Here is a 72,089-nt window from a genome sequence, read left to right as displayed (position 1 = left end):
ACACGACTATTTTGTCCTTAGGGGAACTTTGGTGCACTTTGCACTCACTTTTCAGGGTCTTGGGGAGGGTTATTTTTCTAACTCTCACTATTTTCTAATAGTCCCAGCGACCCTCTACAAGGTCACATAGGTTTGGGGTCCATTCGTGGTTCACATTCCACTTTTGGAGTATATGGTTTGTGTTGCCCCTATCCCTATGTTTCCCCATTGCATCCTATTGTAACTATACATTGTTTGCACTGTTTTCTAAGACTATACTGCATATTTTTGCTATTGTGTATATATATCTTGTGTATATTTCCTATCCTCTCACTGAGGGTACACTCTAAGATACTTTGGCATATTGTCATAAAAATAAAGTACCTTTATTTTTAGTATAACTGTGTATTGTGTTTTCTTATGATATTGTGCATATGACACTAAGTGGTACTGTAGTAGCTTCACACGTCTCCTAGTTCAGCCTAAGCTGCTCTGCTAAGCTACCATTATCTATCAGCCTCAGTTGCTAGACACCCTATACACTAATAAGGGATAACTGGGCCTGGTGCAAGGTGCAAGTACCCCTTGGTACTCACTACAAGCCAGTCCAGCCTCCTACAGTTGCCCACTGTGCCATCCTGGGGAGTGCAAAGCCACAGTCTCCCAAGTAGATGCAGGTCTCTACTGGTACTGGGGGGGATTGGTGCCCAGACTGGATGAGTCTCCCCGTGAAAGGTCGTGTCCTGTCACTGTCCCAGCTGCACATGGGATAAGGATGCCTGATGTGGTGGTCCATTCAGTCCTACCCGGTGCTTGCCCTGTTCAGCGGTACTTTGACATGGTGGTTCAGGACTGTTCAGCGGTGCTTTGCCATGGCGGTCTTTGCCCTGTTCAGCGGTGCTTTGACATGGCGGTCTTTGCCCTTTTCAGCGGTGCTTTGACATGGCGGTCTTTGCCCTGTTCAGCGGTGCTTTGACATGGCGGTCTTTGCCCTGTTCAGCGGTGCTTTGACATGGCGGTTCAGGACTGTTCAGCGGTGCTTTGCCATGGCGGTCTTTGCCCTGTTCAGCGGTGCTTTGACATGGCGGTTCAGGACTGTTCAGCAGTGCTTTGCCATGGCGGTCTTTGCCCTGTTCAGCGGTGCTTTGACATGGTGGTTCAGGACTGTTCAGCGGTGCTTTGCCATGGCGGTCTTTGCCCTGTTCAGTGGTGCTTTGCCATGGCGGTCTTTGCCCTGTTCAGCGGTGCTTTGACATGGCGATTCAGGAGTGTTCAGCAGTGCTTTGACATGGCGGTTCAGGACTGTTCAGCAGTGCTTTGACATGGCGGTTCTGATACGGACATTGGTGTGTGGCATGACGTTCTCTACACTGGACATTGGTGTGTGGCATGATGTTCCATCATTGCCCAGCGGGGCTGTGGCTGCCGGGGCCCTCCAGGGCACTAACTCCGGCGGTGGCGGTGGTCTTCTGACCAGTGACGATACTTGTGCCCTACTGGGCTGTGACTCTGGCGGTGGTCTCCTGACCAGTGACGATACTTGGTCCCTCCTGGGCTGTGACTCTGGCGGTGGTCTCTGGACCAGTGACGATACTTGGGCCCTCCTGGGCTGTGACTCTGGCGGTGGTCTCCTGACCAGTGATGATACTTGGGCCCTCCTGGGCTGCGACTCCGGCGGTGGTCTCCTGACCAGTGACGATACTTGGGCCCTCCTGGGTTGTGACTCTGGCGGTGGTCTCTGGACCAGTGACGATACTTGGGCCCTCCTGGGCTGTGACTCCGGTGGTGGTCTCCTGACCAGTGACGATACTTGGGCCCTCCTGGGCTGTGACTCCGGCGGTGGTCTCCTGACCAGTGATGATACTTGGGCCCTCCTGGGCTGTGACTCCGGCGGTGGTCTCCGGACCAGTGACGATACTTGGGCCATCCTGGGCTGTGACTCCGGCGGTGGTCTCCTGACCAGTGACGATACTTGGGCCCTCCTGGGCTGTGACTCTGGCGGTGGTCTCCGGACCAGTGACTATACTTGGGCCCTCCTGGGCACTGACTCCGGCGGTGGTCTCTGGACCAGTGACGACGGTGCTGGCGGTTGTGTCTCGACCGCCGGAAATGATGGCGCACTTCTCCGCCGTGAATCTCACAACAGGCTGGGCAGACTTCCTCCGGCCCTTCTCCACCTTTGGTGGAGTCACAGCTGACTCTCCAATCCCCTTGGAACCCATGTCAGTTGTTTTCCCACCAGGAGTCTTAACACGGTCCCGTTGTCCACTCTCCAATTTTAGAGCCTTTACAGGGGGTGGGCTGCCAGTGCCTTGGCTCCGGGTCCTACTGCCTGCCCTGGTGGACGGTGCACTCCACAAACCTTGAACAGGCACCACTGGTATTGGAGGCTTTTTGGCTGAGGCACTACGATGGGACTGATGAATTGGAGGGGGGGTGGGGGCAAAAAGGTCGACTTTACAGAGGGACAGTTTCTGACGAACACTGGGATGGGTAGTTGGAGGGGGTCTGGGAGTGGAGGAAGAGGAGGTGGTTGTCGGAGGTGTCACTTTAGGTGTTTTGGGGGCAGGTGCAAGTACTGGAGGCTGTCGTGAAGTGGATGGATGTTGGGTGAGTGATTGCCGGAGTTTGGGTACTTTGGGAGGGGGCGTCACAGACACACTGGGAGAGGACACAGGGGACTTGTAAATGGCAGTGGAGGTGGTGAGTGCAGGTGAGCGGCTTGTGGTGCTGGGTGTCCTGGTGCGATTCATGGTGCCTGTAGATGCGGTGCATGCAGGTGTGTGTGTAGACGAGACTGGGAGGGAGAAGGGAGAAGAGGAGGAGGGGGACACAGTGGAGGCAGTGGATGTTGCTGTGTCTGTATGTGGGTGAGGCTTGCGTGAGTGCCTGAGGTGTGTGTGGTGCCTATGTTTGCTTGAGCTACTTGTGTGTGTTGACTTGTGTGCATGCTGGTCTGTAGGTGTGCTTGGGATGGGCTGGGGTACAGGAGATTGGGACCTGGGTGGAGGAAGTTGGAGGGGGGAGGCTAGACACAGGGACAATGGCTGCCATCAGTGCTGAGGCCAGAGATTGCAGGGTTCGCTGAAGGACAGCCTGACCAGAATGAATGCCCTCCAGGAATGCATTACCATATTGCAACTCTCGTTCTACACCCTGAATGGCATTCACAATGGTAGACTGCCCAACAGTGAGTGACCTGAGGAGGTCAATGGCCTCCTCACTGAGGGCAGCAGGGGTGACTGGGGCAGGGCCTGAGGTGCCTGGGGCGAAGGTGATGCCCACCCTCCTGGGTAAGCGGGCACGGGGCGAATGCTGAGGGGCTGCTGGGAGGGCGGGGCTGGTAGGGGAGGTGGCGGCTGTACCTGTAGAGGTGGGGGGCACAGATGGTGCCACCATCACAAGGGAGCCCACATCGGCGGACGAGTCCGTGTTGCTGCTTGGTGATCCGGTGGCCGACGTGAAGCTCCCCTCGCCCTCCGTCCCACTGGTGCATTCAGAGTCCATGGTGTGGCCCTCCATGGCCATGTGGGATGCAGCTCCCTCGTGCTCCGGTGCCACTGTACCTCCGCCTGTTGATGCTGATGCACAAAAGGACAGGGAGAGCAGAAAAAGGGGGGGAGACAGAAGAAAGAGAGTTTTAGTGCATGGCATACCGCTACCGTTGGCGGACAAGACAAACGCTGCAGCCCCCTGCATTACGCCGTGCTCCTGCCCTCTGCACATGCAATTTCTGGGATATGGTCTATATGGCAATGGTGGACATCTGCGCACATGGATGCCACAGGGGCAACTATACCTCGACTTGGCACTCTGCTGAGGTGGGGTAGAGTGCCACATGGCCTACATTATGGAGGGGCCTTGCCTACCTAACTCGCCCTGGCCTAGGGACACCCACAGCCCACCTCCCCCACCCAGACACCTCCACTGCACGCAAAGTCCGCAGAATGAGGTTGTACTCACCCCCTTGTGTCTACTGTGATGCCCTCAAGCGCCCATCCAACTACGGGTAGGCCACCGCCAGGATCCGGAACTTCAGGGGGGTCATGGTGCGACGGGCACCCCTGCCACGTTGGGAGGCCATCCCCAGCTGAGCCTCCGCCGTCTTCTTGCTGCAGCGGCGAATGTCCTCCCATCTCTTACGGCAGTGGGTGCCCCGTCTCTGGTGGGCCCCCAGGGTCCGGACCTCCTTGGCGATGGCACGCCAGATGTCCCTCTTCTGGTGGGCGCTGACCTACATGACATGCACAGGGGAAGAAGAGAAGTCATTAGCAAGAGCACCGTCGAAGTGAGTGGCCCACATCCCTGCCCTTGCCATGTGGCACATGCATTCACAGTCCTTCATGTTCACTGCACTCTGCCCCCTTCCCTCTTACAGCCAGCCCTCTACACCCAGGCCTAGCCCATACAACGTGCTCCCTGTGCACTAGCCTATTGGTCTGGAGGACCGTAGAGTAGCGTGTACTGGGGGAGGACCCCGTCTACCAGTTTCTCCAACTCCTGTGCAGTGAAGGCAGGGGCCCTTTCCCCAGACGCAGCAGCCATCGTCGCTTCCAGACCGAGGTCACAGCAGCACTTGCAGTGTAGGTCCTCTCCTGTCGAAGGTCAGTTATCTAGTGAGTGAACAGATAGAAAATGGCGGTGATGTCCGTGACGCTGACATCTGCGGCGGTGCGCATCATCACCGCCGGCGCACCTGTTCATTGGCTCCTGGGACCCATAGGGTCCCATGTTAACCAATGCAGCATTGCGCCGCGGTCTACGACTGCCTACCGCGACGGTGTGCAACGCCAGCGCAGTTACCCCACGATCCCATTGTCCCAGTTTAGAGGTCAGGCAGCCGCCATTTCAGGGACCCACATGGCTTCATTTACTACTGCGTCACACATAGTTAGGCCTACACTGAACACACATACAGGAAGGGTTTTGTGAGTGGTGTAGTCGTGTGTGTAACTGTGGGTACATACCTGGAGGAATAATGACTGGTTCTTTGCTGTTGTCCTTCGTAGGCACCGTCAGCTGGCACATATGAGAAGATGGCAGAATCCTCCGGTGTACCGACCACTGGTGGACCTGTTGACAATGGAAGAGAGACATGTCATCGTCACCTACCGGTTTGACCGTGCCACTATCCAGGAACTATGTACCCAGTTGGAGCCAGACCTGATGTCACCAATCCGCCATCCGACTGGAATCCCCCCTGACGTGCAGGTGCTGTCAGTGCTCCATTTCCTTGCAAGTGGGTCTTTTCAGACAACTGTGGCCATGGCATCAGGGATGTCCCAGCCTATGTTTTCCAACGTGTTGTCCAGAGTGTTGTCTGCCCTGCTGAAACACGTAAGGAGATACATCATTTTCCCTCAGGTGGAGGATTTGCCTACAGTGAAAGGTGACTTCTATGCCCTTGGACATATCCCCAACATCATAGGTGCCATTGATGGGACCCATGTAGCTCTGGTCCCCCCCACAGGAGTGAACAGGTGTAAAGGAACAGGAAGAGTTATCATTCCATGAATGTCCAGATGGTCTGTTTGGCAGACCAGTACATCTCCCAGATAAATGCTATGTTCCCTGGCTCAGTGCATGACGCCTACATCCTGCGGAATAGCAGCATCCCTGATATGATGGCTCAACTCCAGAGGCACCGTGTATGGCTATTGGGGGACTCTGGTTACCCCAACCTGTCCTGGCTATTGACCCCAGTGAGGAATCCAAGGACCAGGGCAGAGGAACGCTACAATGAGGCCCATGGGTGGACTAGGAGGGTGATCGAACGCACCTTCGGCCTCCTGAAGGCCAGGTTCAGGTGCCTCCATATGACCGGTGGATCCCTATTCTACTCACCGAAGAAGGTGTGCGACATCATCATTGCCTGCTCCATGCTCCATAATTTGGCTTTGCGACGCCAGGTGCCTTTTCTGCAGGAGGATCATCCAGATGACGGTGTTGTAGCAGCTGTGGAGTCTGTGGAGCCTGTGGACAGTGATGAGGATGAAGCTGAGGAAGAAGACAACGACAACAGGGAGTCAGTCATACAGCAATATTTCCAGTGAGACACAGGTGAGAACATTTTCATTTTTACCATTACATTAACTTTCACACGTCTACCTCTATCCTGTTTCTCAATTTAAATCACTATTTGGTAACTGAGTTGTACCCTTCCATTACGGTTTCACAGGTGTGGTTAACTGCGTGTCAACTGCTTGCATCCTTCAAGGGCTTGTGATGTGTGCGATAGGTATGTTAGCCTTACAATGCTAAACCCATAATGACACTGTCATTGATAATACATATTTACTAAATCACAGACTGACTTCAGATTGTTTTGTGTTTCAAGGGTGTTTATTGAAGTGCTCTGAAATGCGAGGGGTTTGTAAAATGAGGATGGGTGATGGCGGAGGAATGTCCATGGCAGAGTCCAGTCTATTAGTCTCACAGGTGCACTGCCCATCTGGGCATAGGAAGTGGAGCTGGTGCAGTTTAAGTATGGACAGGGTAACAAAGTGGGACAGTGGGGTGACAATCAGGGTGGTCTCATTTCATGGCTGGGGTCTTGCCATCTTGCTCTGTCCTGTTCCTGGATCTCAGGGACCGCTTGCGTGGTGGTTGTCCATCTGCAGGGGGGGGGGTGCTGGTGTGTTGGTCCTGTGGCAGGATGTCCTGTCCACTAGCGCCGGCGGAGATGGTGGGCAGTTCATCATCCTGGCTAGTGTCAGGGGCCCCTTGGAGTGCCACGGTGTCCCTCAAGGTCTGCTGTATGTCCTTCAGCACCCCTACGATGGTGCCCAGGGCGGAGCTGATGCTTCTGAGTTCCTCCCTGAACCCCAAATACAGTTCGTCCTGCAGGCGCAGGGTCTCCTGCAACTTGTCCAGGACCGTCGCCATCGTCTCCTGGGAGTGGTGGTATGCTCCAATGATGGAGGAGAGGGCCTCGTGGAGAGTGGGTTCCCTTGGCCTGTCCGCCCCCTGTCGCACAGCAGCCCTCCCAGTTCCCCTGTGTTCCTGGGCCTCCGTCCCCTGGACGGTGTGCCCACTACCACTGCCCCCAGGTCCCTGTTGCTGTTGGGGTGGTGAGTTACCCTGGGTGCCCTGTAGTGGTGGACACACCCCTGATTGACTTGTCCTGGGTAGGGAGGTTTGGGCCCGCTGGGTGGGTGCTGTGCTGGTGTTACCAGAGGGTGGAAGGTCGGTGTTGGGCTGTGCCTGTGCAAGGGGAACCGACTGTCCCGAGGCCCACGATGGTCCGGGCTGGTCATCAGGATCCAGTAGGGCAGAGCTGCTCTCGTCACTGTTGGCCTCTTCTGGGGGTGGAGTGGTGTTGTCTGGACCCTCTGGTGTAGTGACGGTCCTTTGTGTTCCTGCATGGGCATAAGAGCATGATTATTTCATGTGTGTGTGTAATGGTGTGCAATGGGTGGGTGTTTGTGTACCCCAGTGCAAGCATTCCTGTGTGTGGGTTTGTGTGGTGATGGTTGGGGGGGTGTTCTGGGTATGTGCAGTGGGCATGCTTTAGTGAGGGGTGTTCATGCTTGGTTGTGTCATGCAGTGCTTGGTGTTGGGATGGGTGGTTTGTGTCATGGGTACATTAGTGAGGAGTTGTAGTGATAGGGGATGGGGCGAGGGTGGGGGGATGTGATAACATGCAGGTACGGTGGGGGATGTGATAGTTAAGATTTGACTTACCAGTGTCCCATCCTCCACCGACTCCTGCGAGGCCCTCAGGATGCAAGATGGTCAAGACTTGCTCCTCCCATGTTGTTAGTTGTGGGGGAGGAGGTGGGGGTCCGCCGCCAGTCCGCTGTACCGCGATGTTGTGCCTGGAGACCGTTGAACGCACCTTCCCCCGTAGGTCGTTTCACCTCTTCCTGATGTCCTCCCTATTTCTTGGGTGCTGTCCCACGGCGTTCACCCTGTTGACTATTCTGCGCCATAACTCCATCTTCCTGGCTATTGATGTGTGCTGTACCTGTGATCCAAATAGCTGTGGCTCTACCCGGGTGATTTCCTCCACCATGACCCTGAGCTCCTCCTCGGAGAAGCGGGGGTGTCTTTGGCGTGACATGGGTTGGTGTGGGTGATGTGTGGGGTGGTATATGTGGTGATGAGTGTGGTGAGTGTAGTGGTGTGTGGTGTTTTGTGCGTGGATGTTGTGTGGGTGATGGTGTTGTGTGCCTCTGTGTGATGGGGTTGTCTATTCTGTGCTCTCTCTCTGTCCTTCGTTCGTGTTTTTTTGGTTGTAGGGGTTTGTGGGTGATGTGGGTGTGTGTTTTATATTGTATTGGGTGTGTGGGAGTGTTGTTTGTATGTGTATCAGGTCTGTGTATTTGGAATTGTCCAATGTGGCAGTGTTTTGGAGATGTGTGTGTATTTTGAGCGCGGCCGTGTGTACCGCCAATGGAATACCGCGGTTGAAAGACCACTGCGTGGATTCGTGGGTCGTAATAGCATGGGTGTGTTTCTGTTGGCGTGGAGGTGGAGGATTTGTTTCCGCCAGTTTATCACTGACCTTTGGTGTGGCGGTCTTGTGTGGGTGTCTGAATTTCGGCAGATTCCAAGATGTGTGTCATAATAGCTGTGGCGGAATACCACCGCCGCGGCGGTGTATTGGCGGTCTTCTGCACGGCGGTAACGCCGTTTTACCGCCAATGTTGTAATGACCCCCAATATCTTGTACGTATATACTGCAATACAGGATTTAACCAGTGCCAAGCTTTATCCTGGCACCATTCTCTCTTGTTGCATAACGTTTAAGCGGTTAAGGATTCAGGTAATATAACAGAATTATACAGCGCAGGTCTGTAATTGCAATGAAATTATAAACATTTAGGGGTTTATTACAACTTCGGAGGAGGTGTTAATCCATCCCAAAAGTGACGGTAAAGTGACGGATATACCACCAGCCGTATTACGAGTCCATTACATGCTATGGAACTCGTAATACGGCTGGTGGTATATCTGTCACTTTTGGGACGGATTAACACCTCCTCTAAAGTTGTAATAACCCCCTTAATGTTGAACAAGGTATTTTTAGGAATTTATAAATAAAGTGAAAAAAATCTAAATATCTGGTGACCCCTGGAAAAGCCTCAGCTTTTTTCCTGCTGCTCAGGCTGGAACCAGAAGAAAGTATGGACATTTTTTAAAACCTTTCCTTCAGAGCTTCAGTGGGACCTGACCGGCAGTTCCACAGTGTCGGATTAGATTTCAGTTTTGCCCCACGCGCAGACAACCGTACCTCCGGAAAAATTACTAAGTGCCATTCTGCAGTCCTACTTAGATCATTTTCAGTGAGAAATGTTGCAAGCTCCAGCACACCAGAGGGACCCGCCTGTTATAGAAATATGCCCTTTGGTTCCATAGTAGTGGCTACAATTTTAGCAGTGTGCTGCATGAAGAGAATTTCTCCTCCAAAGTGACAAAGGGGGTCATTACGACCCCAGCGGTCGGTGCTATAGTGGAGCTATTACCGCCAACAGACTGGCGGTACCTACCTCCACTATTATGACATTGGTGGTTTGTCAACACACGTCGGCCACAGCGGTAATGACCGCCGGGCTGGAGACTTCAGAATTTCTTCCCTGGCACTGATAGGGGTCTTCCACGCCCCCTCTCCCTCCCACTCCCCAGAGTCCTCCACCTCCCGACCCCCCCTCCCCACATATACACACATGCATGCACATACATACAGACCTATACACACACACATACACACACCCATACACACATTCACACATGCATGCATACATACATACACACTCACTGCAAAACTCACAAACACACACACAAAACTAAATTTCGTACTTGTATAGCGCACTACTCACCCGTTAGGGTCTCCAGGCGCTGTACGCATACCGCTGTGGAACCCCTCCTGGCTTTTCCCATTGAGGTGCCCACTCCTGGGTAACCTCCAAGGTGAAGCCAGGCATCCCAGCGCTGTTGGGGCCGTTGTGGAGAATAAGCAAGCTATTGCCCAGAGTTACAGAGTGGGACCCATGAATTAGATTAGGCACCGATGCAAGAATTATCAGGTCCGAGGAAATTGAGTCCAAGACCCGCCAAGGCAGGAATTCAACCCTGGTCCCGGGAAAGATTTCTGCATCAGGGTCTGCCGCTCTAACCATTGATCCACACTTCTCCACGTACACAAACACACACACACACACACTCATGCACACATGCATTACATATGCCTGCACACATTCAAACACAGTCACACACACGCCCACACACGCACACAACACCCCCAACCCCCCTCTCGTGCCGGAGAACCCGACTTACCTGCTTGCAGGAATTCCGCCTATGGTGATAACGGTAAGGACGGTAGGTAGCAAGGGCGACGGTATGTTGGCATCCGTCACCGTGGTGGTAGGCGGCGTTTGCCGCCAATCTCATAATGAGGGCCAAAATCTCAATCTTCATCGGGTCCTAGAAGAAATTATAATATTTTTCTACAAGAAAGTGACAAAGTCCCCTTCTGAAGTGGGACTAAGAAACTTTTTTGAACTTTTTGATGTCCAGACTTTCACTGGGACCAATGGTTGTTTTTCTGCTAAATCTTTCAAAATTCACATCTTCTGCCACCCTAATTAGATTTTTGCCATTTTCGTGGCATTTTGCTCATCACACTTTTCTGCATATTTTGTTACCTGGAGTGGCATTTGACTTTTTAACTGTTCAGTACTTTCTTTAAGTTAAGCCTGTCTGCTCTGTGCCTTAGCGAGCAGGGGTTGAGATCAAATTTAAATTACTGAAACCTGTGACTGGGACTGACAGGTTGGTGACTTTATTACTAGTAGTTGGCTTCCAACCAACCCCTAATTAATAATTCATGCTCGCAGATTGGTGTCCAGTGGTGGGACCCAGAACTTGTGTTTAGCAATTCCACACAGTTTTAAAAGTTGAACTTAAAAATCCCTTAATTTAATTAACAGCAAATATTGTTTTTTAATCTTTTATTGGCATAATGTATTTTGTTGTGGAATTTTTGATTTTCCTAAATTCCATTTTACTTAAATTTTTGTACCTTAAGTGCTTTTTTGGAACAATGAGGGGGATTCTGTCTTTCATGGAGAGCCTTAGTGTGGAAGATCAGAGGTGAATGTGCAGAGAGCACTCAGGTTAAGCAGAGCATCCCTGGAGGAACATCTCCATAAAACCATCAGGGCCTGCAAAGAGTTCCAACAGCATCAACGCAGGATGAAGGGATTCAGGAGACCCAAGGAGAGGAGGAGGCAGATGATGCTCTGACTCAAAGAAGCTTCTCATGTGCAGCTTCCAGGACAATCCAGGACATTGTCTCTAACGTTGAAGCTCATCATGAGTTACAAACGTATGAAGCCATTCTGGTGCGGCTCTAGTTGCTTCATCTACTCCTGATCTACTCCTGGTCACCACCCTTCAGGAATCAACCTTGGGTGGAGTAAGTGTCCATGTCAGGGTTGAATGTATGTTCACACCTGACTCTGCTCATCTGTCATCTGCAGAGAGAGCACCTAAAGACAACCTCAATCCCAGGAGTGTGCGCTGGCCACAGGTAGGGTGAGGTATAGCATTAAGGATACATCATGAGAAGAAGGCATGAGATGTGGAGAGGACAATGGAAGCTGCATATGACGAGAAGCAACAGGTGACGGAAAGAAGGAGGTATTAATAGGCTCACATAGTGAAATCAATGTCATATAATTTGCTCTTAACCAGGGCATTGCATGTGTTGTGTAGGCTGAAGTAATGCACATTTGAAAGAGAATATTAATGTCCTTGTCCTGGAGGTGTTCGCCTCTGCACACATGGCTACAAAGTCAAATACACACAGAGCACCTTCACATATGTTTTATTTACAATATTTAAAATGAACAATACATTTGAAGAAGCCATTAAGGGTGGAAGAGAGGCTGCTGAGCACAGCATCCCTGGATGTGGCCTTCTCAGGGTGTCAGAAGCAGGCTTTGCTCACAACACTAGCTCCTCACTTTGCCTTCAGTTGGTTTCGGGGTGCGGTGTATCTGACTCTGTCCCCCAGTCCACTGTCTAGCCGCTTCACCATTTACATTATCATTTGTTGAGAAACTGGCGGTCCCAAACCTGTGTTACAGGAATAACAAATATGTTAGGAAGATGTCATGAGAGGTAGAAAAAAAGAGGGGTAATGCTGGCATATTGTTCTCAATATTGAAAACAGAAGATAGAAAAGGAATCAAACCAAGCACACATTCAGTGAGCAAACATGAAGCGAGCACAAATGCAGAGAGCACACATGCAGAGAGTACACATGCAGAGAGCACACATGCAGCGAGCACACATGCAGAGATCACAAATGCAGAGAGCACACATGCAGAGAGCACACATGCAGCGAGCACACATGCAGAGCACATATGCAGAGAGCACACATGTAAACAATCACACATGCAGTAAGCACACATGCAGCGGGCACACATGCCGAGAGCACACATGCAGCGAGCACACATGCAGAGAGCACACATGTAAACAATCACACATGCAGACAAGCAAACATGCAACAAGCACACATGCATGGAGGACACATGCAAAGAGCACACATGCAGCGAGCACACATCCAGAGAGCACACATGTAGACAATCACACATGCAGACAAGCACACATGCAACAAGCACACATGCAGAGAGTACACATGCAGAGAGTACACATGCAAAGAGGACACATGTAGACACATGTAGACAATCACACATGCAGACACGCACATGCAACAAGCACACACGCAAAGAGCACAAATGCAAAGAGCACACATGTAGACAGTCATACATGCAGACAAGCACACATGCAACGGGCACACATGCAGTGAGCCCACATGTAGCGAGCACACATGCAAAGAGGACACATGTAGACAATCACACATGCAGACAAGCACACATGCAGACACACACACATGCAGCGAGCACACATGCAGAGAGAACATATGCAGAAAGCACACATGCAGAGAGCACACAAGCGCGAGAGCACACATGCAGACATGACCACATTCAGAGGGAAGACATGCAGAGAGCACACATGCAGACAAGGACACATTCAGAGAGCACACATGCAGAGAGCACACATGCAGACAAGCACATATTCAGAGAGCACATATGCAGAGAGCACACATGCAGACAAGCACATATGCAGAGAGCACACATGGAGAGAGCACACTTGTAAACAAGCACATATGCAGAGAGCACACATGCAGAAAGCACACTTGCAGAGAGCACACATGCAGAGAGCACATATGCAGACAAGCACACATGCAGAGAGCATGTTAACTACAAAAGAGGGTATTGTTTACTGGCACACTTCACAGTGCCCTTGCATCTTGTACACGCTAGTTCCCTGTAGAGTGTAGTCACCTAATGTAACTTTGTCATCAGTTCCCCCCTTAACGTAATATAAACCCCATGACTCTGCTGCGCCAACAACATGAAACGTGGGTGCCTGTACTAGCTGGGAACCCCTTGAGAAAGACATCTAATTGAAAGTTTTCATAAACTACTCTCCTCCCCTCTTGAAGATCACAGGTGACACATTTCACATGAATGCTCTGTCGTCTGTCCTGATGAAGGTTCTCTAATATAATCAATCAATCAATAAATCAGAGTATTTGTAAAGTGCACTACTCACCTGTGAGGGTCTCAAGGCGCTGAGGGGAGGGGGTAATGATGAAATGATACCAGAGAGTGGATAGTTTAAAGATTTGTATAAAATTAGCCCTCAATAGGTAGATACATGTAAACTATTCGTTTCACTATACACAATACAGAGTCATCACATCTTTTCCCAAAAGTACCACAGATCCACAGGCTGTGTTGTACCATTATTCAGCTATCCTTCTGCGACATATGTTTAGGGTGTTTAATTCGAGAAGGTGATGTAGTAAAAAATGAAATCATTCGATTTCCAATATTTTTAATTGATTGAAATCCTTCCAGATAAGGCAATGACCGTGAAAGGGGTCACCCTGGAATGGCTTTGATTTTTCAACTGGCTGATGATATATGAAGTACCATGAGGCTTCATATCACTGAAAGCATCCTTAATCTGTGATAATGCATTGTTTCGGAATGACTCTACATTACAGTAATTTTCTAGTTCCTCAGTGAGATCCTTAGTCGCCTTGCAGCCCTGACCCAAGTTTTAGTTCCAGACATGACAAGAGCACACCAAGTGAATGGGTGTGCCAGAGTGCCGTGACACTACAGAGCCCAATAAGGCTTTGCAAGATGTCAAAACAAATGATGAACTGTAATTTATTCATTGAAATCCCCAAACATTCCCTTAGAAAACTATTAATGTAGTTGTCATGGTAACACCATGACTCCCTGAGACCTGGGACCTTAGAGGGTTGTGGAAACAGAACAGAAACTAAGTGAAGCCCTAGAATTCCTCTTTACTTCCTGTTGGATTTGACCCTCTCTGCAGGGTCATCCCATACCCTTTTGCTTTTAACCCTCCTGTTGTGCTAAATTCAATTGGTGATGGCTTTAACACGTCTAGCCAGTGCTAAAGTGCTTGCACTCTCTCCTTTAAAAATTGTAAAATTGGCTAATACCCAATTGGCATATTTAATTTACTTATAAGTCCCTTGTAAAATGGTACTACAGGTACTCAGGGCCTGCAAATGAAATGCTACGAGTAGGTCTGCAACACGTATTGTGCCACCCACTTGAGAAGCCCTTTAAGACATGTCCAAGGCCTAGCATTGCAGCTCTTCTGTGCAGTTTTAAAGGGCTATTTCGACATGGCAAAATAAACCTTTAGCCAGGCCTAAGCCTTCCTTTTTAATACATGCAAGTCATCTCTAGGGTAGGCCCTCAACAACCCATAGGGCAGGTTGTATTGTATTTTAAAAAGTTGGACATATATTCTAAAGTTTTACTTCTCCTGGTAGTGAAAAACTCTGAACTTTGTTTTTCACTATTGCAAGAACTTCCTCTTCCATTGGGTCACCATATTACATTTCATACGTGTTAAAGTTTGTTTGGGAGCAGGTAAGAATCTCATGTTTGGTGTCTGAACATTTGTAATTTAAACCTCTCTTTAATAATGAACTCAGATTTTAAGTGACAATTATGAAAGTGCCACTTTTAGAAATGTGTTTTTTCATGTTCTAACCCTATGGTCCCTGCAGCCTGTTTTCTGAGTCACGTGACTAGTTGTAGTTGGCAGATGGCCTTTGTGTATTCCTCCCAAACGTCCATACAATAGAGAGCTTGGGTGTTGGCAGGATGGGCCATCTTGACTTGATCGGAGGGGCAGAGCTGTCACCTGTTACATTTGCACTTAAAAGACACTGCCCTAGCTCACACACAAAGAGCCTCACTCTAGCCTGTTATGATTGCAGACAGACTGGGACCAGGGCAGGTGTGGAGGCATTGGCAACATGTATAAAAATAGGACCCTCTGATCCACTCTTTAGTTCTCTCCTGTAGCAGTAGTTGTAATAGCAGTAGTAGTAGAGGTAGGATTAGTAGTGGCAGGATTAGCAGCAGTAGTAATAGCAGTAGCTGTAGTAGAGGTAGTAGGAGTAATAGTAGCAGCAACAGTAGTGGTAGTAGAAGTAGTGGTAGAGGTAGAAATAGCAGTAGTACTAGCAGTAGTAGTGGCAGTAGTAGTAGTAGTAAAGGTAGTAGTAGCAGTAGTAGTAGCAGTAGCACTGGTAGCAGCAGCATTAGTAGTAATAGTAGTAGTGGAAGTAGTAGTAGAGGTAGGAGTAGTAGAATCAATAGTATTAGTAATGGTAGTTGAGGCAAGAGTTGTAGTATTAGAAGAAGTAGTAGCAGCATTAATACAAATAGTAGTAGTAGTGGAGCTAGTAGGAGCAGTACTAGGAGCTGTAGAAATAGTAGCAGAAATAGTAGGAGCAGTAGTAGTAGAGGTAGTAGTAATAGTAGCATTAGTATTAGCAGCAGTAGTAATAGTCGTAGTAGCAGTAGTAGTAGCAGTGGCAGTAATAGTAGTAGCAGCAGTAGCAGTAATCATTACAGTAGAGGTATTACAAGTAGTAGTTGAGGTAGGAATAGTAGTAATAGTAAAGGTCATAGTAGTAGTAGTAGTGGTAATAGTAGTAATAGTAACACCAAGAGTAGTGGTAGTATAAATAGTTGTAGCAGTAGAAATAGCAGTAGTACTAGTAGTAGTAGTAGCATTAGTAGTAGCAGCAGCAGTAATACAAATAGTAGTTGTTAGTAGTAGTAGTAATAGTAGCAGTAGTAGTAATAGTAGTTGTGGTAGCAGAGGTAGTAGTAGTAGCAATGGTGGTAATAGTAATTGTAGCAGCAGTAGCAGTAATAGTTACGGTAGTGGTATTACAAGTAGTAGAGGTAGAAATAGCAGTAGTAGTAAAGGTCATAGTATTAGTAGTAGAGGTAATAATAGTAGCAGTAGTAATAGTAGTAGTGGTAGTTGAGGTAGTAGTTAAAGTAGCAGTAATACCAAAAGTAGAGGTAGTAGAAATAGTAGAAGAGGTAGAAATAGCAATAGTACTAGCAGTAGAAGTAGCAGCAGTAGTAGTAGTAGTAGAGGTAGCAGTAGTAGCAGTAATAGTAATCCAGCAAAGCGCCACAATAACGCTATTGTGGAAACGAGCCAACCGCGGTGTCGTTAAGCGGACGGGACTGCACACTTTCTTGTAGATCTGGCCCGTTGTGTTTATGTTTCATGCAACCCCTCTTTTAGACCAAAGCAGGTCGGCACATAAGAGAATGGGAGGGGGTCACAGGCATTATTTGCAGTAATATTAGTGAGCTGTTGCTGTGTTAAATATTAAAAGCACTTCACCATCCCTGAGTATTCGATATAAACATATTTAGCATGTGGAATAGTGTGGACTGTCAGTGACCTGGCCAAAGAACACATGGAAGAGGTGACGTTGGATCATAAATTCAAAGTTGTTCTGGGCCCACCAAACCCTTAAGATGTCCATGTCTGTTTCCATCACCATGAGCCTTGGCTGATGACTCCCTGGGTAGGCCTTCTGACACCTCCTAGACACAATGAAGGGCACTGTCTAGTTTCTGAATCCCCTCCCCAGCCCCCCACCACACCACCTCCACATCCTGGATCCAGGACAGCAGGAGCAGCGCCTGTAATCCTGGTCCAGCGTACTGAGACAAGTCCCTTCGGAAGTAATCAAAGTTCAGATGTCCCTCAGGCTCAGTTGGTCTGGCTTCCAGTCTGGAATACTGAGCACAAGGAAATGTGAAACTGGCAGCCAACTATTACCAACTATGTTTCAAGAAGTCAACCCACATCACAGTTTTCGGGTCTGATCCTAAAATTATTGACTAACCTCTCATTGCGTGATCTAGATAGATGTCACGCAATGGTTGCCTTGGCCTTTCAACTGAGCCATGACCAGGAAGCCTGATCACCATATTTAGTGGAATCTGTTGGTCTTTGGAGGAGAGAGTTGAGCTGTGACGATGTGCTTCGGTTTTACAAGAGGTGGTAATGTCCTCTGATGGCATTCCAGGCCTTAGACCCATTGTGACCCATGATATAGTGATAAACTGAAGTCCCAAGAAGAGCAGATTAAAATAGCAGAAACAAAATGGCCTAACCATCCCTGCCCAGAAGGCAAGGAAATCTGTGTACTTTTCTGCTACAAACACAGGCCACTCTGAAGGGCAACAAATTGTTCAGAAGCCCCTCTAGACTTACATCAGTGTCTCTCCCCTGCAGTTGGGTGAGACCAGCATCTAGCTCTGAGACTGCACTCACATCTGCTGCCCAATCTAGACTTACCTGAATGTCTCTCCACTCCATCAGGGGAGACGAGGATCTAGCACTGAGACAGCACTTATATCTGAAGCCTTCTCTAGACTTACACAAATGTCTCACCCCTGCAGTCAGGTGAGATCACGATGTGACACTGAGACAGCACTTACATCTGCAGACCCCTAGAATTACATGAACGTCTCACCCCTGCAGTCAGGTGAGAGTAAGATCTGACACTGAGAAGGCACTTACATCTGCAGACTTCTCTAAGCGAACTGAAGAACCCTAATAAGGGTGAAACTGGTCCTGGGTTCTGGTGTTCCAGTCAAGGGAGAACCTGGTCTGGCAGTTTGGGCTGGACTGTCCCCATGAGGCGCAGGGTCAAGACTGATTTGCATATGACTGAGTCCAAACTGAGGTGGTATGGAAGCGAAAACAATGGATTGGGATGCGTCCCGATCAATTGTGAGTGGCTGAGATTAATTCAAGCATTCTATTTGCCACTTTGTTGTTATTGCATATGGTGCACTATGTTTGGCAGGTATGCCCAGATGGGGGTCTTGTGCTCACTCTGCCACTGAAATCATATCCAGGTGATGAGCCCAGATGTGGGTCTTGTGCTCACTGTGCCACTGGAATCATACCCAGGCGATGAGCCCAGATGTGGGTCTTGTGCTCACTGTGCCACTGGAATCATACCCAGGCGATGAGCCCAGATGTGGGTCTTGTGCTCACTGTGCCACTGGAATCATACCTAGGTGATGAGCCCAGATGTGGGTCTTGTGCTCACTGTGCCACTGGAATCATACCCAGGCGATGAGCCCAGATGTGGGTCTTGTGCTCACTGTGCCACTGGAATCATACCTAGGTGATGAGCCCAGATGTGGGTCTTGTGCTCACTGTGCCACTGGAATCATACCCAGGTGATGAGCCCTTGATCAGATCAAAACCGGTCCTAAGTTGATTCTATTCCATTTCAGGAAGAACTTAGCCTGGCAGTTCATACTGCGTCAAGACTGATTTGCAGATGACTGGGTTAATACTGAGGTGAAATGGTGAGTGAAAAACAGCAAATTGGATTGTGGCCCAAGCGATTGTCAGTGCTTGAGATTAATTCAAACATTCCACCCATCATGTTTTTTTTTTAAACACCGGAACAGTCAACAATACCCACATTTTGTTGTAAGGAATTAACACTATCAATTCAAATATTTGCCATATAGTATATCGACTTCTCGGTATCCACTAAGGTATTGGCCCAACTAGAAGCATTCTTGCATTTACAGGGAATTCATACCTTCCCTTATCTTGAAAATTAGCTTATCTCTGATTGTTCTTTTTCTAAAACACAAATGAGTCTCAACAAAGTCTCAAAATTCCTATGTTCGGCGAGGTTACAGCACATCCAGAGCACCAGCGTCAGACTCATCCTGAACATCCCCCGCCGCAAACACATCACCAAACACCTGAGATACTTCCACTGGCTCTCTGTCGAGAAAATGATCAACTTCAAACTCCTCCTCCACGCATACAAGGCTCTCAACAACCTAGGACCTACCTACCTCAACCAGCACATCACCTTCTACTCCCCTGCCAGGCCTCTCTGCTCCGCTCAACAGGCACTAGCCACCGTACCCCATATACGGAAGACCCCGGCTGGAGGAAGACCCTTCGCCTACCTCGCGGCAAAGAGCTGGAACACCTTTCCTCTTCATCTCAGGCAGTCACCATTGGTACCTCAATTCAGGAAGGAACTTAAGACCTGGCGCCTCGACTGAAGCACAGAGGACCAAAGCCCCCTAGTGCCTTGAGACCCTTGCGGGTGAGTAGTGGGCTTTATAAAGCATGATTGACCGATTGATTGATTGAGGTTCATCATCGACTCCAGTCTTCTCCCAGAACAGCAAAAACCTTTATTATAAACCTATCAGACATGCAGAAGGGTCAGGCGTTTCTAAGGGTTCGGCAAGCGATCCCACAAGGTTACACTTCAAGTGACCACCTAGTTTCAGAAAATGTTCAGGTCAGTTTCCACTTCTTGGTCAGAGGCAGCAGGGTCTTCTCTGCAGGAAATCTGTGGGGAGGCCACCTGGTCCTCACCAAATACTTTTATTTCTCATCACTTACTGTTAATCTTCAAAGTATTTCCACAATTATTGGACTTGTGGTAAACATTCTATGGCCCTAGCTGTACACTTGGGTCGTATCTCTGGAGCGGATAGTGGTGGGACCTTATGTTTTGTGAGTTGTGTCTACAAGATAAGTGTCCTGAAGGTAACGCACCTTGTCTTGGCATAAGTAACGCCTCTGCCTGGACATCCATTGTGTTGTTTGTGTCACTGTGTCCTCAAGGTGCAGGTTTTGTTGCTGGGGGTGTCATTAGTACTGAGGCAGAAGGAGGTTTAGGTGGTTCTGCTTAGCGTTCGAGGGACGGTGAAGCGAGGGACCCTCAGACCCCAGTGGTATTTAACGCTCCTCATGAAATGGACGCAGAGATCCTGTTTTGCACTTCATCTGCATCGTGTGTGCTCTTTACTGCTATTTATTGTACGCATAACAGGGTGTTCTAATAAAGACTTCTCTTTATGCAGATAATTGTAAATGAAGTGTAGTGGTCGAAGTGGGAGGGATCACATGGGCACGACATGCCCATACTTTTTAATTTAAGAAAAATGGTTCCCCTACTTTTGGGGAAAGAGCTCCGTTCCAGAATGGTTAAGTCTGAGAGTTGACATGGTTGGGCTGAAATATAAGACAGGGAGTCTGTGAAACCGATGGGTGGCAGACAGCTAAACAAGCCTTCCTGCCAGGGGACTGCTGCCTGAAAACAATGTGCACAACTGGTTAAACTGCAAATGTAAACGGTGCCTGGAAGCCAGAAATGGCTTTAAATGATGGAGCCACTTGAAGCTTCCTGACGACACAGATTTATTCTTTTTGAGTGGTATTGCAAGGGAGTTACCAGCTCAGATGTGAAGTGTGGCTGTTAATGGACAGTAAAAAAAATATACTCTGTACAGTCTGGATATTACCAAAATGTAGATTTTGGAACCGCTTTATCTTCAATGTTGTTCTAAATTTAGTAGCACTATATCTAAAACTGTGTGTAATCCAAGTTTAAAATGATGACTTACATATGCAGTGCCTTCTGTCACTGGCTGGGGCCTCGTAGCACTAGACATACACAAGTCACTGTTCTCCGCTGCACCACCCAGGAGTCAGTTCAGTGGCTCTCTGGTTACACACTGACCTCTGCAGAGCATTAACTAACAGGATTTGTGATATACAGTAGCGTATCACACTGATTAACTGAACTTGAATTTATTTTTTATGTAACCTTATTATGTTGCCTTATTTTGCCTTATTTTATACTTACTTATCTGAAGGTGAAAGACTGAGAAAAGTAAGAGAATGTTTAGTTTTTTAGCCACGTCTTTGACCCCACCCCCACGCTCACAAACCACGCCCCTTTGCATACAGCATCAAGGGTCCCATACTTTTCTTAATGCGCTTCAACCACTGATGAAGTGTATGTTGATAATACGAAGATATGTGCTAATATGCGGGTTATGATGAAACATGGGGCAGATTTAAGAGCCCCTTATGCCATAATATTGCCACATTAGCATCATTTTTTTTATGCTAATGTGACGATATTATGGCAAAAACGCTGTGCAAGATTTACAAAGTCGCGCAATACATGCATTGCACCACTTTGTAATCCCTTGCGCCACATTATGCCTGCACCAGAAATAATGTATGCACTAGGGGCTGAAAAAATGGGCAAAGAAATCTACAAGATTTCTTTGCTTCATTGTTTTCGGCATTTTTAAAGCCTGCTCAGAGCAGGCGTTAAAAGGGGGCACATCACTGTTTTCAAAGCGCCCCTAGGTACTGTTCAGGGTTAGCGTCACAATTTTGGCGCTAACCCTGACCGGAAAGAGTTACATAGAGCTATCCAGACAAACCACAGTCAGTGCTGTCAGTTACCTGCAAAGGGGCAAGGACAGAGCTATGAATCAAAGCGCTTGGAAGCCAGAAGTGAACAGTATAGAGACCCTAATGCATGCAAGACTCAGGGACACGTCATCCATTTTTTTTGCAGTTTTCTATAGCGCTAACTCGTCCGAAGGCATTGAAGCGCTTTACATGAGCACCAGTTACGTAACACAAAGACACATTCATTCTTCGTGGGCAGATTAAGTGATTTTCCCAGAATCACAGGATGCTGAGCCGGTCCCGGGACTCGAGCCTGGTTATAATACGGAGTAGAGAGATCTCCTCCACCAAATGGGCAGCTCTCCCACCCACACATCAGTGCCCCCCCCTCACCGTGAGCTCTTCCAGTCCTCTGTCAGGTTTCCCATTGGCTCTCTCAGGATCCAGGTGGTTCTCAGGGTTGGTTCTCCATCAGGCTTTGTGTAGCACTGCCCTGCCAGCATGGTGATGGTGGCTGCAAGAGAGGGGAGCAAGGCACGGTGAGAAAAGGGTTTAATAAAGTGATAGTTGTGTACAACTGCTAGTCCGATCTCACATATCTGAACCTGATTTCATATGCCATAATGGAGAAAAGAAAGCTTTGGTGAAATAGAATATTTGCCTAAGATCAGATATTTTAAGCGGAGAAGCCGGGATTTATCCAAGTTTCCTGGTCTGACTTTATATAAATCACCCAGTAAATGAATATCGATTTGTCTTCCCTTGTGTTAAGGCTCCACGGGGTCCTTGTGTACAGGCGCTGCGGGGAGGAATGTCTCTCTACCTTACCTGCCTCTAGGTTCGGCCTGTAGTTCGGGTCCATCACTTACAGACATTATTATATTGACTGCAGCTCTTAAGGTGCGTGCAGTCACATTGTGACGTCAGTAGACGTGACCTGTACCTGCCCCTCCACATCCACCTCCATGAGATGCTGACGTCAGTAGACATGACCTGTACCTGCCCCCCTCCCCATCCACCCTCATGAGATGCTGACGTCAGTAGACGTCACCTGTACCTGCCCCCCCCATCCACCCTCATGAGATGCTGACGTCAGCAGAAGTGACCTGTACCTGCCCCCCCTCCCTATCCACTCCCCATGAGATGCTGACGTCAGTAGACGTGACCTGTACCTGCCCCCCTCCCCATCCACCCTCATGAGATGCTGACGTCAGCAGAAGTGACCTGTACCTGCCCCCCCTCCCCATCCACCCTCATGAGATGCTGACGTCAGCAGAAGTGACCTGTACCTGCCCCCCCTCCCTATCCACTCCCCATGAGATGCTGACGTCAGTAGACGTGACCTGTACCTGCCCCCTCCACATCCACCTCCATGAGATGCTGACGTCAGTAGAAGTGACCTGTACCTGCCCCCCCTCCCCATCCACTCCCCAGGAGATGCTGACGTCAGCAGAAGTGACCTGTACCTGCCCCCCCTCCCCAGACACCTCCGTGAGATGCTGACGTCAGTAGACGTGACCTGTACCTGCCCCCCCTCCCCATCCACCCCCATGAGATGCTGACGTCAGTAGACGTGACCTGTACCTGCCCCTCCACATCCACCTCCATGAGATGCTGACGTCAGTAGACGTGACCTGTACCTGCCCCTCCCCATCCACCCCCCATGAGATGCTGACGTCAGCAGAAGTGACCTGTACCTGCCCCCCCTCCCTATCCACTCCCCATGAGATGCTGACGTCAGTAGACATGACCTGTACCTGCCCCCTCCCCATCCACTCCCCATGAGATGCTGATGTTTGCGGAAGTGACCGGTGCCTCCCCCTTTCCCATCCACCACCAAAAGATGCTGATGTCAGAGCAACAGTACAAAACATCCCAAGAAGAGGAAAGGGGTGTAAGGTAGGCGGGGAGGGAGTAGAAACAGGGAGAAGTGGGCGCAGGAGGGGCGTGCGCCTCCCACAGCGCCGAGAAGACATAGCGCCGCGCAGTACTCACGTGCAGCGCTGTTCTTGACCGTCACTCCGAAGGTTGGGTTGTCGCCCTGCTGCTGGTATCCAATCAGCACAGACGTCGGGGCTTTGCTGGATGACTGGTAGGTGCCGGTGATGGTCCCGTTGACCCCAAGGCGCATGGTCATCAGGGTGCCATGTTCACTCCTCCAGGACCCCCCAAGGCTGCACTGGAGGGAAGAGACGAGTGTGAGGTCACTACAGACCACAAGAGGCGCAGAGGGCACCAGAGATCATCAGTCACAGTCACATCTTCACACCTCAACCCTCCAACAGGAACATGACTCTATCAACAGGCTAGTCCACCACACAGCAGGGTGCCATGTTCACTCCTCCAGGACCCCCCAAGGCTACACTGAAGGGGAGAGGCGAGTGTGAGGGCACTACAGACCACAAGAGGTGCAGAGGGCACCAGCCAATCACAGTCACATCTTCACACCTCGACCCTCCAACAGGGGCATGACTCTATCACCAGGCTAGTCCACCACACAGCAGGGTGCCATGTTCACTCCTCCAGGGCCTCCCGAGGCTGCACTGGAGGGGAGAGTCGAGTGTGAGGGCACTACAGACCACAAGAGGTGCAGAGGGCAGCAGCCAGTCACAGTCACATCTTCACACCTCGACCCTCCAACAGGGGCATGACTCTATCAACAGGTTAGTCCACCACACAGCAGGGTGCCATGTTCACTCCTCCAGGACCCCCCAAGGCTGCCCTGGAGGAGAGAGACGAGTGTGAGGTAACTACAGACCACAAGAGGTGCAGAGGGCACCAGAGAGCATCAATCACAGTCACATCTTCACACCTCGACCCTCCAACAGGAGCATGACTCTATCACCAGGCTAGTCCACCACACAGCAGGGTGCCATGTTCACTCCTCCAGGGCCCCCCGAGGCTGCACTGGAGGGGAGAGGCGAGTGTGAGGGCACTACAGACCACAAGAGGTGCAGAGGGCACCAGAGAGCATCAATCACACTCATATCTTCACACCTCGACCCTCCAACAGGGGCATGACTCTATCAACAGGTTAGTCCACCACACAGCAGGGTGCCATGTTCACTCCTCCAGGACCCCCCAAGGCTGCCCTGGAGGAGAGAGACGAGTGTGAGGTCACTACAGACCACAAGAGGTGCAGAGGGCACCAGAGAGCATCAATCACAGTCATATCTTCACACCTCGACCCTCCAACAGGGGCATGACTCTATCAACAGGCTAGTCCACCACACAGGAGGGTGCCATGTTCACTCCTCCAGGACCCCCCAAGGCTGCACAGGAGGGGTGAGGCGAGTGTGAGGTCACTACAGACCACAAGAGGTGCAGAGGGCACCAGCCAGTCACAGTCACATCTTCACACCTCGACCCTCCAACAGGGGCATGACTCTATCACCAGGCTAGTCCACCACAAAGCAGGGTACGAATTACGTCATGGGCATACCAACAGGCAGAGGTCACAAACATCAGGAAATGCATGACGTTATTGTCATACCAACAGGCACAGCTCAGGGCACAAGTCCGAAAATAGACGTGGGGCCACTAACCAAGCAGGACATTATGCAAGTGAGATCATGGCACGTGACATCATATGACATCACACACAGAATCACAGGAAGTGACATCACAATCCATGACCTCACAGGAAGTGACATCCCAAGATGTGGCATCAGATCTTAACACCGCACACACATGTTTAGCAGGTCTATCGTTAGTACATGTGTCCACATTACAATATTTAACTAATTAAGATTTTACGTTGGGTTTGTGGCAACCCTGACTCAAAATCTGGGCCTCAACTTAGAAAATGTATTTTTTAAAACCCTGCCGCAAAGAAATTGTCAAGAAGGAGAAATGTGGCAGTAAATCTGTTCTGCTTAATTGGTTGCAAAGTCTGCATTTTAAAATATCTGATGGGGTTAAGGCACCCGCTGCAGAGACCTTTGTGTTCCAACTAGATCTCAGCCAGTACTGATAACGGTAGGATAGCTCTGGAGGTTACACATTTGCTGCAGGGATCTCTGCAGCGCACAGTCCCAGTGTTGAATTAAAGTAGCAGAGAGGGTTAGAGTGTCTTCTGCAAAGGACATCATGTAACATGCAGGGGACACATGTGCATTGTATGTAGCAGGTAAGTGGGTTACTGCTTTTAACACAGAGATCCTTTTGTTTCTCGCAGTTCTTAAATTGTGATCCTTCTAATGAGCACAGAGAGCTGTGAAGGACATGTGGCTACTACACCTTGTAACCCTCAGTGTCTTACGTAACACATCCTGTGCTATGATTTACACACATGATTTATTGTCAACGTGTAATATGTACGTGTGATGTGAAGCGCTCTGACATCCTGCATTGGCATGATCAGCACAATAGATCTTTAAAAGAAATAAGATCAAATCGTGATATTTAAATTATTATTTGTGTAAATATGGAGAGAGACCAACACGTCAGACCTCCTTACAGTGCCTACTTATGTCTCCTATACAGGGACTGAACAGAGTCACAGCAGCCTCTCTTAAGCACCTGCGAAGTGACTGCAAGCTGTGAGCCTTTATTTCTTTCCATCCCTCCATTGCATTTGCATTTAGGTGTCCGCCCCTCTCGCCTCATAGCCCCCAATCAGGATACTCTAAAAGTTTGCCCTTAACTTCGGCCTTTGTTATGGGTCCAGCTGGAATCTCATAAGGCCCCTCCCAACTTCACCCTGCACGCTGCTGCTTGAAGGAAAGCAGGCACTGCCGAGTGTGTCCCAGGGTCTGAAACTTACACCTGAACAAGCTTAACATGCTTCTGTGCGCCTCAACCTCATGGCAGGGTGGACTGCGGGATACCCTGGAAAATAGTGGGTAGACGCCGTCTACTCGCGTGTACTCCCGACTTGTGCCCTGCATTGCTCACAGACACAAGGAAATGCATGACGTTATTGTCATACCAGCAGGCAGAGTTCACAGACATCACAACACGCCTAAAGGTCTATTTCAGCCAGACACATCTTTGTTTTGGTCTGTCTCAGCTGTACTAACCTTTGTTATGGTTTATCTCCGCTATACACATCGTTGTTATGGTCTGTCTCAGCTGTACTAACCTCTGTTATGGTTTATCTCCGCTATACACATCTTTGTTATGGTCTGTCTCAGCTGTACTAACCTTTGTTATGGTTTATCTCCGCTATACACATCTTTTTTATGGGCTGTCTCAGCTGTGATAACCTTTGTTATGGTTTATCTCCGCTATAAACATCTTTGTTATGGTCTGTCTCAGCTGTACTATACTTTGTTATGGTCTATCGCAGCTAGACACATCTTTGTTATGGTCTGTCTCAGCTGTACTAACCTTTGTTATGGTTTATCTCCGCTATACACATCTTTGTTATGGTCTGTCTCAGCTGTGCTAACCTTTGTTATGGTTTATCTCCGCTATAAACACTTTGTTATGGTCTGTCTCAGCTGTACTATACTTTGTTATGGTCTGTCTCAGCTGTACTAACCTTTGTTATGGTCTGTCTTCAGCTAGACACATCTTTGTTATAGTCTGTCTCAGCTGTACTAACCTTTGTTATGGTCTATCACAGCTAGACACATCTTTGTTATGGTCTGTGTCCGCTGGTCAGACCTTTGCTATCGTCTATCTCAGTAGGACTCACCTTTGTTATAATCTGTCGCAGCTAGTCACATCTTTGTTATGGTCTGTCTCAGCTGTACTAACCTTTGTTATGGGTTATCTCCGCTAGACAAATCTTTGTTATGGTCTGTCTCAGCTGTACTAACCTTTGTTATGGTCTATCACAGCTAGACACATCTTTGTTATGGTCTGTCTCAGCTGTACTAACCTTTGCTATGGTCTATCGCAGATAGACACATCTTTGTTATGGTCTGTCTCAGCTGTACTAACCTTTGTTATGGTCTATCGCAGCTAGACACATCTTTGTTATGGTCTGTCTCAGCTGTACTAACCTTTGCTATGGTCTATCGCAGCTAGACACATCTTTGTTATGGTCTGTCTCAGACACATCTTTGTTATGGTCTGTCTCAGCTAGACACATCTTTGTTATGGTCTGTCTCAGTTAGACACATCTTTGTTATGGTCTGTCTCAGCCGTACTAACCTTTGTTATGGTGTATCGCAGCAAGACACATCTTTGTTATGGTCTATCTCTGCTACTCACACCCTTGTGGCAGCATTTCCAGGCAGCCAGGAGGCTGCAGGAAGTGACAGGGCTTGCCACTACTGTGTCTGTAGTTGGAGAGAACAGGGAGAACTAAGCAACTAGGAGAATACTTTACAGAGAGGACTTTACAGCTGGAGGAGAATGAACACTGGGAGAATATTGGCGATATAAAGTTACAGAGTCAGGACCAAGCAGAGAACCTGGAAGGCACCGGCGCAGAGTGTGGTCCAAGGTTCATGGGCAGCAAATAACATGGAGTTTTTGGTTAAAATTGCCAAAAGTGTCTGCGTGGTCCAGTGATAAGCTGATATCCCTGCCTGCACTGTTTCACCTTAGACAGGTCCCTTTACCTTCCCATGACCACAATCCCTTGCCTACATAGACTTTGCGTAGCTAGCAGAGGGATTTCCTGCAGTAATCAGAGATGAGCATTTACACTAAGGAGGTCATTATGACCCCGGTGGTCAGTGATAATGTGGCGGTAGTACCGGCACATTATGACAGCCAGCCCGCCCACCAATATACCATTCCGACCGCCAATACAATAGCAGCTGCCGGGCTCGAGATAACAATCCCCAGCTGTAGGAGGCTGGACTGGCTTGTAGTGAGTACCAAGGGGTACTTGCACCTTGCACCAGGCCCAGTTATCCCTTATTAGTGTATAGGGTGTCTAGCAGCTTAGGCTGATAGATAATGGTAGCTTAGCAGAGCAGCTTAGGCTGAACTAGGAGACGTGTGAAGCTACTACAGTACCACTTAGTGTCATATGCACAATATCATAAGAAAACACAATACACAGTTATACTAAAAATAAAGGTACTTTATTTTTATGACAATATGCCAAAGTATCTCAGAGTGTACCCTCAGTGAGAGGATAGGAAATATACACAAGATATATATACACAATACCAGAAATATGCAGTATAGTCTTAGGAAACAGTGCAAACAATGTATAGTTAAAATAGGATGCAATGGAGACACATAGGGATAGGGGCAACACAAACCATATACTCCAGAAGTGGAATGCGAACCACGAATGGACCCCAAACCTATGTGACCTTGTAGAGGGTCGCTGGGACTATTAGAAAATAGTGAGGGTTAGAAAAATTGCCCACCCCAAGACCCTGAAAAGTGAGTGCAAAGTGCACTAAAGTTCCCCAAAGGACAAAGAAGTCGTGATAGGGGAATAAGGCAGGAAAGACACAAACCAACAATGCAACAACGCTGGATTTCCAATCTGGGGTACCTGTGGAACAAGGGGACCAAGTCCAAAAGTCACAAGCAAGTCAGAGATGGGCAGATGCCCAGGAAATGCCAGCTGCGGGTGTAAAGAAGCTTCGACTGGACTGAAGAAGCTGCGGTTTCTGCAGGAACGCAAAGGGCTAGAGACTTTCCCTTTTGAGAACGGATCCCACTCGCCTGGTAGAGTCGTGCAGAAGTGTTTTCCCGCCGAAAGAACGCCAACAAACCTTGCTAGCTGCAAATCGTGCGGTTAGCGTTTTTGGACACTGCTGTGGCCCAGGAGGGACCAGGAGGTCGCAAATTGGACCAGTAGGTAGAGGGGACGTCGAGTAAGACAAGGAGCCCTCTTAGCATCAGTTAGTACCCAGAGAAGTGCCAGAAACAGGCACTACGAGGATGCATGAAACGGTGCTCACCCGAAGTTACACATAGGAGTCCCACGTCGCCGGAGACCAACTTAGAAAGTCGTGCAATGCAGGTTAGAGTGCAGTGGACCCAGGCTTGGCTGTGCACGAAGGATTTCCGCCGGAAGTGCACAGGGGCCGGAGTAGCTGCAAAAGTCGCGGTTCTCAGCAATGCAGTCTAGCGAGGTGAGACAAGGACTTACCTCCACCAAACTTGGACTGAAGAGTCACTGGACTGTGGGAGTCACTTGGACAGAGTTGCTGGATTCGAGGAACCTCGCTCGTCGTGCTGAGAGGAGACCCAAGGGACCGGTAATGCAGCTTTTTGGTGCCTGCGGTTGCAGGGGGACGATTCCGTCGACCCACGGGAGATTTCTTTGGAGTTTCTAGTGCAGAGAGGAGGCAGACTACCCCCACAGCATGCACCACCAGAAAACAGTTTAGAAGGTGGCAGGATCAGCGTTACAGAGTTGCAGTAGTCGTCTTTGCTACTATGTTGCAGGTTTGCAGGCTTCCAGCGCGGTCAGCAGTCGATTCCTTGGCAGAAGGTGAAGAGAGAGATGCAGAGGAACTCGGATGAGCTCTTGCATTCGTTATCTAAGGAATCCCAAGAGACAGAGACCCTAAATAGCCAGAAAAGAGGGTTTGGCTACCTAGGAGAGAGGATAGGCTAGCAACACCTGAAGGAGCCTATCACAAGGAGTCTCTGACGTCACCTGGTGGCACTGGCCACTCAGAGCAGTCCAGTGTGCCATCAGCACCTCTGTTTCCAAGGTGGCAGAGGTCTGGAGCACACTGGAGGAGCTCTGGGCACCTCCCAGGGGAGGTACAGGTCAGGGGAGTGGTCACTCCCCTTTCCTTTGTCCAGTTTCGCGCCAGAGCAGGGCTAAGGGGTCCCCTGAACCTGTGTAGACTGGCTTATGCAGAATTGGGCACATCTGTGCCCAAGAAAGCATTTCCAGAGGCTGGGGGAGGCTACTCCTCCCTTGCCTTCACACCATTTTCCAAAGGGAGAGGGTGTCACACCCTCTCTCAGAGGAAGTCCTTTATTCTGCCATCCTGGGCCAGGCCTGGCTGGACCCCAGGAGGGCAGCTGCCTGTCTGAGGGGTTGGCAGCAGCAGCAGCTGCAGTGAAACCCCGGGAAAAGCAGTGTGGCAGTACCAGGGTCTGTGCTACAGACCACTGGGATCATGGGATTGTGCCAACTATGCCAGGATGGTATAGAGGGGGCAATTCCATGATCATAGACATATTACATGGCCATATTCGGAGTTACCATTGTGAAGCTACATATAGGTAGTGACCTATATGTAGTGCACGCGTGTAATGGTGTCCCCGCACTCACAAAGTCCGGGGAATTGGCCCTGAACAATGTGGGGGCACCTTGGCTAGTGCCAGGGTGCCCTCACACTAAGTAACTTAGCACCCAACCTTTACCAGGTAAAGGTTAGACATATAGGTGACTTATAAGTTACTTAAGTGCAGTGTAAAATGGCTGTGAAATAACGTGGACGTTATTTCACTCAGGCTGCAGTGGCAGGCCTGTGTAAGATTTGTCAGAGCTCCCTATGGGTGGCAAAAGAAATGCTGCAGCCCATAGGGATCTCCTGGAACCCCAATACCCTGGGTACCTCAGTACGATATACTAGGGAATTATAAGGGTGTTCCAGTAAGCCAATGTAAATTGGTAAAATTGGTCACTAGCCTGTCAGTGACAATTTGAAAGAAATGAGAGAGCATAACCACTGAGGTTCTGATTAGCAGAGCCTCAGTGAGACAGTTAGTCACTACACAGGTAACACATTCAGGCACACTTATGAGCACTGGGGCCCTGGTGAACAGGGTCCCAGTGACACATACAATTAAAACAACATATATACAGTGAAAAATGGGGGTAACATGCCAGGCAAGATGGTACTTTCCTACACCAGCCCGGCAGCCACTATTGACCTTCCCTACCACTATGGTTTTTGTTGCATTCGCAATGCCACATAAAACCATGGCAGCAGGCCCTATCTATCTTCCCTGTCACTGATAGGAGGCTCACCCACCCCTCCAAACACTCCATAGCTGCCCCCTAACCCACCTCCATCCACGATCCCCCCTTCCAGTCCCCCACCACCCCATTCACGCACACTCGCAGACACTCTCTACGCATACTCACACTCACTCACACAGGCATACATGCATTCATTCTTGCACACATCCGTACACACATTCACACTGACATGCAGACATGCATTCACATTTCCATTCATACACGCATTCCCACACATGCATACACCCACGCAAACAACACTACACACACAGTCGCATTCACGCCCACACTCACATATTCATGCACACAACCCTATACACACACACACAACACCCTGTCGGAAACACAACTTTCCTGCATTCAGGGGGTCTTCTGGCAGGGAATGGGACTGGGCGCTGCTACCACCAGTAGAGCCAGCCAGCAGAACACCGCCAGGCTTTATTATTTGTCACAATATGGCTGGTGGCGGTTTACTGGCATGGCGCAGCTGGTGGTAGCAGCGCTACATTAACACCATCCGCCAGTATGGCCACAGCCGGATTTCCATCCTTCTTATGGCGGAACTCCGGCTGTGGTCATAATTTGGCAGACGGATGTTGGCCGCGACGACGGTCTTTTGGCGGCCGTCACCGCGGCGTTAGGCAGCATTTACCGCCAATCTTAAAATGAGGGCCTAAGGCTTGTCACCCTACAGGCTCCTAGGAAGGATTACAAATTTAATATAATTTCAATGTATCTTACCAGTCCATGGGCAGAATCAGCGATAGCCACTAGGAGTACCAGTGCAATGATCCCGGAAAGGCAGCGGAGAGCCATGGTGCTGTCAAAAAAGAACATTCATATCCACTGTGCCACTTTCTTATATACCTCTGCATGTGACATGCACTACCAAAACATGTTGACTTCCTATAAAAATATGAGTAATAACCTGTTGCGACATGTTGTTAAAACCAGATGATCCACACCCAAGGAATGTTTCATCATATCAGGCCAGAGAATGTATCCTCAACATGGTGTTTTTCTTCGAAATCATGGTTTAACAGGATGAGTCTGACCACCTCCAAATAATGAGCTCTTATCGTGGTGGTGACAGCATAATAGTGTATAAAACGGGGCTGTCCCACTTTACACAAGTGCGCTTCCTTAACACAGAAACCTACACACTGATGAATCATCACTGCTCCACCCTGCCCCACACACGAGCAATGAAACTTGGAATCATTATTCTTTGGCGTGGCCCATGTGGGTATCGTGTAGTGCAGTGCCTACTTGGCAGAGCATCATACGCACACTGAGAAGAACCTTGCACAAGGCAAATTTGTTGTATAGAAGTAGGGTGTACAAGATTATCTCCCCAGATGCCTGAAATGAGATTTATTTTTTCCTCTTTTTTCATGGGATTCTGTCTTCTTTCTAACCACAGTGTGAAGTTCTGTTGAAGAGCAGTAGGAAGTATGATAATTGTTTTTTGCTCTTGCAGCATGTTAGAACTAGGATCTCTAGTTGGCAGAGGTATCCACCCTTCTCCAAGTAGGGACTGCATTTCTAGACACGGTAAGTCACACACAATCCAAATTATCCTGTGGCCACCCTCTGGTAGTTTGGCACTGAGCAGTCAGGCTTAATTTAAAAGGCAATGTGTAAAGTATTTGTGCAATCAATCATACAGTAACACAGTAAAAACACCAGAAAAATACACCACTCAGGTTTAGGAAAATAGATAATATTTAACTCAATAAACTATGGTCAAATCGACAAACATCCAATAAGCACAAGTTGAAATATCACTTTTAAAAGGTTTAAAAGAGTCTTAATCCTTGGAAATAAACAGTTGTCTCTTTGTTACAATCAGTACCTGGTATGGGTCAAAAATAACGATGCACGGAGTCTGCAGAGGAAGAGATGCGTGGAAAAAATTCCGATGCGGCACAGATGATGCGTTGTTTCTTTCCACGTTGCAAGGGGCTTGCATTGCTTTTCGGTGGGCAGTCCCGGTTCCTCACTGCGATGGGGGGAAGAAGGCACAGGTGCTGTGTCGATACGGTAGGCGATGAGCCTAATTTTCTATTGCAAGGCAGGCGCTGCGTCGAATTTCCAGTCAGGAAGTCGGGCTGTGTTGTTCTGGTCGGCTGTGCAGTGATTTATCGGTCGCAATGCAGGTTTCACATCGGTTTCGGTAGGCGGTGCATTGAGTTTTTGACTCACAATGAATTTCCTGAAGAGATTAAGGGGGTCATTACAACATTGGCGGTATAAGGTGCTTACCGCCGTGCAGAAGACCGCCAAAACACCGCTGCGGCAGCGGTAGACCGCCACAGCTATTATGACACACATCTTGGAATCCGCCGAAATTCAGACACCCACACAATACCGCCACACCAAAGGTCAGCGATAAACATGCGGAAACAAATCCTCCACCTCCACGCCAATAGAAACACGGCCATGCTATTACGACCCACGAATCCACGCAGCGGTCTTTCAACCGCGGTATTCCATTGGCGGTACACACCGCCACGCTCAAAATACACACACAGCTCCAAAACACCGCCACATTGGACAATTCAAAATACACACACCTGATACACATACAAACAACACTCCCACACACACAACACAATATAAAACACACACCCACATCACCCAAAAACCCCTACGAACAAAAATTCTGAAAGAAGGCCAGAGAGACAGCACTGATTAGACAATCCCACCACACAGAGGCACACAACACCATCACCCACACAACATCCACGCACAAAACACCACATACCACTACACTCACCACACTCATCAACACATACACCACCCCACACATCACACACACCACCCCATGTCACGCCAAAGACACCCCCGCTTCTCCGAGGAGGAGCTCAGGGTCATGGGGGAGGAAATCATCCGGGTAGAGCCACAGCTATTTGGCTCACAGGTACAGCACACATCAATAGCCAGGAAGATGGAGCTATGGCAAAGAATAGTCGACAGGGTCAACGCTGTGGGACAGCACCCAAGAAATAGGGAGGACATCAGGAAGAGGTGGAAAGACCTATGGGGGAAGGTGTGTTCAACGGTATCCAGGCACCACATCGCGGTACAGCGGACTGGCGGCGGACCACCACCTCCTCCCCCTCAACTAACAACATGGGAGGAGCAAGTCTTGTCCATCTTGCATCCTGAGGGCCTCGGAGGAGTCGTTGGAGGAACGGACACTGGTAAGTCAAATCTTAACTATCATAACCCCCACCCTACCTGCATGATATCACACACCCCCACCATCACACCCTCCCCTATCACCCCAAATCCTCACCTATCTACCCATTACACCAACCACCCATCCCAAACCCAAGCCCTGCATGACATAACTAAGCATCGACACCCATAACCAAAGCATGCCCACTGCACAGACCCAGAACACCCCCCAACCATCAGCACACAAGCCCCCCCACAGGAATGCCTGCACTGGGGGTTCACGCACACCCAACCATTGCACACCATTACACACACATGCAATAATCATGTACTTATACACCCGCAGGAACCCGAAGGAACGTCACCACACCAGAGGGTCCAGACAACACCACTCCACCCCCAGAAGAGGCCCACAGTGACGACAGCAGCTCTGCCCCACTGGATCTTGATGACCAGCCCGGACCATCATGGGCCTCAGGACAGTCGGTTCCCCTTGCCCAGCCGCAGCCCAACACCGAGCTTCCACCCTCTGGTAACACCAGCACAGCACCCACCCAGCGGGCCCAAACCTCCCTACCCAGGACAGGTCAATCAGCGGTGTGTCCACCACTACAGGGCACCCAGGCTAACCCACCACCCCAACAACAATAGGGACCTGGGGGCAGTGGTAGTGGGCACACGGTCCAGGGGACGGAGGCACAGGAACATAGGGGAACTGGGAGGGCTGCTGTGCGACAGAGGGAGGACAGGCCAAGGGAACCCACTCTCAACGAGGCCCTCTCCTCCATCATGGGAGCTTACCACCACTCCCAGGAGACAATGGCCACGGTCCTGGACAAGTTGCAGGAGACCCTGCGTCTGCAGGAGGAACAATATTTGGGGTTCAGGGAGGATCTCAGGACCATCCGCTCCGCGCTGGCCACCATCGTAGGTGTGCTGACTGTAGGAAAGTACCATCTTGCCTGGCATGTTACCCCCATTTTTCACTGTATATATGTTGTTTTAGTTGTATGTGTCACTGGGACCCTGCCAGCCAGGGCCCCAGTGCTCATAAGTGTGCCTGAATGTGTTACCTGTGTTATGACTAACTGTCTCACTGAGGCTCTGCTAATCAGAACCTCAGTGGTTATGCTCTCTCATTTCTTTCAAATTGTCACTAACAGGCTAGTGACCAATTTTACCAATTTACATAGGCTTACTGGAACACCCTTATAATTCCCTAGTATATGGTACTGAGGTACCCAGGGTATTGGGGTTCCAGGAGATCCCTATGGGCTGCAGCATTTCTTTTGCCACCCATAGGGAGCTCTGACAATTCTGACGCAGGCCTGCCAGTGCAGCCTGAGTGAAATAACATCCACGTTATTTCACAGCCATTTTACACTGCACTTAAGTAACTTATAAGTCACCTATAAGTCTAACCTTTACCTGGTAAAGGTTAGGTGCAAAGTTACTTAGTGTGAGGGCACCCTAGCACTAGCCAAGGTGCCCCCACATTGTTCAGGGCCAATTCCCCGGACTTTGTGAGTGCGGGGACACCATTACACACATGCACTACATATAGGTCACTACCTATATGTAGCTTCACAATGGTAACTCCGAATATGGCCATGTAACATGTCTATGATCATGGAATTGCCCCCTCTATGCCATCCTGGCATAGTTGGCACAATCCCATGATCCCAGTGGTCTGTAGCACAGACCCTGGTACTGCCAAACTGCCTTTCCCGGGGTTTCACTGCAGCTGCTGCCAACCCCTCAGACAGGCTTCTGCCCTCCTGGGGCCCAGCCAGGCCTGGCCCAGGATGGCAGAACAAAGGACTTCCTCTGAGAGAGGATGTTACACCCTCTCCCTTTGGAAAATGGTGTGAAGGCAGGGGAGGAGTAGCCTCCCCCAGCCTCTGGAAATGCTTTCATGGGCATAAATGGTGCCCATTTCTGCATAAGCCAGTCTACACCGGTTCAGGGACCCCTTAGCCCTGCTCTGGCGCGAAACTGGACAAAGGAAAGGGGAGTGACCACTCCCCTGACCTGTACCTCCCCTGGGAGGTGCCCAGAGCTCCTCCAGTGTGCTCCAGACCTCTGCCATCTTGGAAACAGAGCTGCTGCTGGCACACTGGACTGCTCTGAGTGGCCAGTGCCACCAGGTGACGTCAGAGACTCCTTCTGATAGGCTCCTTCAGGTGTTGCTAGCCTATCTTCTCTCCTAAGTAGCCAAACCCTCTTTTCTGGCTATTTAGGGTCTCTGTCTTTGGGGATTCTTTAGATAACGAATGCAAGAGCTCATCCGAGTTCCTCTGCATCTCTCTCTTCACCTTCTGCCAAGGAATCGACTGCTGACCGCGCTGGAAGCCTGCAAAACTGCAACAAAGGAGCAAAGACGACTACTGCAACTCTGTAACGCTGATCCTGCCGCCTTCTCGACTGCTTTCCTGGTGGTGCATGCTGTGGGGGTAGTCTGCCTCCTCTCTGCACTAGAAGCTCCGAAGAAATCTCCTGTGGGTCGACGGAATCGTCCCCCTGCAACCGCAGGCACCAAAGAACTGCATCACCGTTACCCTGGGTCTCCTCTCAGCACGAAGAGCGAGGTCCCTTGAATCCAGCAACTCTGTCCAAGTGACTCCCACAGTCCAGTGACTCTTCAGTCCAAGTTTGGTGGAGGTAAGTCCTTGCCTCCCCACGCCAGACTGCATTGCTGGGAACCGCAACTTTTGCAGCTACTCCGGCCTCCGTGCACTTCCGGCGGAAATCCTTTGTGCACAGTCCAGCCTGGGTCCACGGCACTCTAACCTGCATTGCACGACTTCCTAAGTTGACCTCCGGCGACGTGGGACTCCTTTGTGCGACTTCGGGTGAGCACCATTTCACGCATCCTCGTAGTGCCTGTTTCTGGCACTTCTGCGGGTGCTGCCTGCTACTGAGAGGGCTCCTTGTCTTGCTCGACGCCCCCTCTGTCCCCAGACGCAATTGGCGACATCCTGGTCCCTCCTGGGCCACAGCAGCATCCAAAAACCCTAACTGCACGATTTGCAGCTAGCAAGGCTTGTTGGCGGTCTTTCTTCAGGAAAATACTTCTGCAGGACTCTCGACGGCGTGCGGGATCCATCCTCCAAAGGGGAAGTCTCTAGCCCTTGTCGTTCCTGCAGAACCTTCAGCTTCTACTGTCCAGTAGCAGCTTCTTTGCTCCCACAGCTGGCATTTCCTGGGCATCTGCCCATCTCCGACTTGCTTGTGACTTTTGGACTTGGTCCCCTTGTTCCACAGGTACCCTAGACTGGAAATCCATTGTTATTGCATTGCTGGTTTGTGTCTTTCCTGCAGAATTCCCCTATCACGACTTCTATGTCCTTTGGGGAACTTTAGTGCACTTTGCACTCACTTTTCAGGGTCTTGGGGTGGGCTATTTTTCTAACCCTTACTATTTTCTAATAGTCCCAGCGACCCTCTACAAGGTCACATAGGTTTGGGGTCCATTCGTGGTTCGCATTCCACTTTTGGAGTATATGGTTTGTGTTGCCCCTATCCCTATGTGTCCCCATTGCATCCTATTGTAACTATACATTGTTCAAATCATTAACATTTATAAAGCGCGCTACTCACCCGTGCGGGTCTCAAGGCGCTAGGGGAAAAGGGGGGGTTATCGCTGCTCGAACAGCCAGGTCTTTAAGAGTCTCCGGAAAGCGGAGTGGTCCTGGGTGGTCCTGAGGCTGGTGGGGAGGGAGTTCCAGGTCTTGGCCGCCAGGAAGGAGAAAGATCTCCCACCCGCCGTGGAGCGGCGGATGCGAGGGACAGCAGCGAGTGCGAAGCCAGAGGAGCGGAGGAGGCGGGTGGGGACGTAGAAGCTGAGGCGTCTGTTGAGGTATTCCGGTCCCTTGTCGTGGAGGGCTTTGTGTGCGTGGGTGAGAAGTCGGAAGGTGATCCTTTTGCTGACTGGGAGCCAATGCAGGTGTCTCAGGTGTGCGGAGATGTGGCTGCTGCGGGGTACGTCGAGGATGAGGCGGGCCGAGGCGTTTTGAATGCGTTGCAGGCGATTTTAGAGTTTGGCTGTGGTCCCGGCGTAGAGGGTGTTGCCGTAGTCCAGGCGGCTCGTGACGAGGGCGTGGGTCACGGTTTTTCTGGTGTCAGCGGGGATCCAGCGGAAGATCTTGCGGAGCATGCGGAGGGTGAGGAAGCAGGCGGAGGACACGGCGTTGACTTGCTTGGTCATGGTGAGAAGAGGGTCCAAGATGAAGCCGAGGTTGCGGGCGTGGTCTGTTGGGGGTCGGTGCGGTGCCGAGGGCCGTGGGCCACCAGGAGTCGTCCCAGGCGGACACGGTGTTGCCGAGGATGAGGACTTCCGTTTTTTCAGAGTTCAGCTTTAGGCGGCTGAGCCTCATCCAATCTGCGACGTCCTTCATACCCTCTTGTAGGTTGGTCTTGGCGCTGGCGGGGTCCTTGGTGAGGGAGAGTATAAGTTGGGTGTCGTCGGCGTAGGAGGTGATGATGATGTCGTGTTTGCGTACGATGTTGGCGAGGGGGCTCATGTAGACATTGAAGAGTGTCGGGCTGAGTGATGAGCCTTGAGGTACGCCGCAGATGATCTTGGTGGGTTCTGAGCGAAACGGAGGGAGGTAAACTCTTTGGGAAGGGTTTGCGAGGAAGGAGGCAATCCAGTCCAGGGCCTGGCCTTGGATCCCGGTGGAGCGGAGGCGGGTGATTAGGGTGCGGTGACAGACGGTGTCAAAGGCAGCCGAGAGGTCGAGAAGAATGAGGGCGACTGTTTCACCGTTGTCCATCAGGGTTCTGATGTCATCTGTGACTGAGATGAGGGCGGTTTCAGTGCTGTGGTTGGTTCGGAATCCGGTTTGTGAGGGGTCGAGCAGGTTGTTGTCTTCCAGGAAGGTGGTCAGCTGTTTGTTGACGGTCTTCTCTATTACTTTGGCTGGGAAAGGCAGAAGAGAGATGGGGCAGAAGTTTTTCAGGTCGCTCGGGTCGGCCGTAGGTTTCTTTAGTAGGGCGTTGACTTCGGCGTGTTTCCAGCATTGGGGGAAGGTAGCAGAAGAAAAAGAAGAGTTGATGACGGTCTGGAGGTGCGGGGCGATGATGTCGTCGGCTTTGTTAAAAATAAAGTGCGGGCAGGGGTCCGAAGGGGTGCCGGAGTGGATAGAGTTCATGATGGATTTGGTTTCTTCCGTGTTGATGTGGGTCCAGTTGTTGAGGATGATGGCCGGGGATGCGGGTTCGGTGGTGTTTGGTTGGGTCTGGTGTCCGAAGCTGTCGTGGAGGTCGCTGATCTTGCGATGGAAGATAGTGGCGAGGGATTTGCACAAATCCTGTGAGGGCGTGACGGCGTTGGCGTTGGCGCTGGGGTTGGAGAACTCCTTGACGATGCTGAAGAGTTCTCTGCTGTTGTGGCTGTTTTTGTCCAGTCTGTCGGTGAAAAAGTTGCTTTTGGCAGCGCGGATCAGGTGGTGGTGTTCGCGGGTAGCGTTCTTGAGGGCGGTCATGTTGTCAGCGGTGTGGTCCTTGCGCCAGGCTTTCTCAAGGGCGCGACAAGTTTTCTTTGATTCTTTGAGGGTGTCAGAGAACCAGAGAGGTTTTTTGGTGTTGGTCTGTCGATGCGTGCGTTTGAGGGGAGCAAGGTTGTCTGCGCAATTGGAGATCCAGTTTGTGAGGTTGAGGGCTGCGTCGTTGGGGTCGGTGGTGAGGGTGGGTTGGTTGGCGGCGAGTGCGGAGAAAAGTTGTTCTTCAGGGATCTTGTTCCACTGTCGACGAGGGATGGGTTGAGTGCGGAGGTGGCGGGTCTCGCGTCGGAATGTGAAGTGGACGCAGCTGTGGTCGGTCTAGTGTAGGGCAGAGGTGTGGCTGAAGAAGACGTGTTTGCTGGTGGAGAAGATAGGGTCGAGCGTGTGTCCGGCGATGTGGGTGGCGGTGTTCACCAGTTGTTTGAGGCCGAGGTTGGTGAGGTTGTCGAGCAGGGTGGTGGTGTTGGGGTCGTTGTTTTGTTCCAGATGGAAGTTGAGGTCACCTAGGAGGATGTAGTCCGGTGAGGCGAGGGCGTGCGGGGAGATGAAGTCGGCGATGGCGTCGCTGAAAGGGGCGCGTGGTCCGGGAGGACGGTAGACGAGGGATCCTCTGAGGGTGGTCCTCGGGTCGATGCGAATCTGAAAATGCAGGTGTTCAGCGGCGAGAGGGGTGTCTTCGGTGGAGGTGGTGACGCTGATGGAGTCTTTGAAGACGATGGCGATACCTCCTCCTGCTTGGTTGGTGCGGTCTTTCCTGGAGATCTTGTAGCCTTCGGGGATGGCGGTGGCGATGTATGGAGCAGAGGAGGCGTTCATCCAGGTCTCCGTGATGAAGGCGACGTCCGGTGCTGTGGAGTCCAGGAGGTCCCAGAGTTCAACGGCGTGTTTGTGGACGGAGCGAGCGTTGACTAGGATGCACTTGAGGTGGTTGATGGCGCGTGGGCTTGTGGTCGTGGTAGTTGCGTGGTGGAAGATGCGTTTGCAGGAATTGCAGGCGAAGGGTCCATGGGTGCGTTTGGGGTGAGCTTGGAAGCAGGTGTTGGAGCGTCCTGGGTTGAGGGCGTGGAGGGTGGTGGGGTCGTAGCGGATCAGCGGGGCTTGGGAGAGCTGGGGACCAGGGGTCGTGGCGCTGGGCACGGGCCAGGCGTGGACGGGCGCAGACTGGCTTGCCTCTGGCGCGCCTCCGGTGCGCCAGCTGCGCGGTCGTGCAGCGGCCGCCATATGAGGTAGGAGGGGGGGGAGGGGTCAGGTGGGGTCGAATGGGAGCTGGGGGGCGGGGCGTGCAGGAGGTCGCGGCGGGAAAGCGCGAGGGAGGGGGGGACAGGTAGAGTGAGAAGAGCTGGGGGAGTGGGGTTTAAGGGTGGAGGGGGGTGAGTGGTAGGAGGTTTAGGAGATTAGGGAGAAAGATAGGAGTAGGGTTGTGAAGATAGGGGGGGGTTGTAGAGGCGGGTGAGGGTGAGAGGTAGAGTGAGAGGATAGGAAGATAGGTAATAGAGGGGGTGGCGGGAGGGGGGTAGAGATAGAGAAATAGATAGAGAAAATAGATAGATAGAGAAATCGATAGATAGAGAAATCGATAGGAAGATAGGAGGAGGTGGAGAGTGAGGGAGTTAGATAGTGGGATAGAGAGATAGAGAGATAGGTAGATAGGAGGAGTGAGGGAGGTAGATAGTGAACGGGTTAGATAGGGGAGATAGAGAGGGGGATGCGAGTGAGGGAGGGGGATGAGGCAGGAGCAGGAGGGCAGGCACGGGGAGAAGAAGACGGAGGAGGCAGAAGAGCCGAAGGCAGAAGATAGAAGACAGAAGACCAGAAGACCGGAAGAACAGAAGAACAGAAGAACAGAAGAACAGAAGACCGGAAGAACAGAAGACCGGAAGAACAGAAGAAAGGAAGACCAGAAGAACACAGAAGAACACAGAAGAACACAGAAGAAGATACAGAAAATTGTTTTCTAAGACTATTACTGCATATTGTGGTATTGTGTACATATATCTTGTGTATATTTGCTATCCTCATACTGAGGGTACTCACTGAGATACTTTTGGCATATTGTCATAAAAATAAAGTACCTTTATTTTTAGTATATCTGTGTATTGTGTTTTCTTATGATATTGTGCATATGACACTAGTGGTACTGTAGGAGCTTCACTCGTCTCCTAGTTCAGCCTAAGCTGCTCTGCTAAGCTACCATTATCTATCAGTCTAAGCTGCTAGACACCCTATACACTAATAAGGGATAACTGGGCCTGGTGCAAGGTGTAAGTACCCCTAGGTACTCACTACAAGCCAGTCCAGCCTCCTACATTGGTTGTGCAGCGGTGGGATAAGTGCTTTGAGACTACTTACCACTTTTGTCATTGTCCTTTTCATAAGAGAAAAATATACAAAACAAGTTCAGTGTATGTACACCTAACCAAAAAGTTTTGCATTTCTTTTCTCACCTCTTTTCTAAAGTGCTGAAAAGTACCTCTAAACTTTCTAAAAAGTTCTAAAAAGTTTTAAAAGTTTTTTTCTGTCTTTCTAAAAGTTCTGACAAACTTTTTATCCTTTTTCTATCACTTTAACTCTTTCTAAAAAATGTCTGGCACAGGCCAAAATGTTGATCTGTCCAAACTTGCATATGATCACCTTAGCTGGAAAGGAGCAAGGAGTCTCTGTGTAGAAAGACGTTTGAGTGTAGGGAAGAATCCTTCCTTGGAATTATTACTTAACATGCTTAGAGAACAAGATAAGGCCAAAAGGGTCCCATCTGTTGAAAAAGTAGCTAATGGTTCCCAATCTGATCCAGGGACTCCCCTAGGAAAAGATTCAGGAAAGAAACTTCAGAGCCTGCCCATTACTAGACTGTCTAGCATAGTTGGTAGTGATGTAGAGGTACACCATACAAATAGTGTTATCTCACATCACAGAAAAAGTATTGTTTCTCACCACAGTAGAAGTGATGTTTCTGTTAACCAAGCTGTTGGGGTGCCTTCTGTAAGGGATAGTTCTCCTTCTGTCCATTCTCACCATACTTCTGTTTCAAGGCATGTCCCTCCCACCCACCCTGATGACAGATTGTTAGAAAGGGAGCTCAATAGATTGAGAGTGGAACAAACCAGACTGAAGCTCAAAAAGCAACAGCTGGATTTGGATAGACAGTCCTTAGAAGTAGAGAAGGAGAGACAGAAATTAGGTTTAGAAACCCATGGTGGCAGCAGCAGTATTCCCAATAGTCATCCTGCAAAAGAGCATGATTCTAGGAATCTGCACAAGATAGCTCCCCCTTACAAGGAGGGGGATGACATTAACAAGTGGTTTGCTGCACTTGAGAGGGCCTGTGTTGTACAGGATGTCCCTCAAAGGCTATCCTATGGCTATCATTTAGTGGAAAAGGTAGGGATAGGCTCCTTACTGTGAAAGAAAGTGAAGCCAATGATTTCAAAATTCTTAAGAATGCACTCCTGGATGGTTATGGCTTAACCACTGAACAATACAGGATAAAGTTCAGAGAGACCAAAAAGGAGTCTTCACAAGACTGGGTTGATTTCATTGACCATTCAGTGAAGGTCTTGGAGGGGTGGTTACATGGCAGTAAAGTTACTGATTATGACAGCCTGTATAACTTGATCCTGAGAGAGCATATTCTTAATAATTGTGTGTCTGATTTGTTGCACCAGTACTTGGTGGACTCTGATCTGACCTCTCCCCAAGAATTGGGAAAGAAGGCAGACAAATGGGTCAGAACAAGGGTGAACAGAAAAGTTCATACAGGGGGTGACAAAGATGGCAACAAGAAGGATGGTAAGTCTTCTGACAAGGGTGGGGACAAATCTAAAAATTGCATATTGTCATAAAAATAAAGTACCTTTATTTTTAGTATATCTGTGTATTGTGTTGTGTTTTCTTATGATATTGTGCATGTGACACTAGTGGTACCGTAGGAGCTTCACTCGTCTCCTAGTTCAGCCTTAGCTGCTCTGCTAAGCTACCATTATCTATCAGCCTATTGTAGGAGGCTGGACTGGCTTGTAGTGAGTACCAAGGGGTACTTGCACCTTGCACCAGGCCCAGTTATCCCTTATTAGTGTATAGGGTGTCTAGCAGCTTAGGCTGATAGATAATGGTAGCTTAGCAGAGCAGCTCAGGCTGAACTAGGAGACGTGTGAAGCTACTACAGTACCACCTAGTGTCATATGCACAATATCATAAGAAAACACAATACACAGGAACTATCTTGTGCAGATTCCTGGAATCATGCTCTTTTGCAGGATGACTATGGGGAATACTGCTGCTGCCACCATGGGTTTCTAAACCCAACTTCTGTCTTTCCTTCTCTAGTTCAAAAGACTGTCTATCCAAATCCAGCTGTTGCTTTTTAAGCTTCAGTCTGGTTTGTTCCACCCTCAACTTATTGAGTTCCCTCTCTAACATTCTGTCATCAGGGTTGGTGGGAGGGACATTCCTAGATACAGAGGTATGATGGGAATGAACAGAAGGAGACCTGTCCCTTAAAGAAGCCACCCTAACAGCTTGGCTAACAGAAACATTACTACCAGTATGGTGAGAATAAATGCTTTTGCTATGATGTGAGAGAACACTATTTGTATGGTGTGGCTCATCATCATTACCAACTATGCTAGACTGTCTAGTAATGGGCAGGCTAGGAAGTTTCTTTCCTGAATCTTTTCCTGGGGGAGTCCCTGAATCAGATTGGGAACTATTAGGTACTTTTTCAACAGATGGGGCACCTATAGCCTTATCTTGTTCTCTAAGCATGTTAAGTAACAGTTCCAAGGAAGGATTCTTCCCTACACTCAAACCTCTCTCTATGCAGAGACTCCTTGCTCCTTTCCAGCTAAGGTGATCATATGCAAGTTTGGACGGATCAACATTTTGGCCTGTGCCAGACATTTTTAGAGAGAGTTAAAGTGATAGAAAAAGAGAAAAAAGTTTGTCAGAGCTTTTAGAAAGACAGAGAAAAAAAACTTTTTAAACTTTTTAGAAAGTTAGAAGTACTTTTCAGCACTTAGAAAAGAGTGAAAAGAGGAAATGCAAAACTTTTTGTCTATGTGTATATACACTGACCTTGTTTTGTATATTTTTCTCTTATGAAAAGTACAATGACAAGAGTGGTAAGTAGTCTCAAAGCACTTATCCCACCGCTGCACAACCAATGTAGGAGGCTGGACTGGTTTGTAGTGAGTACCAAGGGGTACTTGCACCTTGCACCAGGCCCAGTTATCCCTTATTAGTGTATAGGGTGTCTAGCAGCTTAGGCTGAAAGATAATGGTAGTTTAGCAGAGCAGCTTAGGCTGAACTAGGAGACATGTGAAGCTACTACAGTACCACTTAGTGTCATATGCACAATATCATAAGAAAACACAATACACAGTTATACTAAAAATAAAGGTACTTTATTTTTATGACAATATGCCAAAGTATCTTAGAGTGTACCCTCAGTGAGAGGATAGGAAATATACACAAGATATATATACACAATAGCAAAAATATGCAGTATAGTCTTAGAAAACAGTGCAAACAATGTATAGTTACAATAGGATGCAATGGGGAAACATAGGGATAGGGGCAACACAAACCATATACTCCAGAAGTGGAATGCGAACCACGAATGGACCCCAAACCTATGTGACCTTGTAGGGGGTCGCTGGGACTATTAGAAAATAGTGAGAGTTAGAAAAATAACCCTCCCCAAGACCCTGAAAAGTGAGTGCAAAGTGCACCAAAGTTCCCCTAAGGACAAAATAGTCGTGTTAGAGGGAAAATGCAAGGAAAACACAAATCAGCAATGCAACAACGATGGATTCCTGTCTGAAGGTACCTGTGGAACAAGGGGACCAAGTCCAAAAGTCACAAGCAGCTCGGAGATGGGCAGATGCCCAAGAAATGCCAGCGGTTGGTGCAAAGAAGCTCTTACTAGGCTGAAGAACTGTGAATACTGCAGGAACGACAAGGGCTAGAGACTTCCCCTTTGGAGGATGGATCCCCCACGCCTTGGAGAGTCGTGCAGAAGTGTTTTCCCGCCGGATGGACGCCAACAAGCCTTGCTACACGCAAATCGTGCGTTTGGCGTTTTTGGACGCTGCTGGGGCCCAGGAGGGACCAGGAGGTCGCAAATTGGACCTGCAGAGAGAGGGGACGTCGAGGAAGACAAAGAGCCCTCACTGAAGCAGGTAGCACCCGGAGAAGTGCCAGAAACAGGCACTACGAGAATGCATGAAACAGTGCTCGCCGAAGTTGCACAAAGGAGTCCCACGTCGCCGGAGACCAACTTAGAAAGTCGTGCAATGCAGGTTAGAGTGGCGTGGTCCCAGGCTTGACTGTGCACACAGGATTTCCGCCGGAAGTGCACAGGGGCCGGAGAAGCTTGCAAAGTCGCTGTTCCCAGCAATGCAGCCCAGCGAGGTGAGGCAAGGACTTACCTCCACCAAACTTGGGCTGAAGAGTCACTGGACTGTGGGGGTCACTTGGACGGTGTCGCTGGATTCGAGGGACCTCGCTCGTCGTGCTGAGAGGAGACCCAAGGGACCGGAGATGCAGCTTTTTGGTGCCTGCGGTTGCAGGGGGAAGATTCCGTCGACCCACGGGAGATTTCTTCGGAGCTTCTGGTGCAGAGAGGAGGCAGACTACCCCCACAGCATGCACAAGCAGGAAAACAGTCGAGAAGGCGGCAGGATCAGCGTTACAGAGTTGCAGTAGTCGTCTTTGCTACTATGTTGCAGGTTTGCAGGCTTCCAGCGCGGTCAGCGGTCGATTCCTTATCAGAAGGTGAAGAGGGAGATGCAGAGGAACTCGGCTGAGCTCATGCATTCGTTATCTAAAGTTTCCCCAGAGACAGAGACCCTAAATAGCCAGAAAAGAGGGTTTGGCTACCTAGGAGAGAGGAAAGGCTACTAACACCTGAAGGAGCCTATCACAAGGAGTCTCTGACGTCACCTGGTGGCACTGGCCACTCAGAGCAGTCCAGTGTGCCAGCAGCACCTCTGTTTCCAAGATGGCAGAGGTCTGGAGCACACTGGAGGAGCTCTGGACACCTCCCAGGGGAGGTGCAAGTCAGGGGAGTGGTCACTCCCCTTTCCTTTGTCCAGTTTCGCGCCAGAGCAGGGGCTAAGGGGTCCCTGAACCGGTGTAGACTGGCTTATGCAGAATTGGGCACATCTGTGCCCAACAAAGCATTTCCAGAGGCTGGGGGAGGCTACTCCTCCCCTGCCTTCACACCATTTTCCTAAGGGAGAGGGTGTCACACCCTCTCTCAGAGGAAGTTCTTTGTTCTGCCATCCTGGGCCAGGCCTGGCTGGACCCCAGGAGGGCAGCTGCCTGTCTGAGGGGTTGGCAGCAGCAGCAGCTGCAGAGAAACCCCAGGAAGGGCAGTATGGCAGTACCAGGGTCTGTGCTACAGACCACTGGGATCATGGAATTGTACCAATAATGCCAGGATGGCATAGAGGGGGCAATTCCATGATCATAGACATGTTACATGGCCATATTCGGAGTTACCATGGTGAAGCTACATATAGGTAGTGACCTATATGTAGTGCACGCGTGTAATGGTGTCCCCGCACTCACAAAGTTCAGTGAATTGGCTCTGAACAATGTGGGGGCACCTTGGCTAGTGCCAGGGTGCCCTCACACTAAGTAACTTTGCACCTAACCTTTACCAGGTAAAGGTTAGACATATAGGTGACTTATAAGTTACTTAAGTGCAGTGAAAAATGGCTGTGAAATAACGTGGACGTTATTTCACTCAGGCTGCCATGGCAGGCCTGTGTAAGATTTGTCAGAGCTCCCTATGGGTGGCAAAAGAAATGCTGCAGCCCATAGGGATCTCCTGGAACCCCAATACCCTGGGTACCTCAGTACCATATACTAGGGAATTATAAGGGTGTTCCAGTAAGCCAATGTAAATTGGTAAAAATGGTCACTAGCCTGTCAGTGACAATTTGGAAAGAAATGAGAGAGCATAACCACTGAGGTTCTGATTAGCAGAGCCTCAGTGAGACAGTTAGTCACTACACAGGTAACACATTCAGGCACACTTATGAGCACTGGGGCCCTGGGTTACCAGGGTCCCAGTGACACATACAACTAAAACAACATATATACAGTGAAAAATGGGGGTAACATGCCAGGCAAGATGGTACTTTCCTACACAGGGTGCCCTCACACTAAGTAACTTTGCACCTAACCTTTACCAGGTAAAGGTTAGACATATAGGTGACGTATAAGTTACTTAAGTGCAGTGAAAAATGGCTGTGAAATAACGTGGACGTTATTTCACTCAGGCTGCCGTGGCAGGCCTGTGTAAGATTTGTCAGAGCTCCCTATGGGTGGCAAAAGAAATGCTGCAGCCCATAGGGATCTCCTGGAACCCCAATACCCTGGGTACCTCAGTACCATATACTAGGGAATTATAAGGGTGTTCCAGTAAGCCAATGTAAATTGGTAAAAATGGTCACTAGCCTGTCAGTGACAATTTGGAAAGAAATGAGAGAGCATAACCACTGAGGTTCTGATTAGCAGAGCCTCAGTGAGACAGTTAGTCACTACACAGGTAACACATTCAGGCACACTTATGAGCACTGGGGCCCTGGGTTACCAGGGTCCCAGTGACACATACAACTAAAACAACATATATACAGTGAAAAATGGGGGTAACATGCCAGGCAAGATGGTACTTTCCTACACAACCTCCCCCAAACGAAGGACAATAAGACTAGCCATTACCTGATGAGTCTTCATTGTCTAAGTGGAAATATCTGGAGAGTCCATCTGCATTGGAGTGGCTACTCCCAGGTCTATGTTCCACTGTATAGTCCATTCCCTGTAGGGATATGGACCACCTCAACAATTTAGGATTTTCACCTTTCATTTGTTTTAGCCAAAGTAGAGGTTTGTGGTCTGTCTGAACAATGAAGTGAGTGCCAAACAGGTATGGCCTCAACTTCTTCAGAGCCCAGACCACAGCAAAGGCCTCCCTCTCAATGGCAGACCAACGCTTTTCTCTAGGGGTCAACCTTCTACTAATAAAAGCAACAGGTTGATCCTGGCCCTCAGAATTAAGTTGTGATAGGACTGCCCCTACTCCTAATTCAGATGCATCAGTTTGGACATAGAATTTTTTAGAGTAACAAGGGCTTTTCAGGACAGGTGCAGAGCACATGGCCTGCTTCAGCTCCTCAAAAGCTTTCTGACAGTTTGCTGTCCATAATACCTTTTTAGGCATTTTCTTGGATGTGAGGTCATTAAGAGGGGCTGCAATGGAGCCATAGTTCTTAATGAACCTCCTGTAATACCCAGTGAGGCCTAGGAAGGCTCTCACCTGAGTCTGAGTGGTAGGGGGAACCCAATCAATAATAGTTTGGATTTTCCCCTGAAGTGGTGCAATCTGTTCCCCACCAACAAGGTGTCCCAGATAAACCACCTTACCCTGCCCTATCTGGCACTTTGAAGCCTTGATAGTGAGGCCTGCCTTTTGCAGGGCCTCCAAAACTTTCCAAAGGTGGACCAGGTGATCATCCCAGCTGGAGCTAAAGACAGCTATATCATCCAAATATGCTGCACTGAAAGCTTCCAGCCCTTGCAGGACTGTGTTCACCAACCTCTGAAAAGTGGCAGGTGCATTTTTCAAACCAAAAGGCATTACAGTAAACTGGTAATGTCCTCCAATGGTAGAAAATGCAGTTTTAGGTTTAGCATCTTCTGACATTTTGATCTGCCAATACCCTGCAGTCAAATCAAAAGTGCTTAGATACTTGGCAGATGCCAGTGTATCTATTAGCTCATCTGCCCTGGGTATAGGGTGAGCATCTGTTTTGGTTACCAAGTTGAGACCTCTATAGTCTACACAAAACCTCATTTCCTTCTTTCCATCTTTAGAATTGGGTTTTGGTACCAGTACCACAGGAGAAGCCCATGGACTGTCAGAGTGCTCAACCACTACTAGTTCCAACATTTTCTGAACCTCTTGCTTTATGCAGTCCCTGACATGGTCAGGCTGCCTATAGATCTTACTTTTGACAGGTAAACTGTCTCCAGTATCTATAGTGTGCTCACACCAAGAAGTGGTGCCTGGCACAATGGAGAAGAGTTCTGAAAATTGTCCTAGGAGATTTATGCAATTATCTTTCTGCTCAGCAGTAAGACAATCAGCCAAAACTACACCTTCCACAAGAGCATCTTGTTCTGTGGAAGAGAAGAGATCAGGTAGAGGATCACTGTCTTCTTCCTGTCCCTCATCTGTTGCCATGAGCAGGGTGAGATCAGCCCTGTCATAGTAGGGTTTCAGGCGGTTGACATGGAGCACCCTAAGGGGACTCCTGGCAGTGCCTAAGTCAACCAAGTAGGTGACTTCACCCTTCTTTTCAACAATTGTGTGGGGTCCACTCCATTTATCTTGGAGTGCTCTTGGGGCCACAGGCTCCAAGACCCACACTTTCTGCCCTGGTTGGTACTGAACCAAAACAGCCTTCTGATCATGCCATTGCTTCTGGAGCTCTTGGCTGGCCTGAAGGTTTTTACTGGCCTTTTTCATGTACTCAGCCATCCTTGATCTGAGGCCAAGTACATAATCCACAATATCCTGCTTAGGAGCTTTTAAAGGTTGTTCCCAACCCTCCTTTACAAGTGTGAGTGGACCCCTAACAGGGTGTCCAAAAAGAAGTTCAAAGGGGCTGAAGCCCACTCCTTTCTGGGGTACCTCCCTGTAGGCAAAAAGGAGGCATGGTAGAAGGATATCCCATCTCCTGCGGAGTTTTTCAGGGAGTCCCATAATCATGCCTTTGAGAGTTTTATTAAATCTCTCCACCAGTCCATTTGTTTGTGGATGATAGGGTGTTGTGAACTTGTAAGTTACACCACACTCCTTCCACATGGCCTTTAAGTATGCAGACATGAAATTGCTTCCCCTGTCTGATACTACTTCCTTTGGGAAGCCCACCCTGGAAAATATTCCCAGGAGGGCCTTTGCCACTGCAGGAGCTGTAGTGGTCCTTAAAGGAATAGCTTCAGGATATCTTGTGGCATGGTCCACTACCACTAAGATAAACCTATTGCCTGAAGCAGTAGGAGGGTCAAGGGGGCCAACTATGTCAACCCCTACCCTTTCAAAGGGAACCCCAACCACAGGCAGTGGGATAAGGGGTGCCTTTGGAGTGCCACCTGTCTTGCCACTTGCTTGACAGGTTTCACAGGACTTACAAAATTCTTTTGTGTCCTCAGACATCCTAGGCCAATGAAACAGTGGTACCAATCTGTCCCAAGTTTTCATTTGACCCAGGTGCCCAGCTAAGGGAATGTCATGTGCCAGTGTTAGGAGGAACTTTCTGTACTCCTTAGGAATCACTAATCTCCTGGCAGCTCCAGGTTTAGGATCCCTATGCTCAGTGTACAAGAGGTTGTCCTCCCAGTAAACTCTGTGAGAGTCACTGACATCCCCATTAGCCTGTTTGACAGCTTGCTGTCTGAGACCCTCTAATGTGGGACAGGTTTGCTGTGCCACACTCAGCTCCTCTCTGGCAGGCCCCCCTTCACCCAAAAGCTCAGCAGTGTCTGCTTCCAGCTCCTCTGGTGTAGGTTCTGCACAGGGAGGGAATTCTTCTTCCTCAGAAGTAGAATCCACTGTAGAGGGAGGGATAGTAGGAAGTGGTTTGCTTCTACTAGCCCTAGCTTTAGGGAGCACTTGGTCCATTGTTCCAGGATCCAAGCTTCCCTGTCCTTTTTGCTTTTTGGCCTGAGCCCTTGTCAAAGCAAAAATATGCCCTGGGATGCCCAGCATTGCTGCATGGGCCTCCAACTCCACATCTGACCAAGCTGATGTCTCCAAATCGTTCCCTAATAGACAGTCTACAGGTAAATCTGAAGCTACCACAACTTTCTTTGGACCAGATACCCCCCCCCAGTTGAGATTTACAACAGCCATGGGGTGGCTTTGTGTTATGTTGTGAGCATCGGTTACTTGGTACTGGTGTCCAAGTATGTGTTGTTCAGGGTGCACCAGTTTCTCAATCACCATTGTGACACTGGCACCTGTGTCCCTGTAGGCCTGGACCTCAACACCATTTATTAGGGTTAGTTGCTTGTACTTCTCCAAGTTATGGGGGCAAGCAACCAAAGTGGCTAAGTCAATAGCCCCTTCAGAGACTAAAGTAGCCTCTGTGGTCTCCCTAATCAGACCAACCCCAACTAAATTACCAAAAGTGAGCCCAGCTACTCCCTTGGATTGGCTATTAGTAGGTTTGCTCCCACCACCACTGCTATTAGTAGGGACACTAGGTGTAGCAGTAGGGGTTGTAGTGGTAGGAGCTGTGGTGCCTTTCTTTGGACAACTGGGATCTGTTGTCCAATGGCCTTTTATTTTACATAAATAGCACCATGGTTTCTTTTCCTTGTTCTGATTAAAGGAGGATTTGGGCCCACCACCCCCACCAGAGTGTTTTTGTGGGCCTGATGAAGACTCATTTTTAGATTTGTCCCCACCCTTGTCAGAAGACTTACCATCCTTCTTTTTGTTGCCATCTTTGTCACCCCCTATATGAACTTTTCTGTTCACTCTTGTTCTGACCCATTTGTCTGCCTTCTTTCCCAATTCTTGGGGAGAGGTCAGATCAGAGTCCACCAAGTACTGGTGCAACAAATCAGACACACAATTATTAAGAATATGCTCTCTCAGGATCAGGTTATACAGGCTGTCATAATCAGTAACTTTACTGCCATGTAACCACCCCTCCAAGGCCTTCACTGCCTGGTCAATGAAATCAACCCAGTCTTGTGAAGACTCCTTTTTGGTATCTCTGAACTTTATCCTGTATTGTTCAGTGGTTAAGCCATAACCATCCAGGAGTGCATTCTTAAGAACTTGGAAATTGTTAGCATCATTTTCTTTTACAGTAAGGAGCCTATCCCTACCTTTTCCAGTAAATGATAGCCATAGGATAGCAGCCCACTGCTTTTGAGGGACATCCTGTACAACACAGGCCCTCTCAAGTGCAGCAAACTACTTGTTAATGTCATCCCCCTCCTTGTAAGGGGGAACTATCTTATGCAGATTCCTGGAATCATGCTCTTTTGCAGGATGACTATGGGGAATACTGCTGCTGCCACCATGGGTATCTAAACCCATTTTCTGTCTTTCCCTCTCTATTTCTAAAGACTGTCTATCCAAATCCAGCTGTTGCTTCTTGAGCTTCAGTCTGGTTTGCTCCACTCTCAATCTATTGAGCTCCCTTTCTAACAATCTGTCATCAGGGTGGGTGGGAGGGACATTTCTAGATACAGAGGTATGATGGGAATGAACAGAAGGAGACCTGTCCCTTACAGAGGGCACCCTAACAGCTTGGCTACCAGTATAATGTGAGAGCACATCATCAGTATGATGTGATTCAACCTCTGTACCAACTATGCTAGACTGTCTAGTAATGGGCAGGCTGAGAAGTTTCTTTCCTGAACCTTTTCCTGGGGGAGTCCCTGGATCAGATTGAGAACCATTAGCTACTTTTTCTACAGATTGGGCACTTATGGCCTTATCCTGTACTCTAAGCATATTAATTAACAGTTCTAAAGAAGGATTCTTCCCTACACTCAAACCTCTCTCTATGCAGAGACTCCTTGCTCCTTTCCAGCTAAGGTGATCATATGCAAGTTTGGACAGTTCAACTTTTTGACCTGTGCTAGACATTTTTTTAGAGAGAGTTAAAGTGATAGACAAAGAGAAAAAAAAGTTTTCAGAACTTTTTGGAAAGACAGAAAAAACTTTTTAAACTTTTAAGAACTTTTTGAAAGTTTAGAAGTACTTTTCAGCACTTAGAAAAGAGTGAAAAGAGGAAATGCAAAACTTTTTGGCTATGTGTATATACACTGACCTTGTTTTGTATATTTTTCTCTTATGAAAAGTACAATGACAAGAGTGGTAAGTAGTCTCAAAGCACTTATCCCACCGCTGCACAACCAATGTAGGAGGCTGGACTGGCTTGTAGTGAGTACCAAAGGGTACTTGCACCTTGCACCAGGCCCAGTTATCCCTTATTAGTGTATAGGGTGTCTAGCAGCTTAGGCTGATAGATAATGGTAGCTTAGCAGAGCAGCTCAGGCTGAACTAGGAGACGTGTGAAGCTACTACAGTACCACTTAGTGTCATATGCACAATATCATAAGAAAACACAATACACAGTTATACTAAAAATAAAGGTACTTTATTTTTATGACAATATGCCAAAGTATCTTAGAGTGTACCCTCAGTGAGAGGATAGAAAATATACACAAGATATATATACACAATAGCAAAAATATGCAGTATAGTCTTAGAAAACAGTGCAAACAATGTATAGTTACAATAGGATGCAATGGGGAAACATAGGGATAGCGGCAACACAAACCATATACTCCAAAAGTGGAATGTGAACCACGAATGGACCCCAAACCTATGTGACCTTGTAGAGGGTCGCTGGGACTATCAGAAAATAGTGAGAGTTAGAAAAATAACCCTCCCCAAGACCCTGAAAAGTGAGTGCAAAGTGCACCAAAGTTCCCCTAAGGACAAAATAGTCGTGTTAGAGGGAAAATGCAAGGAAAACACAAATCAGCAATGCAACAACGATGGATTCCTGACTGAGGGTACCTGTGGAACAAGGGGACCAAGTCCAAAAGTCACAAGCAGCTCGGAGATGGGCAGATGCCCAAGAAATGCCAGCGGTTGGTGCAAAGAAGCTCTTACTAGGCTGAAGAACTGTGAATACTGCAGGAACGACAAGGGCTAGAGACTTCCCCTTTGGAGGATGGATCCCCCACGCCTTGGACAGTCGTGCAGAAGTGTTTTCCCGCCGGATGGACGCCAACAAGCCTTGCTACACGCAAATCGTGCGTTTGGCGTTTTTGGACGCTGCTGGGGCCCAGGAGGGACCAGGAGGTCGCAAATTGGACCTGCAAAGAGAGGGGACGTCGAGCAAGACAAAGCGCCCTCACTGAAGCAGGTAGCACCCGGAGAAGTGCCAGAAACAGGCACTACGAGGATGCGTGAAACGGTGCTCGCCGAAGTTGCACAAAGGAGTCCCACGTCGCCGGAGACCAACTTAGAAAGTCGTGCAATGCAGGTTAGAGTGCCGTGGACCCAGGCTTGGCTGTGCACGAAGGATTTCCGCCGGAAGTGCACAGGGGCCGGAGTAGCTTGCAAAGTCGCGGTTCCCAGCAATGCAGCCCAGCGAGGTGAGGCAAGGACTTACCTCCACCAAACTTGGGCTGAAGAGTCACTGGACTGTGGGGGTCACTTGGACGGTGTCGCTGGATTCGAGGGACCTCGCTCGTCGTGCTGAGAGGAGACCCAAGGGACCGGAGATGCAGCTTTTTGGTGCCTGCGGTTGCAGGGGGAAGATTCCGTCGACCCACGGGAGATTTCTTCGGAGCTTCTGGTGCAGAGAGGAGGCAGACTACCCCCACAGCATGCACAAGCAGGAAAACAGTCGAGAAGGCGGCAGGATCAGCGTTACAGAGTTGCAGTAGTCGTCTTTGCTACTATGTTGCAGGTTTGCAGGCTTCCAGCGCGGTCAGCGGTCGATTCCTTATCAGAAGGTGAAGAGGGAGATGCAGAGGAACTCGGCTGAGCTCATGCATTCGTTATCTAAAGTTTCCCCAGAGACAGAGACCCTAAATAGCCAGAAAAGAGGGTTTGGCTACCTAGGAGAGAGGAAAGGCTACTAACACCTGAAGGAGCCTATCACAAGGAGTCTCTGACGTCACCTGGTGGCACTGGCCACTCAGAGCAGTCCAGTGTGCCAGCAGCACCTCTGTTTCCAAGATGGCAGAGGTCTGGAGCACACTGGAGGAGCTCTGGACACCTCCCAGGGGAGGTGCAGGTCAGGAGAGTGGTCACTCCCCTTTCCTTTGTCCAGTTTCACGCCAGAGCAGGGGCTAAGGGGTCCCTGAACCGGTAAAGACTGGCTTATGCAGAATTGGGCACATCTGTGCCCAACAAAGCATTTCCAGAGGCTGGGGGAGGCTACTCCTCCCCTGCCTTCACACCATTTCCAAAGGGAGAGGGTGTCACACCCTCTCTCAGAGGAAGTTCTTTGTTCTGCCATCCTGGGCCAGGCCTGGCTGGACCCCAGGAGGGCAGCTGCCTGTCTGAGGGGTTGGCAGCAGCAGCAGCTGCAGAGAAACCCCAGGAAGGGCAGTATGGCAGTACCAGGGTCTGTGCTACAGACCACTGGGATCATGGAATTGTACCAATAATGCCAGGATGGCATAGAGGGGGCAATTCCATGATCATAGACATGTTACATGGCCATATTCGGAGTTACCATGGTGAAGCTACATATAGGTAGTGACCTATATGTAGTGCACGCGTGTAATGGTGTCCCCGCACTCACAAAGTTCAGTGAATTGGCTCTGAACAATGTGGGGGCACCTTGGCTAGTGCCAGGGTGCCCTCACACTAAGTAACTTTGCACCTAACCTTTACCAGGTAAAGGTTAGACATATAGGTGACTTATAAGTTACTTAAGTGCAGTGAAAAATGGCTGTGAAATAACGTGGACGTTATTTCACTCAGGCTGCCGTGGCAGGCCTGTGTAAGATTTGTCAGAGCTCCCTATGGGTGGCAAAAGAAATGCTGCAGCCCATAGGGATCTCCTGGAACCCCAATACCCTGGGTACCTCAGTACCATATACTAGGGAATTATAAGGGTGTTCCAGTAAGCCAATGTAAATTGGTAAAAATGGTCACTAGCCTGTCAGTGACAATTTGGAAAGAAATGAGAGAGCATAACCACTGAGGTTCTGATTAGCAGAGCCTCAGTGGGACAGTTAGTCACTACACAGGTAACACATTCAGGCACACTTATGAGCACTGGGGCCCTGGGTTACCAGGGTCCCAGTGACACATACAACTAAAACAACATATATACAGTGAAAAATGGGGGTAACATGCCAGGCAAGATGGTACTTTCCTACACCTATGCTGCTAGACACCCTATACACTAATAAGGGATAACTGGGCCTGGTGCAAGGTGCAAGTACCCCTAGGTACTCACTACAAGCCAGTCCAGCCTCCTACACCCCCTCAGAGACTAACACAGCCTCTGTGGTCTCCCTAATCAGACCAACCCCAACTAAGTTACCAAAAGTGAGCCCAGCTACTCCCTTGGATTGGCTATTAGTAGGTTTGCTCCCACCACCACTGCTATTATTAGGGACACTAGGTGTAGCAGTAGGAGATGTAGTGGTAGGAGGCTTGGTGCTTTTCTTTGGACAACTGCTACTTTGTTGCAGTGTTGCAGGCTTCCAGCGCGGTCAGCAGTCGATTCCTTGGCAGAAGGTGAAGAGAGAGATGCAGAGGAACTCTGATGAGCTCTTGCATTCGTTATCTAAGGAATTCCCCAAAGCAGAGACCCTAAATAGCCAGAAAAGAGGGTTTGGCTACTTAGGAGAGAAGATAGGCTAGCAACACCTGAAGGAGCCTATCAGAAGGAGTCTCTGACGTCACCTGCTGGCACTGGCCACTCAGAGAAGTCCAGTGTGCCAGCAGCACCTCTGTTTCCAAGATGGCAGAGGTCTGGAGCACACTGGAGGAGCTCTGGGCACCTCCCAGGGGAGGTGCAGGTCAGGGGAGTGGTCACTCCCCTTTTCTTTGTCCAGTTTCGCGCCAGAGCAGGGCTAAGGGGTCCCTGAACCGGTGTAGACTGGCTTATGCAGAAATGGGCACCATCTGTGCCCATGAAAGCATTTCCAGAGGCTGGGGGAGGCTACTCCTCCCCTTCCTTAACACCTTTTTCCAAAGGGAGAGGGTGTAACACCCTCTCTCTGAGGAAGTCCTTTGTTCTGCCTTCCTGGGCCAAGCCTGGCTGGACCCCAGGAGGGCAGAAACCTGTCTGAGGGGTTGGCAGCAGCAGCAGCTGCAGTGAAACCCCGGGAAAGGCAGTTTGGCAGTACCCGGGTCTGTGCTAGAGACCCGTGGAATCATGGGATTGTGTCCCCAATACCAGGATGGCATTGGGGGGGCAATTCCATGATCTTAGACATGTTACATGGCCATATTCGGAGTTACCATTGTGAAGCTATACATAGGTAGTGACCTATGTATAGTGCACGCGTGTAATGGTGTCTCCGCACTCACAAAGTCCGGGGAATTGGCCCTGAACAATGTGGGGGCACCTTGGCTAGTGCCAGGGTGCCCACACACTATGTAACTTAGCACCCAACCTTTACCAGGTAAAGGTTAGGCATATAGGTGACTTATAAGTTACTTAAGTGCAGTGTAAAATGGCTGTGAAATAACGTGGACGTTATTTCACTCAGGCTTCAGTGGCAGGCCTGTGTAAGAATTGTCAGAGCTCCCTATGGGTGGCAAAAGAAATGCTGCAGCCCATAGGGATCTCCTGGAACCCCAATACCCTGGGTACCTCAGTACCATATACTAGGGAATTATAAGGGTGTTCCAGTATGCCAATGTAAATTGGTAAATTGGTCACTAGCCTGTTAGTGACAATTTGGAAAGAAATGAGAGAGCATAACCACTGAGGTTCTGATTAGCAGAGCCTCAGTGAGACAGTTAGTCATAACACAGGTAACACATACAGGGCACACTTATGAGCACTGGGGCCCTGGCTGGCAGGGTCCCAGTGACACATACACTAAAACAACATATAGACAGTGAAATATGGGGGTAACATGCCAGGCAAGATGGTACTTTCCTACACCGCCGCGCTGCTTGTCTGTACCGCCGTGGCGGGCGAAGTGTTAAAGTGGCTGTCTTTGTTGGCGGTTTCCGCTAGGGTCATAATTCCCTTTTTTTGTCCGTCTGACTGTTTGCGGTATTACCGCACCTTTAACATCGTCCGCCAGGGTTGTAATTACCACCTAAGTCTTTTTGGCCCTGAGACTTCAGAAAACAGCAGGCAAGCTCAATCCAAGCCCTTAGAGAGCACCTATGACGAAGGCAGAGTCCTCAGCAAAGTCAGAGGCCAGCAGGGCAGCGGGGCAACAGCAGGGCAGCAGTCCTTCTCAGCAAATCAGTCCAGATGAGTCCTTTGGGCAGCCAGTCAGTTCCTCTTGACAGGATGCAGCTGTAGGTCCAGGAGTGTCTGAGTTGGAGGGGTCAAAGACCCAGTTTATATGCCCACAAATGCCTACAAAGTAAGGGAGACTTCAAAGAATGGTTTTGAAGTGCACAAGTTCCCCTTTTAGCCCAGTCCTGTCTGCCAGGGTCCTAGTGTGGGGGTGGATTAGGCTATTGTGTGAGGGCAGGCCACTGGCCTTTGTAATGTAAGTATCAGACCCTCCACCCTTCCAGCCCAGGAAGACCCATTCAATATGCAGATGAATGAAGATGAAACCTAGTGGCCTGTGTTTCTGGTTACCTAGGTGAAATGCACAAGGGAGCTGTCAACCAGCAGAGACCAGACATTGTTTGGAGACAGGCTGTAAGGCACAGATGATTTTAAGTGCAGAGAAATGCTCATTTTCTAAAAGTGGCATCTCTTAAATAACAATATAAAATTCAACCTCACCAATAAGCAGGATTTTATATTACCATTCTGGCCATACTAAATATGACTTGGTTATACCTTTCAGATCAGAATCTACCACTCAAAAAGTATACGAGGGCAGTCTTAATATTAGTCTATGAAAGGAGCAGGCCTCACAGTTGTGGAAAACGAATTTAGGAGCTTTTCACTACCAGGATATATAAAACACATATGTACATGTCTTGTCTTTTACCTACATTGCACTCTGGTCTATGGGAGTACCTAGGGCCTCCTTTAGGGGAGGCTTACACGTAGAAAAAGAGGATTGTAAGGCTAGGCAAGTACTTTTAAATGGCAAGTCGATGGTGCCGTGAAACTACACACACAGTCCTTACAATGGCAGGCCTGAGACATGGTTGAGGGGCTACATATGTGGGTGGCACAATCAGTGCTGCAGGCCCAATAGTAGCATTTAATTTACAAGCCCTGGGCACATGGAGTGCACTTTACTAGGGACTTTTAAGTAAATCAAATATGCCAATTGAGGATGAACCAATGTTACCATGTATAAGGGAGACAGCATATGCACGTTAGGACTGGTTAGCAGTGGTGAAGTGTGCAGAGTCCTAAAACCAGCAGAAACTGTGTCAGAAAAGTGGAAGGGGGCAGGCAAAAAGTTGGGAGATGACCACCCTAAGGCTGTCAGGCCTAACACAGCACATACAAACTTACAAAATTTGAATCATTGATTGACTGTATGAAGCGCCTACCAAAAGTCTGCATTACCAAACAAATGATTTTAGCTTCTACAAAAAAGCATTTAATGTCCAAAGGTAATGAACTGCAAAGTTTATGGCCCTCCACCAAGAACCATCATCTGCCTTTGATGAATAGAGTATATCTGGGTGTCTACCACAGACACATGGCAGAAAAGCTTAATTCTGGGAAATGTGTAAAGTATTTATGCAGTACCAAAAAAGTAATAATGTCAAAACACCGAACAAGAAAAACAATGCAATCTGAATTTGTGAAAAAGCATAAAAATCCAATAAGGGGAACTAGAGATATGAACTTTTAAAGTTTTAAGTAAAAAAATTACCAAAAAAACTCCCACTAAGTGCAAAAGAGACTCTCTGAAAGCAGAAGTCCAGGACAAAAGTGCAGTTTCTGGCTCACCATGATGGAGTGTAGGTCGGACACACCAAGCCATCCCGGTAAATAATTTTGCCTTCTGACTTAGCCTTTTTATGTGGCTCAAAATCCTCCATCAAGCCAAGCCAAAAGTTTTATATACAGAAGGTGCATCACAATTGAACACCTTTTCCGTGAGGTCCTCTTGACTGCTCCAGAGGTCTTGGAAGTCAAAAAAATCAAAATTTTCAGGTCTTCTAGAGCAGCTCATCTGGGCCACTTCTAAGTTTCCAAGGAGCTCAGAGACAGCACTTAGGGGCCAGGTGTCACTCCAGCAGAGAGCATCAGAAGGTCCAGTTGGTACTAAATCTAAGGCCCCCAGAAATGTAGGGGTTGGATTTCTGATGCAGGGACTTAGTTCTATGCAGCAATAATGAATGAGAAAAGCAGTTGGACCACAGCCCGGACACTAGGTCGCTGAGCAATCTTGTGGAGGAAATGTTTTCAGATTACTATCAGTCCCTCTAGGGGAGTTCAGCGACACACTAGTAATGCAAACAATCGTTTGTTTATGAATAACACACTCAAGGAAAGCACTGAGAAATGGGGAAAAGTAGTTTAACATGTTAATTTTAAAAACAGTTAGGCATGTAACAGTCTGCTAAAACATGCTAAATGTTCCTAGCGTTGTTAACCCCAATGCTATTTCCATGGACGTGAATTCAACAAAATGCCATGGGTAGCGGAAGTGACATCCCATGCCCTTTGACCTCCACTTTCACTCACACACTTGCTTACACATACACACACATTTACACATACACACACCCTCTCACATAAACACACTCTCACCCTCAAGCATGCATACAACATACATTTAAAAGTCTTTTTGCTTATCTCAGGACCCAGGAAGGGTCATATTCCAGCTAATTACACTCCGCTTTTTATTACACTAATAATGAATATAGTGATTCACTATCAGTGTAAAAAAGAATGACAGAAAACTAGGAAAGTGGGGTCTCAATTGACATCTATGAGGACTAGCAGCCCTACGGTAAGGCTGTCATTTCTTGGTGTGGGGTAAGCTTCAATCCAATGACTAAAGATACAAACAATCACCAACACATATCTCAATCCTCCACGCAAAGGCATCTCAATAAAATTCTATGTCAGGACCGGAGGCTCCGATTATGCTTTCTCTTTCTTTACTGACTTAAAACAGCAGCCAATCACAAACAAGTTTAACAAAAAAACTACACATCCCATGATGCTCTAGTAAATGTCACATGGTCCAATCACCTATCACGACCTCTGCTCATATAACACCTGACCCTCGATGTCACTTCCTCTTTCTTTGCTGCTTCGCAGCAGATAAGTGCATTTTATCTTTAGTCTTCATGTAAATGTGTTTTTTTTTAAATTATAATTGCTTAAATATTAGAATGCATGGCGTCACGATTTAGCGCGCCTCTAAATTGTGTATTTGCGCACCTTTGCGCTTTCGATTTCGGCATTTTTGACGTGTTGATGCCCGATTGTGGAGTTGGAGCGGGAGCGCACTGCGTGTTCCACGCATTATTTATTTTATTTTAATTGCCGGCTCACGCGCTCGCGCTAAACTCATTACAGATCCGATCCTTCGTGTTTGAGAACGATCGGCTCGGAGTGTTCAGACGCGTGCTGTCGACCTCCCAGGCCCTTTTCTATTTATAGAATTTATTGCTCCCTGACGCCCCGTTCTCTAAAAAGGAACGACGGTTGTAAAATTGAGATAAGGCTACTGCCTAGAGTGCTGGCAGGCAGCTCCCACCACGTTTTATTGAGGGCACAATCGAATCCTTGCCTGCTGTGGGGTTTTTGCACTCCTCCCCTGATATTAGAGTACTTATTTGACTCCCACACTTAAGTAAGTGTAGACACAGTCTTTACATCAACTTTAATATCTTGAGTTCAAATGGCTCAGTGGAATGATCAAGACGGTGAATATTACACCGAAGAATTGGGAAACCAATTAGAAGTGGACTTAGTGGAACCCTTGATACTAGGTGTAGGAGGCTGGACTGGCTTGTAGTGAGTACCAAGGGGTACTTGCACCTTGCATCAGGCCCAGTTATCCCTTATTAGTGTATAGGGTGTCTAGCAGCTTAGGCTGATAGATAATGGTAGCTTAGCAGAGCAGCTTAGGCTGAACTAGGAGACGTGTGAAGCTACTACAGTACCACTTAGTGTCATATGCACAATATCATAAGAAAACACAATACACAGTTATACTAAAAATAAAGGTACTTTATTTTTATGACAATATGCCAAAGTATCTTAGAGTGTACCCTCAGTGAGAGGATAGGAAATATACACAAGATATATATACACAATAGCAAAAATATGCAGTATAGTCTTAGAAAACAGTGCAAACAATGTATAGTTACAATAGGATGCAATGGGGAAACATAGGGATAGGGGCAACACAAACCATATACTCCAAAAGTGGAATGCGAACCACGAATGGACCCCAAACCTATGTGACCTTGTAGAGGGTCGCTGGGACTATTAGAAAATAGTGAGAGTTAGAAAAATAACCCTCCCCAAGACCCTGAAAAGTGAGTGCAAAGTGCACTAAAGTTCCCCTAAGGACAAAGAAGTCGTGTTAGAGGAATAATGCAGGAAAGACCCAAACCAACAATGCAACAACTGTGGATTTCCAATCTAGGGTACCTGTGGAACAAGGGGACCAAGTCCAAAAGTCACAAGCAAGTCGGAGATGGGCAGATGCCCAGGAAATGCCAGCTGCGGGTGCAAAGAAGCTTCTACTGGACAGAAGAAGCTGAGGTTTCTGCAGGAACAAAAAGGGCTAGAGACTTCCCCTTTGGTGGACGGATCTTTCTCGCAGTGGAGAGTTGTGCAGAAGTGTTTTCCCGCCGAAAGAACGCCAACAAGCCTTGCTAGCTGCAAATCATGCGGTTAGCGTGTTTGGATGCTGCTGTGGCCCTGGAGGGACCAGGAGATCACAAATTGGACCAAGAGAGAGAGGGGACGTCGAGCAAGACAAGGAGCCCTCTCAGCAGCAGGTAGCACCCGGAGAAGTGCCAGGAACAGGCACTACGAGGATGCGTGAAACGGTGCTCACCCGAAGTCGCACAAAGAAGTCCCACGTCGCCGGAGAACAACTTAGGAGGTCGTGCAATGCAGGTTAGAGTGCCGTGGACCCAGGCTGGACTGTGCACAAAGGATTTCCGCCGGAAGTGCACGGAGGCCGGAGTAGCTGCAAAAGTTGCGGTTCCCAGCAATGCAGTCTAGCGAGGTGAGGCAAGGACTTACCTCCACCAAACTTGGACTGAAGAGTCACTGGACTGTGGGGGCCACTTGGACAGAGTTGCTGGATTCGAGGGACCACGCTCGTCGTGCTGAGAGGAGACCCAAGGGACCGGTAATGCAGCTTTTTGGTGCCTGCGGTTGCAGGGGGAAGATTCCGTCGACCCACAGGAGATTTCTTCGGAGCTTCTGGTGCAGAGAGGAGGCAGACTACCCCCACAGCATGCACAAACAGGAAAACAGTCAAGAAGGCGGCAGGATCAGCGTTACAGAGTTGCAGTAGTCGTCTTTGCTACTTTGTTGCAGTGTTGCAGGCTTCCAGCGCGGTCAGCAGTCGATTCCTTGGCAGAAGGTGAAGAGAGAGATGCAGAGGAACTCGGCTGAGCTCTTGCATTCGTTATCTAAAGTTTCCCCAGAGACAGAGACCCTAAATAGCCCGAAAAGAGGGTTTGGCTACTTAGGAGAGAGGATAGGCTAGCAACACCTGAAGGAGCCTATCACAAGGAGTCTCTGACGTCACCTGGTGGCACTGGCCACTCAGAGCAGTCCAGTGTGCCAGCAGCACCTCTGTTTCCAAGATGGCAGAGGTCTGGAGCACCCTGGAGGAGCTCTGGACACCTCCCAGGGGAGGTGCAGGTCAGGGGAGTGGTCACTCCCCTTTCCTTTGTCCAGTTTCGTGCAAGAGCAGGGGCTAAGGGGTCCCTGAACCGGTGTAGACTTGCTTATGCAGAATTGGGCACATCTGTGCCCAAGAAAGCATTTCCAGAGGCTGGGGGAGGCTACTCCTCCCCTGCCTTCACAACATTTTCCAAAGGGAGAGGGTGTCACACCCTCTCTCAGAGGAAGTCCTTTGTTCTGCCATCCTGGGACAAGCCTGGCTTGACCCCAGGAGGGCAGAAACCTGTCTGAGGGGTTGGCAGCAGCAGCAGCTGCAGTGAAACCCCAGGAAAGGCAGTTTGGCAGTACCAGGGTCTGTGCTACAGACCACTGGGATCATCGAATTGTGCCAACAATGCCAGGATGGCATAGAGGGGGCAATTCCATGATCTTAGACATGTTACATGGCCATATTCGGAGTTACCATTGTGAAGCTACATATAGGTAGTGACCTATATGTAGTGCACGCGTGTAATGGTGTCCCCGCACTCACAAAGTTCAGGGAATTGGCTCTGAACAATGTGGGGGCACCTTGGCTAGTGCCAGGGTGCCCTCACACTAAGTAACTTTGCACCTAACCTTTACCAGGTAAAGGTTAGACATATAGGTGACTTATAAGTTACTTAAGTGCAGTGTAAAATGGCTGTGAAATAACGTGGACGTTATTTCACTCAGGCTGCAGTGGCAGGCCTGTGTAAGAATTGTCAGAGCTCCCTATGGGTGGCAAAAGAAATGCTGCAGCCCATATGGATCTCCTGGAACCCCAATACCCTGGGTACCTCAGTACCATATACTAGGGAATAATAAGGGTGTTCCAGTAAGCCAATGTAAATTGGTAAAATTGGTCACTAGCCTGTTAGTGACAATTTGTAAAGAAATGAGAGAGCATAACCACTGAGGTTCTGGTTAGCAGAGCCTCAGTGAGACAGTTAGGCACTACACAGGGAACACATACATATAGGCCACAAACTTATGAGCACTGGGGTCCTGACTAGCAGGGTCCCAGTGACACATAACAAACATACTGAAAACATAGGGTTTTCACTATGAGCACTGGGCCCTGGCTAGCAGGATCCCAGTGAGACAGTGAAAACACCCTGACATACACTCACAAACAGGCCAAAAGTGGGGGTAACAAGGCTAGAAAGAGGCTACTTTCTCACACTAGGGTACAGCAATCAGTTAACGATGAGCTGGTAAAAGCTCTAGGCCCATTCTCAGGCCAATTATTTGACTACGCACGCTCTCAAGGCTGGGTGCAAGGCCAAGCGCCACACCAAGAGGGAAAAAAGGCAAAAGGGAAAGCAAAAAAAAAATTAAACATTTGGAAGAATCTCCCCCTACTCTTAGTGACCTTCATGCTGATGCCTTTGAGAAGCTGCGCAAAAATCACAGCGGAGAGCATAATTACAGCTCAAAAAAGGATACTAACTTCTCTCCTTCCTCATCAGATAAGAATTCCTCATCCGAGGACTCAGACGACTCAGAGTCTCCAGTGCCTAGTAAGAAGGCTAAAAAAGTCATCCCCCCTTCCTTAGTACTCGATTTCGATCCATCGGAAATCATTCATCCCAGAGGTTCGAATTGAATCCCTCCTCCTGAGGTAGCCCAGTATGTACAAACCAATATCAGAAAAGTTTTTGATAAAGAAGTTTGCTCTCGCCTAATGGCAGAATGCCCCAGACCGGATTTAGAAGGCAGAGTCTCAGAGACACCGGAAATAGACCCAACCATGGTCACATTTATGAAAAAGTTCTCCAAAGATCCTAAGAAAGGATTAGATAGATGATGGCGGAACTGCCAAGATAAACTCTTAGACCTTTCGGGCCCCTTGACGAAGATTCTCGAAATGGCGTACGTGGCCAAAGAGTCAGGCACCCCGGTGGACACTGACATCCTGATTGGTTGGGCTCAAAGAGCTGTTTGCCAGTTAGGGAACACTAATTGCGCTATCTCCTCTGAACGTAGGAAGTCTATTTTGATGCGCATTGACCCAAAACTATCCGATCTAGCATGTTCGGAAGCGGGCCCTTCAGCTGATGGCCTTTTGTTTGGTTCGTCTTTTATTAAAGAACTAGCCAAGTTCTGCTCCACCTTTTCATCTCTCGATAAAGCCCAAATGTCTCTTTAAAAAGTCTTTAAACGAGGCCTTTTTACCAGGGCCGGTCGTTACGGCGGACGCATGGCCGGCCGAGGATCATATATCAGCCCCCAGAATTACTACCCCAGAGGCAGAGGTGGTTGGTATGGAGAACAAGACACCACTTTCTACCTCACTCACCACAGAGGAGGACGCCAACGTTTCCGCCGAGGTCCTCGCAGAGGGCAACAAGGTGCCATTCAAGACTCTAATTTCTCAGGTGAGCATTATTCCTTTTTCTCAGGTCACTCTTGGGGGCAGAGTGGCATTGTTTATAAGAAATTGGAGGAAGATTACCGGGGATCCCTGGGTTCTCCAATCGGTATTGGGCTTTCACCTAGAGTTTGTCAGTACTCCCACCCAGATCAACCCTCCGATCCAGATGTGTTTTTCCCTAGAATATCAGGCTTTTATAGACAAAGAAGTCAAGGCCTTACTAGAAAAAGGCGCAGTACAGTATTCCTCCCCTCATCCTTACGGTTTTATCAGTCCTATTTTTGTGGTGGACAAAAAAGGGGGAGGTCACCGCCTGGTCTTGAATTTAAAGGATTTCAACCAATGGATACTGTATCGCCATTTCAAAATGGAGGGTATTCATATGCTAAGGGACCTTCTATTAGAAGGAGACTGGATGGTTCGTCTGGACCTAAAAGATGCTTATCTGTCAATCCCAATCTTCCCTCCACACAGGAGATTCCTCCAATTTCAATGGAAGGATCAGTGCCTGGAATTTCTGTCACTCCCCTTCGGCCTGTCATCAGCACCTTGGTACTTCACGAAGCTGATGAGGCCGGTAATGGAATGGCTAAGAGCCAAGGGCGTCCGGTTGATCATTTATCTGGACGATATTCTCCTGATGGCTCAAGACCCTCAGATCCTGCTATCGCAGTTGAATTGGACCATCAATATTCTGCAAGATTTAGGTTTCCTGATCAATGCGCAGAAATCATTGTTGAGTCCGACGCAAATAATAGATTTCCTGGGGTTTCAGATAAACTCAATCTCATGTCAACTTCTTCTACCCTCTCAAAAGATTCGCAACATCAAGAGGGAATTGAAGTCCCTTTTGAACAGGTCGACGGTTTCCTTACGGAACATAGCCAGAGTAGTGGGGTTGTTAGCTTCTTCCATTCAAGCAATATTTCCAGCTCCCTTACATTACAGAGCCCTTCAGAGACTCAAGATCAGACACCTACAACAGGGTCTGAGCTATTCAGAACAAATCCCATTGACTATGGAAGTAAAATCAGAGATACAGTGGTGGCTACAACATATGGAAGCCTGGAACGGCAGAGCGATATTCGGGTCTCATCCGAACGTGGTGATCGAATCCGATGCCAGTCGTTGGGGTTGGGGAGCTCACTGCAACTCCTTAGTGACAGGTGGCAGATGGTCTGAATGGGTACAGACCCTACACATCAATTGCCTAGAACTGTTGGCAGGTTCCTTTGCAATAAAGAGCCTCTCCCCTCAGAAGACAGATTGTTGCATACTTCTACGAATGGACAATGTTTCAGCAGTGAGGTATGTCAACAAATTGGGGGGAACGAAATCCAAAATCCTGGCGGAGATTGGCAAGGAGTTTTGGCATTTCTGCCTGACACAACGCATAGTAGTCATTGCGGAATACCTTCCGGTGGACCAGAACATAGTAGCGGACTGGAACTCCAGATATCTGACAGACTCCAGCGACTGGAAGCTGGACCCAATGATTTTTTCATAGATAATCAACGAATGGGGCAGTTGCGAGGTAGATCTGTTTGCTTCCCGCCTCAATTGCCAGATTTCAAAATTCTTTAGTTGGCGACCAGATCCCTGTGAAATGAGGACAGATGCATTTCTTTAGGACTGGTCTCAGTTTCGAGGTTATGCGTTTCCACCGTTTCTTATGATTGCCAGGGTGTTCTCTCAAGTCCAGAGACAGAAAGCTCAGATCGTGTTAGTGACTCCCTTCTGGAGAGCACAACCGTGGTTCCCAGTAGCGTTGAATTTATCTTGTGCCTTTCCTCTTCTCATTCCTCCTTGTCGGAATCTTCTTCTGAATCCGGAAGGCCATCAACATCCAATGATCTTGTCAGGAAAGCTGGTTCTGCTAGCATGGTTGATTTCAGGTCAAGATGGAGTTCCTCAGGCCTTTCGCAACAAGCTGAGGACCTCATTAAACACGCCTGGGCGGGTAGTACCCATAAGAGATACGATTCAGCCTGGCGCAGATGGAGTAATTGGTGTGATGGAAGAGGTTCCAATCCGATGGAAGCACATATCGAGTTAATCATTAACTTTCTAGCAGAATTAGCCAATTCTGGTTTAGCTTACCGGACGATTAATAATATTAGATCAGCCATTTCAGCAGGACATATCCCGGTTGAAGGTAAACCTGTAGGTGAGCATCCTTTAATATGTAAATTATTAAGAGGCATTCGTTTGTCTTAACCGCCTCAGGCAAAATACTCGGTATTATGGGACATTAATGTGGTCCTAAAATTCCTGGATTCCTGGCCTGCTAATAAGGATTTATCTTGCAAACAACTATCGGCCAAATTGACCATGTTGTAATGTCTTGTCTGCTGTAAAAGAGTGTCAGATGTCAGAGCGTTAGATTTATCTGGTAGAGTATATTCACCAAATGGGGTGACTTTCACAGTATCTAGAAGGACTAAAACGAATTACAGGTCAGTAACATACCCAATGTATCCTGATAATTCTAAGTTATGTGTTGTCCATTGTTTAAAAGATTATGAAAATGTCACAGAAAGTTTTAGACAAGATGTTAATGGTCAATTATTGATATCACTGCAAAAAACATTTAAACCAGTTACATCAGCTACTCTAGCTAGATGGATGAGATGGTTAATGAATGAAGCTGGCATAGATACCAAGGTATTTGGAGCTCATTCGGCTAGAGGAGCTATGGCATCCAAGTCTTATGCCTTAGGTTCTCGTTTAGAGGACATTATGAGAGCTGCAGATTGGTCTTCAGAGAATACGTTTAGTAAATTTTATCACAAGCCTGTGATGGATGTAGCATCTGTAGTAATGGGACAGCTTTAAACTAGCATAATCGGAGCCTCCGGTCCTGACATAGAATAAAACATTTTCTAGCTTACGCGTCAAGAATTTTCAATTCTATTAAGGACACGGAGGCGAGGATTATCCCACCCATAAAAAACGTTATTATTGTACAGATTTATTATCTGATGAGATTATTGTTTATTATTCCCTCCCATTGGATACCAGTTATATGTATAGTATTTATGGGAATTTGTTTTCCTTTAAGAGTATTACCTACCTGTTTTATTTCATAGGTTTTGATCAGAAGAACTCCTGAGTCCAGGATCTTGGTAAAGACGTGTACCTTCATTGCGATGGAATTGTTTCCTTTTCAAGTTGGAGTATCCAAACTAATGTTCCTGTTAAAAAGAGGACTTTCCGAACTCCGAGTTACATTTGATGTAAGAAGTTTTGATTTCAATGTGAACTATATCTGCTTTGACCAAAGAAAGAGGAAGTGACATCGAGGGTCAGGTGTTATATGAGCAGAGGTCGTGATAGGTGACATTGACTAGAGCATCATGGGATGTGTAGTTTTTTGTTAAACTTGTTTGTGATTGGCTGCTGTTTTAAGTCAGTAAAGAAAGAGAAAGCATAATCCTCGCCTCCGTGTACTTAATAGAATTTGAAAATTCTTGACGCGTAAGCTAGAATTTTTTTTATCCATCTGAATTCTGCTAAGTGGACCTCCCGCTCTTCCATTGTGGCTCAGACTAACCACAGTCCGTTTTCCTATGTTCCTCTGCTGACAGATGATCCAACAATGGCAAACTGCTTCGGGTACCTGTCTAAATTTTGGATTGAACCAAAACTGCTAAAATGTTCGAATCATGGCATCCCTTCCAACATGTGCTTGGTCATGATAATATCTAGCGATTTGAGTCAACAAATTGTTTGGTAAAACCACTTGTCCCTCTCAGAACACCCATACGTCATCCTCACGCTGAACACATTTCAATTTTAACTAAGATTTCTTTTCACCCTTGTCAACATTATCCTGGAGCGCTTTCAATTCTTCCAAAGTATCTATGACATGTAGTGCATAATTGGGCACGTTTCTTCTTCCTCAGGTAACAATTCTCATTTGTCTATGAACAATATACAGTTCAATGTGAAAAACCTTGTGACTTGATTCGCATATCCATTTCCCATTGACACAAAATCTTGTGACTTCAGCTGTGTACTACATTTCACCACAGCAATCTTTTCAGGAATTTTTAAAGCTTGTAACAAATCATGAATCCTTTCACCATTACTAATTGGTGAACCAGAAGAGGTCAGGAAACCTTTCTGTGACCAACCTGGCCAAAATCACAGACTATTCCAAATCTGTACTGGCTGACTGTAGATATGGTAACTTTAAGCCGTGCAGAGACATGGCATGCTCTTGTAAAGGCTACCAACTCAGTCAGTTGTGCAGAATACACTTCTCGGAGCCAGTACGCATCGAGTTTACCACAAATTGTGCACACAGCATATCCTGCTCTCAATGCTCCCATGTTATCTCTTGAACAGGAACCATCAACAATCATAATTTGGTCAATTTCTTCCAATAGACTTTCTCGAATATCAGGTCTCAGTTTTGTGTTCATTCAACTGGATTTAATCTCAACCTGGGAATAATAATTTGTAAAGGACAAAGGCACTCATTACAACCCTGGTGGAGGGTGTTAAAGCGGCGTTATTACCGCCAACAGGCCAGCAGTAAAAAAAATGGGATCACGACCACAGCGGAAACCGCCATCACAGACAGCAACTTTAACACTCTGACTGCCCCAGCGGTAAAAACAAATACGCCAGAAGCGTGAGACTTTCCATGTACATGCTATTGTGATGATTCAAAGTTCCTAAGATACCTGAGTAAAATACCTTTCATTGAAAGTATTGTTTGTAAATCTTGATCCTGTTGTTCTTAAAATAAACTAAGAAAATATATTTTGTCTATATAAAAACCTATTGGCCTGGAATTGTCTTTGAGTGTGTGTTCCTCATTTATTGCTTGTGTGTGTACAACAAATGCTTAACACTACCCTCTGATAAGCCTACTGCTCGACCACAGTACCACAAAATAGAGTTTAGAATTATCTCTTTTTGCCACTATCTTACCTCTAAGGGGAACCCTTGAACTCTGTTCATGCTATTTCTTACTTTGAAATAGTACATACAGAGC

At 48.4% G+C, this 72,089-nt stretch overlaps 1 protein-coding gene across 1 annotated transcript; it reads right to left on the bottom strand.

The window, feature by feature from the left end:
* Positions 1–11,793: 11,793 nt before the first annotated feature.
* On the bottom strand, positions 11,794–32,339 carry LOC138278823 (avidin-related protein 4/5-like). Its single transcript, XM_069219333.1, has 4 exons — positions 32,231–32,339; positions 23,635–23,818; positions 22,033–22,153; positions 11,794–12,060 (listed from the first exon to the last, which is right to left on the bottom strand). Exons 1-4 carry the CDS (start codon positions 32,324–32,326, stop codon positions 11,937–11,939), a joined length of 525 nt encoding a protein of 174 aa, XP_069075434.1. The 5' UTR covers positions 32,327–32,339; the 3' UTR covers positions 11,794–11,936.
* Between the last annotated feature and the right edge of the window lie 39,750 nt (positions 32,340–72,089).

This window comes from Pleurodeles waltl, unplaced genomic scaffold (assembly GCF_031143425.1).
Source record: "Pleurodeles waltl isolate 20211129_DDA unplaced genomic scaffold, aPleWal1.hap1.20221129 scaffold_65, whole genome shotgun sequence".
NCBI classification, from domain to species: domain Eukaryota; kingdom Metazoa; phylum Chordata; class Amphibia; order Caudata; family Salamandridae; genus Pleurodeles; species Pleurodeles waltl.
The sequence above is the reverse complement of the archived record's forward strand: the minus strand, read 5'-3'. Positions and strand labels throughout refer to the sequence as shown.

Excerpts from the sequence above, each read along its gene's own strand:
- LOC138278823 (XM_069219333.1), bottom strand. The coding sequence starts at position 32,326 with ATGTTCTTTTTTGACAGCACCATGGCTCTCCGCTGCCTTTCCGGGATC. Across the intron at positions 23,819-32,230 it reads CTGATTCTGCCCATGGACTG|TGCAGCCTTGGGGGGTCCTG; the intron begins GTAAGATACATT and ends TCTTCCCTCCAG. Across the intron at positions 12,061-22,032 it reads GAGGACTGGAAGAGCTCACG|GTTTGGGACCGCCAGTTTCT; the intron begins GTGAGGGGGGGG and ends CCTGTAACACAG.